Consider the following 72,089-nt stretch of genomic DNA (forward strand, 5'->3'; position numbering starts at 1 on the left):
AGGCCAGGGCCTTCTCTTGGATACCGGCGTCATGGAGGCGTGCTGATAGGGTGCGGTGGCAGACCGTGTCAAAGGCTGCTGATAGGTCCAGGAGGATGAGGGCGGCTGTTTCTCCTTTGTCCATCAGGGTCCGGATGTCGTCAGTGGCGGCGATGAGGGCGGTCTCGGTGCTGTGGTTGCTGCGAAAACCGGATTGGGAAGGGTCCAGGATGTTGTTAACTTCGAGGTAGCGGGTCAGCTGTTTGATGACAATCTTCTCGGTCACTTTTGCCGGGAAAGGGAGCAGGGAGATGGCCCGGAAGTTCTTGAGGTCCTTGGGGTCCGCCTTGGGCTTCTTCAGAAGGGCGGTGATCTTGGCGTGCTTCCAGCTTTCTGGGAAGGTTGCTGTCTCGAAGGAACAGTTGATTGTTTTCCGGAGGTGGGCCGCGATGGTTGCGCTGGCTTTGTTGAAGACGTGGTGAGGGTAGGGGTCCGATGGGGATCCGGAGTGGATGGAGTTCATGGTTTTGATGGTGTCTTCGTCGCTGACGCTGGACCTGACGGTCAGGCGACTTGTGCGAGTGGTAGTCGCAGGGGTGGTGGACTCGGTGGTGGGTGCGGGGGGATCGGAGTTTAAGCCGTTGTGGATGTCGGTCATCTTGCGGTGGAAGAAGGTGGCCAGGGAGTCGCACAGGTCTTGAGATGGCGGGATGTTGTTGGTGTTGGAGCTGGGGTTGGAGAGTTCTTTCACGATGTTGAAGAGCTCTTTGGTGTTGTGTGCGTTGTTGTCTAGGCGGTCCTTGAAGGCGGTCTTTTTGGCGGTCCTGATGAGTTGGTGGTGTCTGCAGGTGGCGCTCTTGAGGGCTGTGTGGTTGTCTGGTTTTCGGTCGTGGAGCCATTTCTTCTCCAGCTTCAGACAGGTGTGCTTGGAGATCCGGAGGTCCTCGGTGAACCAGGCGGCTTTCTTGTTGGTGTGGTTGGTTGTAGAGGTCTTGAGAGGGGCGAGGGTGTTGGCGCAGTCGTTGATCCACTGTGTGAGGTTGGTCGCGGCGGTGTCTGGGTCGGTGGGGTCGGTGGGAGGTCTCAGGGCGAGGGTGGTAGTCAGTTGGTCCTCGGGGACCTTGCCCCAGCAGCGGCGTGGTAGCTATTGGGTGCGGTGGTGTGTGGTGGGTTTTCTGAAGGTGAAGTGGACGCATCTGTGGTCGGTCCAGTGTGGTTCGGTGGTGTGGTTGAAGGAGACGTGGGGGCTTGCGGAGAAGATGCGGTCGAGCGTGTGTCCAGCGGCGTGAGTAGGTGTCGTTACGAGCTGTTTGAGTCCGAGGTTGGCGAAGTTGTCGATCAGGGCGGTGGAGTTGGTGTCGTTGTTGTTCTCGAGGTGGAAGTTCAGGTCCCCGAGGAGGATGTAGTCCGTAGAAGCGAGGGCGTGGGTGCTGATGAGGTCGGCGATGGTGTCACTGAACTGTGGGTGGGGTCCGGGAGGTCTGTAGATGAGAGTTCCTCTGAGGGTGGTGTTGGGGTCGGTGTGGATCTGGAAGTGCATGTGCTCGGCGGTGGTGAGGGTGTCATCAGTGTTCATTGAGATTTTGATGGAGTCTTTGTGGATGATGGCAATTCCTCCTCCCACTCCGTTGGTGCGAACTCTGCGGGAGATCTTGTAGCCCTGTGGGATGGCTATGGCGATGTCTGGTGCTGAGGTGGCGTTCAACCAGGTCTCCGTCAGGAAGGCGACGTCAGGGGTGGTGGAGTCTAGGAGGTCCCAGAGTTCGATGGCGTGCTTGCGAGCGGAGCGGGTGTTGAGGAGGATGCAGCGGAGGTGGTTGGGTTCTCTGGCTGGTGGTGTGGAGGGTTGGATGCTGGTGAATCTGCAGTTCCGGCAGGTGAAAGGCCCCTGGGTGCGTTTCGGGGTGGCCCGGTAGCAGGGGTGGTCTCATCTGGTGTTGAGTGCGTGGAAGGTGCTTGCGTCGTAGTGCAGTCTGGCGTTGCGGGGGGTGCGGGGTCCAGGGGTTCTGGCGCTGGGTGCGGTCCAGGCGCGGACGGGCGCAGACGGGCTTGCCTTAGGCGCACGTCCGCTGCGCCGCCGCTTCGCGGCCTTCATATGAGGGCAGGGGGAGGGAGGAGCAGCTGGGAGGTGGGAGCGGGGTGGCCAATGGGAGTGAAGGGGGCGGGGCCGCAGGGGCTCAGCGGTGGGGGAAAACCCGGGGAAAAAACAGCAGGAAAAGACGGCGGGAGAGGGACAACAGAGCACAGGGGTACAGAAAGCAAAACACAGGGGCACAGAATGAAAAAACAAAGTGGCACAGAAAGCCAAGCGCAGGGGTACAGAATAAAAAAGGGAGCGAGCAGTCAGGCGGCAAAAGCGGCAACGGAGGGCCCATTAAACACACATTCACATGAGTTAGTAAAGTACCGCTGTGGTGAAATTGTTGTACTAATACCTGTAAGAGGAATTTACCTTGTCCTTTCTTATTAAACCTTTCAGACCAAATATACTGTCCTCTGGTCAATGGACCATTTAGTTAACTATTGTAGGCAAAAATTGACATAGAATAAAATGTCTTTAAATAACTACAGACTCAGGAGAGTTTAAAATGTTTATCTAGTTAACTTCATGTGAGCCAAGTACCCAAATACAATTCATACACCGTTTTCCCGAAGGAAGGAAATCAAATTTTAGTCAGAAAATTCGTTAAACAATGTTATTACGATGACAGTACCTGAATAGGGAGAAACAGAAAGAGCAGTACAATGACATACTACACAGAATTATAGTTACCTAGGATGGTGTGGAAACCAAACCCTTGGCCAAGGAGTTGTAAAGGGTCCCCTGGGACAGATCAGATGACAAAGGTTCAGAACAGGATTCAGGGACAGGATAGATGGCCTCTTCTAGATCCGACGCCTGCGTCACACCCCTCTATTACACTATCTTCCTCCTCGATTCTTCCGTGATCTTAATCTAGATCTTTACCTTTCCCTCCTCCATTCTTCCGCGATGTTATTCTAATCAATTAGGGTTTAGTCTGCAATTCGAGTCTTCTTCAATATTTCCTTAGTTCTCGGACAGCATCCCGGTCTCTCTGCATCTCAGCAACACGAGCTCTGCAGCATCCGCTACACCATCAGCATCTCCTTTTTTCTAACTAACTAAACTACCTCAATTATACTTTTCTAATGGCATGTACCACCCCTAAATGTTTAAAATTTATGAAACTCTTAATTCTGATTGGGCAGGAAAGGAGGGATGATCATCACATCATGCTAAGTTTTAATAATTTTCTTTAGTCTATTGTTCAGCGTTCCCTCCCCTTAATTTATTTTCCCAAGCTTTTCACATCTTTATCACTAAAAAGAATACATTTTAAAATGTTCTCATTCATCATTCAGGATGTCCATTGCATTCTCAGGACATTTTGTGATCGTGGCCTTGGCTGAGGTTCAAGAACATCATCATGGTTCCTGGCGGGTTACGAATGCGCGTGCGTAGGGTATCACATGGTGTATAGACTTTAGTATTGCTCTGAGGCCCAAATACGAATTAAATAGAAAGAGTCAAAGAAACATGTTAGATCAAAATAAAATGATTTCACTGTATACCACCTATCTCTACTCTAATCCCATTTACTTATAAAAATCTTTCACATTAGCATTTTAATAAAGTTGCATGGTTTAGTTTCAGCAAGAGCATGCACTTTATCATGTGAGATTCAAGCAGCCATCTTAGAAGCGATTTCCCTCCAAGCAAGGAATCATCATTACTACGTAGATGTGGTTGACGCATGCGCAGTAAAGAATTCTGCATTAGCAGCCATTTTAAGTCACACTCGGGTTACTTGTTAGTACGACACATATGCAAGCTTCCCCTAAGCCTAAATATATGAACTGTAATGCATGTTAGTATTTACAAACATGATTATTGCAGTATTACAACTTATTTTGAGAGGATTGCATCCGAGCAAGTCTCTTTTACACGACTCCTCGCTCCATCAATCCCCTCTCTGATGGCATTTTATGGTATTACTAATTTCCCACCACCAAATCAGATGCCAACTTTAACACATCTCAATTCCTTCTTCAACCTTTTCATTTCTCGAGTTTACTCTGCTAGAGGTTTCAAATGTGATAAATAAGCTCCCCACCCCGGTAAAGCACTGGGATTGGACAGGATTCCATGGGATCTCTTCCGGGACAAACCGAAAATCTGGGGACCTTATCTACAGGTTCTATTTAAAAGTATCATGAAGGGTATGCCGATCCCTGAAACCTGGGCAGGGGCAGAAATAGTCCCAATTTTAAAAAAAGGGTCACCTCTACTGCCAGCTAACTATAGACCGATCAGTTTGATTGATGTCACACAAAAACTCTTTGCACAGGTAATTCTTGATCGCATTCAGGGGTAGATGGAAGATCATGAGATATTAAGCCCATATCAGGCCGCATTCAGGAAGGACACTTCCACCGTTGATCAAATATACAGACTTCTACTTATATTTTGGAAAACTGTGAGAATGGAGGGTGGCAGCCTCTATTTGATTTTTGTGGATCTTAGAACGGCTTTTGATCTGGTGCCCAGGGCAACGTTATGGGCGGCACTCTGAGATATGGGGATCCCCCTTCCCTCCTGAGCATACTTACAAAGCTGCATGAAGGCAATTTTGCCCAGGTAAGGTGTGGGAAAAGAGGAGACCTGACTCCACGATTAGCAGTTGACATAGGAGTAAGGCAAGGCTTTGTGCTCGCACCCACCCTGTTTTGCCTCTTTGTCAATGCACTGATTGCCCAACTTACTGAGATTAGGGATAATGACAACCCCTAAACTGGCAGGTACCAAGGTCCCAGCAATGATGTTTGCTGACGACACCCTTCTAATGTTGAAATCCCCCACAGGGATCCAGAGGGTCTCGGATAGCTTTGCCATCTTTTGTAACAACAGGGGGTTGGAGATCAATACTCAGAAGACAAAGTTTATGGTCTTCAATCCACCAAAGACATTGCATCCCAACCCCTGTCTAGATGGCATCATGCTGGACAGGGTGCTGTATTCAAATACCTAGGGGTCACCCTGACAGAAAACATGGAGTGGGGCCCACAAATTGCTAAAGCCAAGCTCAAGCTAGCCGAGACTACTGGAGGAATTACTAAACTATTGAGAAATTCTTCCTCCAAACCTGCTGGGCCTATAGTGGAGATCTACAAGGTGCAAGCCAGGGGTGCGACAATGTATTGGGCTGAATTATGGGGGCACTGTTGTTGTGGAGACGTGAATAAAGTAGAAAATAGTTTTATGAGACAGATTTTGGGTCTCTCCTCCAGCACCCCCCTTATCCCTCTACGGCTGGACCTAGGAATTAGACCTATTGGGGAGGACATAGGTCTCAGTGTCAGGACTAGTACTTTATAACAGTCTGAACCGCACAGGAGCCGAATGACGCTAAGTCCCAATGCCCTTCTCAGAACCCTCCTGCCAGGTCTTTAGTGTTCCATCGCAGGTAAGTTCAAAGGGGGAAAAGGGTTGGGGACAGAGAAGAGACTGCTGCAAAATCTGCCAGTTCTGCTTCGTCTTCTTCTTCTTCTTCTTACAGGACTGCAAACATTTACATTTATCACTTTATTTTACTATGCCTTAAACTTACTGTTTTCAATTATGTATAGATAACTTATCTTACTAGAGAGTTATTTGAAGTCTACTTCTCTTCTTACTTCTTATATATTATCTGCTATGTTGTTACGAGAAGTCTTCACTCAGTTCTCTTTCTTTTCACTCACAGGTACAAACTGCATTTAATCCTGCTCTGCCATGACACAAGAAAGATATGGTAAGTATATGTTTCTTTTATTCCTTATTTATGTATTGTCTGGGTTTCTCTTTCTCTCTACTGAACTCACTGTTAAGGAACTGAAGTGATGCCTTGTACTGGGGTTCTGGTGTTGTTAAAGACAAGGTTTCAGTCTTTTAAAATTGAGTTTAACGATATCTCTGGGCTTTCGGTGAAGAGTTTACTGAGAAATATTCTTTTGATTCTTTTCACCATTTATTCTGTCTGCAACTTTAGTACGCGGCATGTGGAAGAATCATGCCCGCGTTTAACTCTGACTTTACAACGCTAATAAATCTTTGAAGAGCGTTCGAAGTGCATTTAAGGAAGACGCGGCGTGTAGAAAGGATACTCCCGCGCCTGACTGACTCGGAAGCAGCTGGCAATGACAGCTAAACCAAATCTATTTTTAAACGCTCACAATGAGAAAAAATAGTTACTCGAAGGAACTTTTAGTCAGCTGGCTTTGAAAGTTTTTTAGTCTTTAACACTATTTGGCTCATTGAAATTTACCTTAGGCTCAACAACCTTTTCTCTCAGAATTTATTTTAACATTAGCTACGTTTTAAACACTAACCTGATTCTGTGAGGAATTAAGTGTTCCAACAAAGCTTACCCCGATTTTACCGCATCTACCCTGACTGACTTCCACGACGCTGGGAAACAGGTGCTCTTCCATTAAATTCTTTAGTGAAGTGTGCAGTGGAGTGTTGAAGCACACTTCACCAGGTGTCATTAAACCTAAAAGACTAGACTGCTAACAGCAGTGTGCTGCTGCAGTGTCAGAATGTTGGCAGCCATCTTGGAGTTCCTGCGGTGCCAACTAGCGCTCCAATTTAAGGGATTAACTGTCTTTTGATACATTTGTGGGGGGAAAATAGTAGTCAGCGTTGAATTAGAAGGAGGAAACCTTCCGTGAGTCCTGACAGTACCCCCTCCCAACGGGGTTTCCTCCGGCCGTGATTTGGCAGGGAATTTGGCATGAAAAGCTCTAATTAATCGGGGGGCATGGATGTTAGTACTCTTTTCTCAGGAACTTTCATCAGGTCCATAACCCTTCCAATCAATGAGGTAGAAAAGTTCATTACGGATGAGTTTTGAATCCAAGATTCGTTTAACTTCGTACTCCACCTCACTATTAAGGATTAGAGGGTCAGAGGGTCAGGAGGGGAAATCCTACGCAACCCTGATTGAATTGGAAAAGGAGAGAAACATGAAAGATTGGATGAATTGTGGTAGTGCCAGGATGAGATAGTCGATAAGTGACTGGATTAATGACCTTCTCAATTGGATAAGGACCAATAAAATGAGGCTGGAATTTAGGGGGACCTTTGAGTCTGAGAGTTTTAGTACACAACTAGACTAAATCTCCTACATAAGCTCAGGTTCTTTTTTTACATTTTTGGTTAACAAAGTGTTTGTAACGATCCTTCGCGATCGAGAAATTCTGGGTTACTGAGTGATGGATTTTGGTTAACTGTCGGGCAATATCTTGGACAGTAGGAACGTTAACGTTATCAAAATTAGCATGAAAATTAGGATGTCTGCCTGAGTTTATAAAGAAAGGGGAGTGGCCAGTAGATACATTTAGAGTGTTATTGTGAGTATACTCCGCAGTCCATAAATGGTCAGGCCAGTCACCCTCCTCATCTAACAAATAAAGTCTGAGGTGTTGTTCTAGTTCTTGGGTAATGCGTTCAGTCTGACCATTAGTTTCTGGGTGAAAACTAGTGGAATACCGATGGTCAATATTAAGGCCCTTGATTTGAGCCTTCGAAAATCGTGATAGAAACTGAGGGTCCCTGTCTGAAATGAGTACCCACGGAATCCCATGAAGGTGAATAACATATTGATTGAAAAGTTGGGACATTTGTTTAACAGTGGGTGTGCCCTTGAAGGGTACAAATTGTGCCATCTTGCTAAAGGTGTCGACAACTACAAGAATTGTATCATAACAATGGGAAGAAGGTAGATCAACAATCAAATCCAAGGAGACCGTGTGCCAAGGATATGGGGGAGTTGGCACGGGTTGTAGGAGACCTTTAGGAGCTTGCCTGTCCGATTTTCCCCATGCACAAATGTCACACCCCAAAACATATTGCCGAACATCTCGGCACACCAGAAATTACGTTTGAGTAAATCTTCAGGGTTAGATCTGGGGGTCTCTAGTTGGCAGAGGTAGGTACCACTGTCAAAATAGGGACCCTTGCATCTAGTCAGGGTAAGGGGGATACACTCTTTAGATAACCCCTGCTCACCCCCTTGGTAGCTTGGCACGAGCAGACAGGCTTATCAAAAGGGAATGTGTAAAGTATTTGTATCAACACTCACAGTAACACAGTGAAAACACCACAAATGGACTCCACACCAGTTTAGAAAAATAAAAGTATTTAATCTAAACTAAACAAGACCAAAACGACAAAAATCCAACATACACAGTTCAAGAATATGATTTTTAAAGAGTTCTAGGGTTTGCGTCAAAATAATTCACAGTTGCGTCACGTTTAGCCCAAAGTACCTGTAGATGCGACAAAAGTTCCAAATGGAAGCTGCTGCGTTGAAAAACAAGCGATGAGTCACTCCTGAGACACTGGGGAGGCGATGCGACAGCCCCGCTGCACACAGTGGGCGTGTTGCGACGAATCTTGTCTGTGTGGGGAGGGATGCAATACCTTGTATGGATTCCGGTGCGCAGGTTCGGTAGGAAGCGTCTCGCACAGGCACGATGCGACGATCTTCGAGGCAGCGACGATCTCAGGTGCGGCAGTGATGCGCGGCTCAGCGTCGATCTTCTCCTCTCGCGGCCCCTCGCTGCGATGGCTCTGCGATGATGTTCGCAGCGACGTGATGCGGTCCGCAAGCAAGTGGGGCGACGATCTCACCCAGCGGCGACAGGCTGTGCGACGATATTTGCAGCGACAGGAATCTTCCCGCACCGGGGCAATGCTCTCCGCAAGTGAGTGATGCGTCGGCTCTTGCAGCAGCAACAGGCGCTGCGACGATTTTCGCGGCGGCGGGAATTTTTTCGCACTGTCGACAATGCGCTCCACAAGCGAGCAATGCATGAAAGTTGCAGATCTTCTTCTTTACTTCTTGTCCAGCTCTCCAAACAGCAGGCACAACTTCCAGAGGCCCCACAGTTGGATCAAGCACTCTAGGAAGGGCAGAACTCACTCAGCAGAGTTCAGGGGGGAAGCTGGGGGTGAAGTCCTTTTGTTCCTGGGACTTCTTAACAGGAGGCCAGCTCTCCTCAGGCCCTTGGAGATCTCTTCAAGCAAGGGGACACAGCAACAGCAAAGTCCTTCCCCTCTCCTTGGCAGGAAAGCTACTGCAGGTCAGCCCACAAACACATAGCAGGACAATCCTTCCTCTTCAATCTTCCAGCTTTCTCCTTGGCAGAGGTTCATTCTTGATTCTAGGATGATCTAAAGTTCAGGGGTTTGGGGTCCTGTACTTATAGCCCAAAACGTATTTGTTCCCTTTGTGCAGGAGGGCTCTGAGCCCAGCAAAACCAGTTCTGGGTGGATTCTGTCAGTGGACACCTTCTTCTTTTGAGAGAGAGGGGCAGGGTTGTCAGCCGCTCAGCAGGAGGTAGAGCCAGCATTGTGGAAGGCAGGCACAGCCCTATTCAGGTCCCAGGTGCAACCCCTCCCATTACTCCAAATGCAGATAGCTCCATTCAGCCCTGGGCTGACTCACCCTGCCTCCTGAAATTTCCCAGCCCTGTCATTCAAACTCCAGACAGCCAATTCACAAACAGGCAGAAGCACACAGAAAGGTTAGACAAGAAAACAGCCACTTTCAAAAAAGTGCTGTTTTCAAACACAGGATTTAAAAAACATCCTTCCTAAAAGATGGGTTATTAAATTCTGAGTTCAGGGAAACCAGACTTTTATTTTCTATCTTGCTCCTATGGGAAGATATGCAGGTAACCATTATACACAGCATTCCTCATTATAGCCTAAGGGCAAGATTGCCTTTCAATAGTGAAAAACAAAAATGGCTTTAATTCACTACCAGATCATGTCACACAAACTAGTACATGCTCTACCTTTTACATACACTGCACCCTGCCCAGGGGGGTACCTTGGGTCTTCTAGAGGGGTGTCCAATGTGTACAGAAAGGGAAGGGTTAGGCCTGGTCAGTGGGTACACTGGTCAGGTCAGCATGGCAGTTCACAGAGTGCGTACAGGCACTGCGGTGGCAGGCCTGAGACACCATTGTAGGGCTACTCATGTGGGTGGCACAATCAGTGCTGCAGGCCCACTAGTAGCATTTGAATCACCAGCCCTGGCACACTATACTGGGGACTTCCTGGTAACACAAATATGCCAATCAAGGATAACCAATTACAATAACAATTTACCTAGGGAGCACTTGCACTTTGACACTGATCAGCAGTGGCAAAGTGCCCAAAGCATCTAAACCAGCAAAAATGAAATCCAGCACAGCGTCAAAAATACAGGAGGTAGAGGCAAAAAGTCAGGGGAAACCACACCAAAGATGCCAGGTCTAACACGTGTCCCCTCCAGCTGAAAGTGGGGAGAACTACCCACCCTCTTGGGAGTTCTCATCACTAAGGCGGAAAAACCTGGACAGACCATCAGCGTTGGCGTGTTCTGTACCAGGGCGGTGTTCCACCATAAAGTCCATTCCCTGTAGGGAGATGGACCACCTCAACTGTTTTGGTTTCTCACCCCTCATTTGCATCAACCATCTGAGGGGCCTGTGGTATGTCTGAACCCGGAAGTGAGTCCCAAACAAGTAGGGCCTCAGCTTCTTCAGAGCCCAGACCACAGCAAAAGCTTCCCTTTCAATCGCACTCCACCTCTGTTCCCTGGGGAGTAGCCTCCTACTAATGAAAGCTACAGGTTGGTCCAAGCCCTCGTCGCTGATCTGTGAGAGTACTGCTCCCACACCATGCTCTGAAGCGTCTGTCTGCACTACAAACTCACTGGAGAAATCAGGCGCCTTGAGCACAGGTGTGTGGGATTCCACACTGAGATGTTGCTAGGTAACATGTACCATGACCATGTCATATTGGAATCCCTGATGTCATAGATTGTTGTAAATAGTAGTGTTCTGTAATGTCAGTTGTTTTAAGAACTGCTGGCTGATGGATGGGATCTTCTTTCATGGAATAAACTTGCTACAACTTCTTACCTGAGTACCTGTTTCCTTTAATATGGAGAATACTTCACTGGCGTAGTCGGCACAGGAGTCTCAAAAAAGAAGATCTCAACAACAATTTGCTGGATTTAATGTCTAAAGGAGGAACTTAACTCTTGATCTCTTCTCAAAGACTATATAAAATGTGATGCTGCTCTTGGAATTGGTGGAAGGAGGAGCGCATTGATTGGATTTGATTGTACACAATGGAGAGCGTTAAAGAACTTAAAGGGAATTCTCAAGTGGTGTTTTTGTTATCTATACATCAGTGTATGCTGCGAGTAACGTGGTAACATCGATGCACGTTGTAACGGTTCCTGTTCTTAGCCTGGTTGCATCGTGGATACGTATGAGGGATCGGTATTCACCTTCACATGTGGATGTGCAGTGAAAATTGAGAGCATTTCTACGTTGGAATCGTTCCCCGGCATGTGAGTACATTTGAAAATTTTAAAGATAAACATTGGTAACCAAGGTGAAGTGGCATCTGCCTACCTGGAATCTTGGTCTTCATGCTGTTCGTTCCACGTTCTGCTACTTTGGTTGTCAGGGAGAAGTAGAATCAGCACATTTGGAACTTGAAGCTTCCGTCTTCGTCTACAACTCGAACTTCGGCCTCTGTCTTCGTCATCAGTGACTTGAACGCTCGGAAAGTGTCATTACGTATCACGCTGTTGTTCATGCGTGCGTGGTGGCCATCAGCGCGCATAAAATAAGCGAAGGAAGACTGGACATTCAACGCAAGGGAGGCATAGAAAAGGGATCAGTAAAAATTCATTTTCCTTGTGTTTGCTTCTTTTAAAATAGTTTGGGATAAGATTCTGGGGTACTTTGGACTATATATATAAATTCAACAGTTTTTTTTTTTTGGGGAATTGTATATTTAGTATCATAATATTTCAAATATACAAGTTTATCTAAAAAAAACAAAACAAAAAAAAAGAGGTAAAAAGATATATACTGTGGTATACTGTTGCTGTAAAATTAGGAAATCACATATCACACATTTGACAAAGAACAAAAGCTTTTAGAAAGAGTGATGTTAATGTAAAGTAGATAATTTTATTTACCTTTGCGTTATTTACAACACTGTGGTTTGCGTCAGTTAGAGTTACAATACGCAGACATGCAAAATGTTACTGCAGCTCCATTCTTTTTGTCGTGTCCTGGGTCACCTCCCATTAAGTGGAAAAAATGGAAGGTGGTTTTTGAGAGGTATGCCAGAGTTTGTGGACCATCTTTGAGCGCAGAAAGAAAGTCATCTCTGCTTCTGCACTGTTTAGGTTCTGAAGGTTCTGAAGGTCAGGATGTATTTGATCATTTGCCAGAACTTCAGAGGCGGGTAGATTGAATGATTATGAAGTATGTATTAAGAAACTTGACAAGCATTATCTCCCTAAAGTCAGCACGATCTTAGAAAGATATCAATTTGCGAAAAGGATGCAATCAGCTGACGAAACTATTGAGGATTATATAACCCAACTAAGAAAACTAGCTTCCTCATGCAAATTTGACAACTTAGCTGACGAACGCATTAGGGATCAATTAATGTTTGGTTGCACCATTGAGAAAATTAGGGAGGAATTGTGGTTAAAAGATGAACCTACGCTTGAGGAAGTGTTAACTATTGCCAAACGTATTGAGCATTCGTTAAAGTGTGTTGCCGTTATTAAGAAGGACTCGGAAAAAGGGTCTAATGTTGAATCAGTTAAAGTAAAGCCAGAAAATCGCAATATTGAAGTGAAAAGTAATCCTGAAAAGGGGTGGTCTGAAAGAAAATGCTATAGATGTGGTAAGGCGGGACATCTAGCTAATGACAAGAGATGTCCTGCTCTCAACCAAACATGTTCCAAATGTAAATTAAAGGGGCATTTCACGGCTTTATGCAAAACAAAATCTAAACCTAAGGTGAAAGAAGTCGAAGTATATTAAGGGGAGTTAGGGCAGTCTAACTCGGAGGATCATGTTTGTGGGCAGATAGTAATACAGGTTGAAAATAAAGGTAACAAGAAATCTTGCCCTTATGATGAAATTGTAGTAGATGGAAAAAAAACGAGGGTACTATTTGATTCTGGAGCAAAGATTACCATCGTCTCTAATGAGTTTTACAACTCAAAGCTCAAAGGAAAGATTATCTTGATGAAACCAGATATCATTCCTTTGGCATATGGAGGAGATCCAATAAAACTTCATGGATATTTTGTGGGATTGATTGAATATAAAGACAGGATGGCATCGGGAAAAATTTATGTGTCAAAGCGTGGAGATAGCATTATTAGCTGGATCCATCAGGGTGATCTAGGGGTGTTTCTAGATCCCAACGCAAATCCGTGTATACAGTTACGGGATACGATTCAATCAGTGGATAAGAATGTGAATGAAGAGTATGTCCACAATTTAAAGATGGAGTTTCCAAATGTATTTAAGGAAACTTTAGGCTGTTTAAAGGGGTATCAACATAAAATTCAGTTAAAAGTTGATGCAATTCCCATGTGTTGTAAAGTGAGAAGTGTGCCATTATCTGTTAGGGAAGACATGAAAATGGAAATACAAACGTTAAGCAGTTGTGGAATAATTGAGGAAATAGAGGGATCTGAATGGTTGGCCCCGGTCGTGGCAGCACGCAAACCCAATGGGAATTTGCGTTTATGCATCGACTTAAGACAACTTAACAAATGTGTGGTAGTGGATAGGTATCCATTGCCGAACATAACTGAATTGTTGACGTCACTCGATGGAGCTAAAGTTTTTAGCACCATAGATCTCACTTCGGCCTATCATCAAATTGAGCTAGAAGAATCTTCACGGGACTACACATCCTTTATCACGCCTTTTGGAACTTTTAGGTTTAGAAGAATGCCTTTTGGATTGGTGTCTGCCTCTTCAGTGTTCCAAAGGGTGATGGAAAGGGTGTTAAAAGATCTACCAGGGGTATGTGTATACCAGGATGACATCTTGGTGTTTGCAAAAGATGACATGGAACACGACATTAGATTGAAATCTGTGTTGAGGAATTTGTGTAAACGTAATCTTACGGTTAAGGTGGAGAAGTGTAAGTTCATATCAAACACCATCAATTATCTGGGACATAGTATTTCTGGGGAAGGAGTGAAACCTAAATCTGATTTGATTGAGACCATCACGAGGATGTGTTCTCCTTCTGACAAAACTGTATTGATGAAATTTTTAGGCATGATAGAAAATTATGCAAAATTTGTAATAGGCTTTGCGGTGGCAACAGTGAATATGAGGCAGTTATTGCGAAAAGGTGAAGAATTTGTATGGTCAGAGCTGTGTGAGAATGAATTTGTGGCCAAAAGAAGCTTAGTCAGGCTCCTTCTTTAAAAAGTTTCAACCCTGCAAGTAAATCCATCTTGGTGACTGATGCGAGTGAAAAAGGCCTTGGAGCTGTTCTGAAGCAACGTGCGGTTGATGGCATGCACACAATTATGTTTTTGTCAAGGAGTCTCAGGGATCCTGAGACACGATATTCAGTGGTGGAAAGGGAAGCTCTAGCGGTATCTTGGGCTGTGAAGAAGTTAAAGACATTTTTGTGGGGTGTGGATTTTGAAGTCCATACAGATCATAAACCCTTAATTGAAATATTCAGTAAAAAGGGATTAGACCTTATTTCTGGAAGGATAACCAAATGGATTATTGGATTACAGGAATTTAATTTTGATATAAAATATATTCCTGGGATTGAAAATGGAATTGCGGATGTTCTTTCACGCTTAGTTCCAAACAGTAGTGTGCATGAAGACTGTTCTGATGATGATGAGGATGATGAAATAGTTTGTGTAGTAGATCATGATATTATTTCAGAAGAAAGATGGTTGAAGGAATTGAAGGGTGATGTGACATTGAGTGAAGTAGCATCTTTGGTAAAGAAAGGGTGGATTTCTAGTAGAGATGGGTCTGAAGGCACAAGATTCTTTTGGGCAATACGTAATGAATTATCTGTAGACAATAACTTGCTGTTTAGGGGGACAAGATTGATTCCTCCTACTAGTCTTAGAAAAGAATTAATTGATCTAGTGCATGTGGCTCATTCAGGTTTGTCGAAAAGTAAAGAGAGACTTCGCATGTCATATTGGTGGCCTGGAATGGACAGGATGATAGAGCGAATCATAAGGGACTGTGTGCTTGTGCAGTTAGTGATAAGAATAAATGTGTTCATGTGCAACCTATGGTCTTGAGGAAACGCCCTAATGGTCCATGGCAGGAAATAGCTTTGGATATTGTTGGTCCTATACAAGAGAAAGGATCTCAGATTTACATTTTGGTTGTTATAGATATGTTCTCTAGGTGGCCTGAGATTTTCTTTCTATCAACGATTAATACTTCTAAGGTGATTGAATGTTTGAAGACTTTATTTGCTAGAGAAGGTCTCCCAACATCAATATTGTCGGACAATGGTGTCCAACTTGTTTCTAGGGAAATGGAACAATTTTTGTCTGCTAGAGGTATTGTTCACAAGACGTCTGCTCTTTATCATCCTGAAGCCAATGGGATGGTGGAGAGATTTAATAAGGTTATTAAAGAAACCATTGCATTGGCTAAAGGTGTGGATTTGGATTGGAAAAAACAGGTTATTGAGAAAATTGAAGAGTACAGATTAGCTCCACATGCAACAACAGGGAAGACTCCTTTTTTGTTGTTTCGTGGTAGGGTACCCAATACTAGTGTTGAACCATTTTGGGTTAACAAGTATGAACTAGCTAAAGGCAAAGAGAGTATGTGTGATGGGGAGTGCATGCTGAGAGTGGAAGAAGAGAAGACAAAATCAAGAAAGGCATACTTTGATGTGAAACATGCGGTAAAGAAAACTAAAGTAAATGTTGGCGATTGGGTCAGGATTAGATGCCCTGGGTTGTTGGGAAGTTCTGCGTCAAAATTCATGACGCCCCTCAAAGTAATTAAAACGTTCAATAATGCTATTCAAACGCAGGACCATCGAATTTGGAATTTAAATAGAGTAATAGTGTGTAATAGTATGCAGAACCTAAGCAAGGGGTTAGTTTCTGCTAAGGATGTGGAGGACAAGAAGTTAAACTCTCAAAGAACGTCTTCAAGGATGGTTAAAAAACCAAGTTATCTTGCTGATTTTGTTTGAGTTAATATTTGCAATTGTGTTTTCAAGGAAGGGTGATGATGGGTGGTATTTTAAAATGAGGGTAGCTTAGTTGGTGTTGTGTTAGGTACAAAGGGTAGGTTGTGTTAAAATGGTCTGGAGGTTATCATTAATTTAAGTTTCTCTTTGTGTTCTTATCAATATTATGTGCATGTATGTTCTCTTATAAGGAAGGGAGATGTGTGGCATTCCACACTGAGATGTTGCCAGGTAACATGTACCATGACCATGTCATATTGGAATCCCTGATGTCATAGATTGTTGTAAATAGTAGTGTTCTGTAATGTCAGTTGTTTTAAGAACTGCTGGCTGATGGATGGGATCTTCTTTCATGGAATAAACTTGCTACAACTTCTTACCTGAGTACCTGTTTCCTTTAATATGGAGAATACTTCAAGGTGCTGTGCACATGGCAGTCTTCAGGGCATCAACAGCAGTTTGGCAGGCTTCGGTCCAATTCACTCTCCTGGGCTGCTTCCTTGATGTCAGCTCGGTCAAGGGGCAACAATGGTGCCATATCCCTTGACAAATCGGCGGTAATACCCGGTGAGTCCTAAAAAGGCTCTCACCTCTGTCTGGGTCTTGGGGGGCGCCCAAGCCAGAATGGTATCAATCTTTGCTTGGAGGGGTGCCGCCTGGCCGCTCCCTACCTGGTGTCCCAAGTACACCACAGAACCCTGCCCTATCTGGCACTTACTGGCCTTGATAGTGAGGCCTGCCCTTTGCAGAGCCTTCAACACTTCACAGAGGTGTTGCAAGTGTTCTTCCCAAGTCGAACTGAACACAGCAATGTCATCCAGGTATACGGCGTTGAATTCCTCCAGCCCGGACATTACCTGGTTGACCAGTCTCTGGAACGTGGCAGGGGCGTTTTTCAACCCAAAGGGCATGACACGGAACTGGATGTGCCCCTATGGCGTTGAAAACGCAGAACTCTCCTTGGCCCCCTCAGTGAAAGGCAATCTGCCAGTACCCAGATGTTAAGTCAAACGTACTGAGGTACTGGGCAGCGCCCAACCGATCCACGAGCTCATCAGCTCTGGGGATGGGGTGTGCATCAGTCTTGGTGACCGCATTGAGCCCACGGTAGTCCACACAAAACCGGAGTTCTGGAGTGGCACCGGGCGCAGCAGCTTTTGGTACTAAGACCACTGGGCTAGCCCAGGGGCTGCTGAAGGGCTCAATTACCCCTGGCGCCAACATCTTGGAAACCTCTTCCTTGATGCTGGCCCTGACCTTGTGAGCTACCCTGTAAAATGTCTGCTTCAAAGGAAGACTATCTCCAGTGTCCACATCATGGACGCACCAATTGGTGACACCTGGGGTCAGGGAGAACAGGGAGGCAAACTGACCCAACACCTGGCGACAGTCCCTCTGCTGTTCTGGGGTCAGGGTGGGCGAGAGGACCACACCATCCACTGACCCATCTTGCTCCTTGGCTGCCAGGAGGTCAGGAAGATGGTCACTGTCCTCTTCCATTCCAGCATCGGTAGCCAGGAGCATTGTCACATCAGACCTCTCAAAGTGGGGCTTGAGGTGGTTCACATGTAAGACCCTCAGGGGTTGCCGGGGAGTCTGCAAGTTAACCAGGTAGGTTACTTCGCTCTTGCGCTCCACCACCTCATATGGCCGAGTCCACTTGTGTTGGAGCGCACAAGGCTCCACTGGCGCCATCACCCACACTTTCTGCCCAGGTTGAAATTTGACCAGAGTGGCATTCTGATCGTACCATCTTTTCATTACTTCCTGGCTGGCTTCTAGGCTCTACTGAGCGAGCTTCCTGAAGCGCTGTGTCTGGTTGCGGAAGGCCAGCATATAGCTGAACACATCCTGGGGTGTTTTCCTGGGGGATTTCTCCCACCCCTCCTTCACCAGAGTGAGAGGTCCTCTAACAGGGTGGCCATACAGAAGCTCAAAGGGACTTAACCCTAAGGACGTCTGGGGCACCTCCCTGTAGGCAAACAACAGGCATGGTAAAAAGACGTCCCACTTCCGTCTCATGGGCTCCGCAAGGCCCATAATCATACCTTTAAGAGTTCGGTTGAACCTTTCAACCAACCCGTTTCCTTGAGGGTGGTAAGGAGTGGTGAACTTATAAGTTACCCCACACTCCTCCCACAGAGACTTCATGTACTTAGAGATGAAGTTGGTACCTCGGTCAGAGACCACCTCTCTGGGGAACCCCACATGGGAAAACATCCCCATCAATGCACGGCCCGCCACGGGTGCTGTGATTGTCCTGAGAGGGACAGTTTCTGGGTACCGGGTGGCATGGTCCACCAAGACCAGGATGAACCTGTTGCCAAGGCTGTTTTGGGGTCCAGTAGCCCCACAATGTCGATGCTCACCCGCTCGAAAGGGGTGCTCACCACAGGAAAGGGTTGGAGGGGTGCCTTGCACTTTCCTCCGCTCTTGCCACTGCAAGTCCTAAAGAATGTACCGACGTGCTTCTTCATTTGGGGCCAGAAGAAGTGGGTGACAAGCCTTTGGAAGGTCTTGTCTTGCCCCAGATGTCCTGCGAGAGGCACGTCATGAGCCAGACCCATTAGGAAGGCCCTGAAGTGCTCGGGTACCACCAGCACATGGGCTGCACTGGGCTCAGTGACCTTAGGCTCACTATAAAGTAACCCATCTTCCCAGTAAATGTGATGATCCTTGGACTCTCCACCTGCTGCCTGGTCTGCAGCCTGCTGCCACACACCAATGAGAGAAGGGCATTCAATCTGCGCCTTGCAGAACCCCTCCCTGGAGGGGGCACCTTCTTGCTGCCAATGGGTCAGCTCAGGCAGGTCCCCCAGTTCTGCCACCTGTTCCCCTGTAGGTTCCAGCAAATCCCCCTCGGGTTCTGCTCCTTCCTGGACCGTGGGAATGGCTGGGGCTGGTTTCCCACACCCTCTGCCCTTTCTCTTCTTGGCAGGCCCCTGGGCCACTGTTTCAGGCTCCAGGTCTGCTGAATCACCCCTACTGGCTGCCATAGACCGAGTGGTCACACAGATCCACTCAGGCAGACCCAACATCTCCAGATGATCCTGGTGTTCCACCTTCTTCCATGGAGAACTCTCCAGGTCATTACCTAGCAGACAGGCTACAGGCATGGATGGACTCACAACAACCTTCAAGAGACCTGAGACCCCCCTCCACTCAAAAGGAACCTGTGCCACCTTACAGAGGCGCACCGAGTTGTCAGCTGCAACTACTTGGTGAAGCACATTGGGAATTACCTGCTCTTCAGACACCCACTGACACCTTACAGATGTCACTCTGGCTCCTGTGTCTCTCAGAGCCTCCACCTTCCTCCCATTGATGGTCACCCACTGCCCGTATTTCCCAGTGTTATCAGGCAGGTAGATTTCCTGGACCATCTCTCGGTCTCCTAAAGAGACAAGGGTCATTACTGCTGGTCCCTCCCCTTCACTGGAAATTAAATCTTCTCCCAAAGCTACACTCACTAAACCCCGTTTTGGAGCACCAGTGGGTGCTGGAGGTTTCTTGGGGCAACTAGGGGCAATGTGTCCCACCTCATTGCAGTGATAGCAGGTAGGGGGACCCCTGTTGTCCCGCCTGCCCCTGGGGGGCCAGGTTGGTCTAGGTTTGGCGAGTTGGAACTCCTTTCCCTGGGAACTGTTTTGGGGCCCTTGAGAGAACTCCTTTTGGTTACCCTTGTCCCCCCAACTCTTCTGCTGGGGACCCTGCCCACCTTTGGATGTGGTACCCACAATTCCTCTGATGACCCTGGTACTGGTCCAGCGGTCCGCCTCCTTAGCAAGCTCAATGGGGTCCGTCAGCTTGCTGTCTAAAAGATGCTGACGCAGCTCTGGAAGACATAGACTACTCAAGTGCTCCCAACTAATTAAATGCAACAACCCCTTATAATCAGTTACTTTGCTGCCCTTCATCCAAACTTCCAGTGCACGCGAGTACAGATTCACACACTCCATCCAAGTCTCAGACTCTTTCTTCTTGGAGTTCCTAAACTGCAGTCTATACTGTTCTGGAGTATGTCCATACCTGAGACATAGGGCCTCCTTCAAATTGGGATAGGACATGGCACCTGCTAATTCTAAGGGCTCTAGAGCACTCCTCCCAGAAGCCTCAAAATGTTTCCACAGGCCCGCCCCCCAATGCTGTTCAGGCACACCATTCATTCTCAAAGCAATCTCATACGAGGTAAACCAGGCATAGATATCCTCACTCCTATTATAATTCTGAAACAAATCCTTGGGGATATATACTTTACCCCCCTGCACTGGCTGTGTGCTGCCACCATTTGAACCGGACTCCACCTGCTTGGCCTTGATATCCAGTTCTCTCATGCTCAACTCATGAGCCAGAAGCAATTTCTTCTCCTCCAGGGCACGAGCATTCTTGCTCTCCTCTGCCGCCTTTTCTTTCTCTACTTCTAATTGCTTCATCTTCATTCTCATGATTTCCAATTCATGGTTTCTCACTCTTTGATTCTCCTCTAACTCTTCTGGAGTGAAACCCCTACTGGAATGGGTGCTGCCAGGCCTTGAGCCTGGGTTGCTTACAGGCAAATCTTGGGGTTCAAAACCATCCCTTCCACTTGCATCATTTCCATCTTGGGCATCCCACCAGGCCTTCAAGGCTCTCTGTAGCTCATCCTTTCTAGAGCTGCTTTTCACAGGGCAACCACGATCTCTGCAGAATTGTTTGAGCTGCTCAACTTTGTATGAATACAGATCCTCAAAGCAAAACTCCAATTCTGCTGGCTAACTTGTTCTTCCATAAAATTAAGCTCCGCGACTACTTTGGAGATACTAACAATGATACAGAAGAGAAAAAATCAACTGGACTAAGGAAGAAGTCAACCTTCCAACCACCCAATCAAAACATCTCTTGTCAGGTACTAGCATTCGAACAAGCAGTGCTTAAAGATATTGAGGAAATCAATTTCCAAGATACGAAAGGGTTCAATAACCTCACTAGAAAAGAACGCACAGCTCTACAAGGCTTGAAAAATAACAACAATCTTATTATCAAGCCTGCAGACAAAGGGGGAGCTACCGTTATTATGGATCAAGGTATGTACTGAGAAGAATGTATATGATTGCTCTCTGACACAGCTAGATACGCTATACATCGAACCGACCCTAAAGGCCCACTCATGGCAAGGATAAAAAAAATTGTGGAAGAAGCACTCAACAACGACTGGATCACTAGACAAGAGGTAGGCTTTCTTGTGAGTGAAGACCCCAGGATGCCAAGATTCTACATACTCCCGAAGATTCATAAGAACCAGACGCCCCCACCAGGAAGACCAATTGTGTCGTGGATAGGGTCAGCTCTGGAGCCTTTGTCACAATTTTGTGACTGGTTCCTGCGACCAATCGTGAAGGAATCATAATCTTACCTCAGGGATACAAAAGATGTTCTATGTTTCCTCCGAGACCTGGAGGTGGATGTAACAAACGACTGGTTTATAACAATGGACATAGAAGCTCTTTACACGAGCATACCTCAAAGACGGACCCTGGAAGTCGTGGAAAACATCATCCTAAACATGGAGTGGGATTTCATCACCCCACAACACTTCGTGATGGAAAGCGCCGAACTGGCCCTCACTGAGAATTTCTTTGAATTTGAGAATGTTATTTACCATCAAATCACGGGAACTTCGATGGGCAGTACCCTTGCCCCCAGTATGGCCTGCCTCTATGTCCAACAATTCGAGGAAGACTTCATCCACAGTCCAAACAATACATTCTTGAAACACTTAAAAATATGGAAACGCTACATAGATGACGTGCTGATAGTGTGGAATGAAACGGAAGAGGATGCAACAAGATTTGTCCAGTGGGTCATCACCAAAGACAGTCACCTTAGATTCACACACACAATCAGCAAGAACCATGCAGTATTCCTAGACTTGGATATCACACTGACCAATGAAGGGTTAGCAACCAAAGTACACAACAGACCTACCGATAAAAATAGCTTACTCTTATATGAGAGCTAGCACCCGAAGGCCCTAAGACAAAACCTACCGGTGGGACAGTTCCTACGTGTTAGGAGGAACTGCTCCAACACAGATACCTTTGAGGAACAGGCAGTACAACTAGAAGAGAAACTCCTTTGAACATCATTATCCTAGAAAGATGGTGAGAAAAGCTAGAAAACGAGCAAGAAACTATCCAAGGGAAGCATTATTGGAGGATGTGACAAAAGAAAACACAGAGAGAATGGTGTGCCTCACCACATTCACCCCAGCCTCAAATACAGTACAAAAAATAATTAGGAAGAAATGGCACATCCTGAACAGTGCCGGAAGACAATGGGAACCACCATTGTTCGCGTTTAGATGCAACAAAAGTCTGCGAGATGAACTGGTACATGCCAAAATGCCGACCCCTGATGGTGAAGAACAAGAGAGACTTTGGGACCAACCACGAGTAGTGGGCCACTTCTCCTGCGGCAGATGTACATCCTGTACTCTCACTAACAATACAAAAGAGGTGAACATAGGCACTGGAAAACCATGGCAACTACAAGCATTTAGCAACTGCAACACTGAAAACGTCGTATACCTAAAAACATGTCCATGCGACCTTAAATATGTAGGCATGACAACCAGAAAGATAAAAGTCCGCATTAGTGAACACCGTAGCACCATCAGGTGTAAGAAGACAAACACTAAATTGACACGCCACTTCATGGAAAGAAATCACAATGACATGGACCTCAGGTGGACCATCTTTGAGGTAATGAAGAAAAGCAAATTTGATCTTACAAAAACCCTACATGTTAGGGAACAAAGATGGGTCTACCGCCTGCGGTCCCATGAGAAGGGCCTTAATGATGATATTCCGTGGCTACAGTTGGGACCATGATAAATTGACTGTGATATAAACACTATACAACAATCCCTCCCTGCCTTCTAAGAATCATCAATATCTTGAGAATATAGAATATTTACAGCAGGATCACCCAATTACACCTATCATTATCACCTTCACTGAACCCTTAGACCCACCAGTGACCATCTTCTCCCTACAATACAAGGTCCTAACATGGGGCCTTTTCGATGGATCTACCATTCGAAGAACAAGGGGCACGCATTTTTATCACTGCCCCCCCTTTTTACTTAACATCTAGTAACATCAGGGTCCCACTTTATTAACATCACTATAAACGTAAAAATAGATCCCTTCTATTCCCTCGTGCAGGCAATACCCATCATAATGACATTTATGGTACTTCCATATGACGTATCCACTGCCTTTTGCAGTTAAACATCACTGTATCGTCTGTTTTGGTGTGGATCTCGTGTAAATAGCGCACATTTAGCTAAGAGTACTGACTCCTACACAGACTCGGAGGTCGTTCACCGATACTCCTCTTGATGCTACCGTGTCACTATGGCAACAACACACGCCGTCACGCTTCACGTTCGCACAACGCTTTATGACAACCCAGCCCACACTCGGGGCCTTTGATCCTTTGATCCTGTAAGGTGTGACTGTGTTTGTGTACGTATCTGTATGTGGAGCTTCCCTCCATTTCCAAAAAACCTTCATTCATGCAGCATGTGGTCTGTTTATTCTTTTCCCATTCAGAGCGGACAACAGGAGTTTTTCTCTCCCCCTCCCCCCTTGGGGCAAGTCGTTTTTGCAATTAGGGGAAGGAAAGTGAAAGTCTTCTCACTCTAACAATTTTCTGTAACTGTGTACACACATAGAGTGTCACATGTCACATGAATTGTCACTCACCTTTAATGAACCTATGCATGTGTTGTTTCAAAAATGTGTTTATACATGTTCTCTTGACTCAAGGTTATCGTTACAAGAATGTATAATAATTACCGCACTTTTTTTAGGCTTGACATTTGGCAGCCGTTTATGAAGTGGAGAGTGGCCTTCGCCACACCCGCACAGTGGTATCTTCTTGCCACCAGTTGGTAAGAACGGAGCCCCCATCTTTATACTTAGGTCCTAATGAATGCCTTGGACCCACTTGGGCCAACACAGCAGAAACATGTTGACCACTCACATAACGGCTAGGGGCAATAAACTCCCCATTCACCGTCTATTGATTTTAGTATCATATAGTTATTAGCCACATTAAAATAGATTTATAATAACTATAATGATTTTTACTCAAACTCACATTTTCAAAGGCCCCCACTTAGTAGTTTAGAAGTGCATCCCTGTTGTCAGGTGTATGCCCGCCCTCTATCAAACGAAGGTTTTAGAGGGCAAGCATGACACCAGGTGGTGTGTGAGACCAGTCCGTCACTTTTTGTGAGATGCCTTCACTCACAATGTTATTGTAACTTCAACAGGGTCACCATACTAGGAGCAGCTCTTTTTGTGGTAATCACTTGTTGCCTTCCCATGCTGAGACATGATACTTTGAAGAGTTACTCAAAAATAGAATCAAAAATCAAAACACGGTATGTGGATGCATGGTGGTCTGCACTAGACTAGTGATGTACACCAATTACTGTGGGTCAAGTACAAATACAAGTTCAAATCCTCACCGCTGACCACCAATGTTAGATCTGGGGGTCTTTAGCTGGCAGAGGTAGGTACCACTGTCCAAATAGGGGCCCTTGCTTCTAGTCAGGGTAAGGGGGATGCACTCTTTAGATAACCCCTGCTCACCCCCTTGGTAGCTTGGCACGAGCAGACAGGCTTCTCAAAAGGCAATGTATAAAGTATTTGTAGCAACACTCACAGTAACACAGTGAAAACACCACAAATGGACTCCACACCAGTTTAAAAAAATAAAAGTATTTAATCTAAACTAAACAAGACCAAAACGACAAAAATCCAACATACACAGTTCAAGAATATGATTTTTAAAGAGTTCTAGGGTCAGCGTCAAAATAATTCACAGTTGCGTCACGTTTAGCCCAAAGTACCTGTAGATGCGACAAAAGTTCCAAATGGAAGCTGCTGCGTTGAAAAACAAGTGATGCGCCACTCCTGAGACCCTGGGGAGGAGCAGCGGGCGTGTTGCGACGAATCCGGTCTGTATTACGAGGGATGCGACACCTTGTATGGTTTCCGGTGCGAAGGTTCGGTAGGAAGGGTCTCGCACAGGCACGATGCGACGATCTTCGGGGCGGCGCTGATCTCAGGTGTGGCGGCGATGTGCGGCGCAGCGTCGATCTTCTCCTCTCGCGGCCCCTCGATGCTATGGCTCTGCAACGATGTTCACAGCGACGTGATGCGGTCCGCAAGCAAGCGGGCGACTATCTCACCCAGTGGCGACAGGCTCTGCGACGATACTCACAGCGACAGGAATCTTCCCGCACCGGGGCGAAGCGCTCCACAAGCGAGCGATGCGTCAGCTCTTGCAGCAGCAACAGGCTCTGCGACGATCTTCGCAGCGGCGGGAATTTTCTCGCACTGTCGACGATGCGCTCCGCAAGCGAGTGATGCGTGAAAGTTGCAGATATTCTTCTTTACTTCTTGTCCAGCTTCCCAAACAGCAGGCGCAACTTCCAGAGGCCCTACAATTGGATCAAGCACTCTAGGAAGGGCAGAACTCACTCAGAAGAGTTCAGGGGAAAGCTGGAGGTGATGTCCTTTTGTTCCTGGGACTTCTTAACAGGAGGCCAGCTCTCCTCAGGCCCTTGGAGATCTCTTCAAGCAAGGGGACACAGCAACAGCAAAGTCCTTCCCCTCTCCTTGGCAGCAAAGCTACTGCAGGTAAGCCCACAAACACATAGCAGGACAGCCCGTTCTCTTCAGTCTTCCCGCTTTCTCCTTGGCAGAGTTCATTCTTGATTCCAGGATGATCTAAAGTTCAGGGGTTTGGGGTCCTGTACTTATACCCCAAAAAGTATTTGTTCCCTTTGTGCAGGAGGGCTCTGAGCCCAGCAAAAACCAGTTCTGGGTGGATTCTGTCAGTGGACACCTTCTTCCTCTGAGAGAGAGGGGCAGGGTTGTCAGCCGCTCAGCAGGAGGTGGAGCCAGCATTGTGGAAGGCAGGCACAGCCCTATTCAGGTCCCAGGTGCAATCCCTCCCACTACTCCAAATGCAGATAGCTCCATTCAGCCCTGGGCTGACTCACCCTGCCTCCTGGAATTTCCCAGCCCTGTCACTAAAACTCCAGGCAGCCAACCAATTCACAAACAGGCCGAAGCACACAGAAAGGTTAGAGAAGAAAACAGCCACTTTCTAAAAAGTGCTGTTTTCAAGCACAGGATTTAAAAACCATCCTTCCTAAAATATGGGTTATTAAATTCTGAGTTCAGGGATACCAGACTTTTATTTACTATCTTGCTCCTTTGGGAAGATATGCAGGTAACCATTATACACAGCATTCGCCATTATAGCCTATGGGCAAGATAGCCTTTCAATAGTGAAAAACGAAAATGGCTGTAATTCACTACCAGAGCATGTCACACACACTAGTACATGCTCTACCTTTCACATACACTGCACCCTGCCCAGGGGGGTACCTTGGGCCTTCTAGAGGGGTGTCCAATGAGTACAGAAAGGGAAGGGTTAGGCCTGGTCAGTGGGGACACTGGCCAGGTCAGCATGGCAGTTCACAGACTGTGTACAGGCACTGCGGTGGCAGGCCTGAGACACCATTGTAGGGCTACTCATGTGGGTGGCACAATCATTGCTGCAGGCCCACTAGTAGCATTTGAATCACCAGCCCTGGCACACTTGGTGCACTTTACTAGGGACTTCCTGGTAACACAAATATGTCAATCATGGATAACCAATTACAATACCAATTTACCTAGGGAGCACTTGCACTTTGACACTGATCAGCAGTGGCAAAGTGCCCAAAGCATCTAAACCAGCAAAAACGAAATCCAGCACAGCGTCAAAAATACAGGAGGTAGAGGCAAAAAGTCAGGGGAAACCACGCCAAAGATGCCAGGTCTAACATTCGGTTTTTAAGATGCCCTTGTGGCCAGCCAGAGGGTTGTCGTGAGATTCTTGCATTGCCTCCAACTGAAGCTCCTTGGTGGGTAAAGGGTGGTACCTTGATAGGGGAGGCCGTTGCGGATGAAACATGGTGGATCTTCTGTGGCCAAGTTCCCTATTTTGAGGTCAGACATCAAATTCCGAATGTAACGCTCAAAGGGTTCCAAGGAGATTGTTCCAATGAATTTATCGTCAGGTATTATTTGCTGGTGTTCAATGACAGGAGATCGGTTTTCTGTGTCAAGTCTGGAGAGGACATCAGCCTTTCCGTTCTTAGATACAGATCGAAGTAAAGAGACCAACGCAGCTGACGTGGCATGGGAGTATGAGCAGATCACAAACATTTAGGTTGCGGTTATCCGTAAACACGTTACGGTATGTTTAGCCCCCATCAAGTAATGCCTCCACTCTTTGAAGGCGTCTTTGATTGTCAGGAGTTCTTTTTCTGTAATCGTATAGTTACATTCCGCCGGGTTCAGTTTGCGGGACCGATAAGCCACTGGATGTAACTGTCCCGTGTCCTTGTGCCTCTGAGAGAGAATTAATCCGATGCCGAGGTCCGAAGCATCTGTCTCCGAATAAAAAGGATCGGAGGGATCTGCATGGAGTAAAACTGGCGCTGTGGTAAAACTGTCCTTCAGTAACCTAAAAGCCTCTTCTGCTTCTTCCGACCATTGGAACGGAACTCCTTTCGTTAGAAGACGAGTGAGACGAAGAATCTTCTTGGAAAATCCATGAATTAATCGTCTATAAAAATTGGAGAATCCGATGAAGCTTTGAACCTCTTTGACACTGGTAGGAGATTTCCAGTCCGTTATCACCTTCACCGTCTGCCCATCCATTCAAACTCCTGCAGGAGACAACACAGAGCCTAGAAACTCCACTTTATTGGTGTTGAACAGGCATTTCTCCAGTTTGACGTATAGAGAGATCTCGTAAATGTTGTAAAACGGCTCTGACCTGATCGTGGTGTTCCTCTGCCATGTCGGAATAAATCAGAAGGTCGTCTATGTAGACTATGGTGCATCGGTCAATAAACCCACTTAAAACATCATTGATAAAGTACTGTAAGGCCACTGGCGAGTTACAGAAACCATACAGCACCACAAGATAGTCGTAAAGGCCGAATTTGGTTCTGAATGCGGTCTTCCACTCGTCGCCTTCCCGGAGTCTAATCAGATGTAACGGTCCTCATATATCTAGGCGAGTGTAAATCTTTGCTTCCTTTACCTGATCAATCAGTACTGAAATGAGGGGTAACGGGTAACGATTTTTGACTGTTATCCTATTAATTGCCCTAGAGTCTATACAAGTCCTGAGATCCCCCTTTCTTCGGTACAAAAAAAAGAGGGGAAGAGACAGGGGACTGAGACGGTCTGATAAAACCGTTCTCCAGATTCTTAGCTAGATATTCCTTCAAATGGATGTTTTCTTTCTCCGTTAAGGCGTAGAATCTGCTGCATGGTAGATTAGCCCCAGGTTCTAGATCGATTTTGCAGTCATAGGGCCTGTGGGGGGTTAACATCTCAGCCTTAATCTCATCAAAAACATCTGCAAAGTCTTGGTATTCATCTGGTATCATGGTAGTTTGGATCACACATACCGAACCTCCACCTTTACACAGCTGGGTGGCTGCACTGGTTACAGATGAATTTATCGAACAGTCGAAACAATTTCTTGTGCAATATTCTGAATTTAATTGAATAGTTCGGGCTCCCCAATCAATTAACAGGTTGTGTTCTGTCAGCAATGGTAGACCTAGAATCAGTTGAAATTGTGGGGCGTCTATTAAACTAAATTGTAATGTCTTTTGATGTCCTTCAACAGTAGTCATGTGTACCAATTCAGTATGGCTGGTTATGGGCCCTTAACGTTAAATCTGTACCATCCACTGCTCTGACCTTCTCACTTTTCTCCTTCTTGATAGTTTGTAAACCGATCAGGCTAGCAAATTTGTGGTCGCAGAAATTACCTGTTGCCCCAGAAACCACCATGACGATGATTCCTGCCAAAACCACACCCCTAAACCTTAATGTCACAGTCATAACCAAATGGGGTGAGGAGACTTGTAGCGTGTTAGCCAATTGGTGATTTATTGGAGCTGTTTCTCCATTCGCATCCACAGGTCCAACTCCGCTTACCTGTGGTGCCTCCAGCTTTCCTTCTCCTTCACAGGCAACTTTGGTCTTTTCAAACAATTCTTGAAAAAATGTCCACTTCCTCCGCAATGCATACACAGTTTATTCTGCCTTCTCTTTTCTTTTTCCTCTTTAGAGAGTGGACCTCTAACGACTCCAATTTGCATGGGTTCAATTCCTGACGAACTCTCTGCAGGTCGTATGGGTTCTGTTTTGACATGATCGAAACGAGGAACACTAGGTCTAAACTCCCTCCTTCATTCTCCTTTCCGCTCATTTTGTCGATAATCAATCTCCAAGGTTAGGTCTACTAATGCAGAGATGTCAGTAGGACGATTAGGAATTTGAGATAAGGGATCCTTCAATTCTTCTCGCAAACCTCTGTAAAATACTGGTGCTCTTCTATCTTCGGGCCCGTTGGTGTCGACCACCAACTTGTTAAATTGGGCTAGGTAAGCCACGAGTTCTCGGTTACCCTGTTTTAGCTCTAACAGTTTGTTGTCTGAAGCCTGGGATGCTGTTCTCCTATCAAAAATTCAGAGAAATTCCTTCTTGAAGTCGTCTAAGCTGTACAAAATTGGGTCATCCTTGGTTACTAGTTGCATGAACCATGAGGAGGCGTCCCCACTAAGGTATGACAGGATGAGCGCCACTCGGGATTGTGCATTGGGGATGATCGTTGGGCAGCACAAAAAATGCAGAGAGCATTGAGTTAAAAAAATGTGTGCTTTCTGCGGGTCTCCATTGAATCGCTCTGGAGGGGCTAAAGGTATTACTGGGAATAAGGTGTGAATGACTTGTGTTGGGGCAAAGGATGAAGAGCTGGTGTTTGGGCTCCGAGTGTCAAAGGACGTGGTACGTTGACTGGACCCCAAAACTGGTGTTCCTGTTTTAAAAGTAATTATCTCTTGTCTTAGAATTTTATTTTCCTCTCTGACTGCCTCCAAGTCTCTTTGTATATTACTCAAAATCTCGCCTACATTTTTTAAGTCAAGTCCTTCTGCCATTCTGCTTGGGTGCTTGTACCAACGTGGGCACTTCACTCTGTCAGGACTAGTACTTTATAACAGTCTGAACTGCACAGGAGCAGAATGATGCTAAGTCCCAATGCCCTTCTCAGAACCCTCCTGCCAGGTCTTTAGTGTTCCATCGCAGGTAAGTTCTAAGGGGGGAAAGGGATTGGGGACAGAAAAGAGACTGCTCCAAAATCTGCCTGTTCTGCTTCGTCTTCTTCTTCTTCTTACAGGACTGCAAACATTTACATTTATCACTTTATTTTACTATGCCTTAAACTTACTGTTTTCAATTACGTATAGCTAACTTATCTTACCAGAGAGTTATTTGAAGCCTACTTCTCTTCTTACTTCTCATATATCATCTGCTATGTTGTTACGAGAAGTCTTCACTCAGTTCTCTTTCTTTTCACTCACAGGTACAATCTGCATTTAATCCTGCTCTGCCATAACACAAGAAAGATAGTATATGTTTCTTTTATTCGTTATTTATGTATTGTCTGGGATTCTCTTTCTCTCAACTGAACTCACTGTTAAGGAACAGGACCTGAAGTGATGCCTTGAACTGGGGTTCTGGTGTTGTTAAAGACAAGCCTTCAGTCTTTTATCCACTTCGATGCTCATGACGGAGCGGTTCCGTCATGAGCATCGGTTGGGCTGTGCTCATGATGGAACCGCTCCGTCATGAGCACAGCCCATGGGGGAAGTGGTGGCGCTCCCCCCCTGGGTTACCGATCTTGCCCCCACAGAGGGGGATGCCACTCCCGACCCCCTCACGCATTCCCATTACGTCCAGCCGGTCCAGGAGGAGGGTACATTTCTGCTGCTCCAGTGGGCCAGGGGGTGCACATTGAGGCACATTGAGGTATCAGGGGAGAGGAAACAGTGTTTCCTCTCCCCTGAAAAGCTCACTAGAGCCAGGGTTTTAAAAATAAATAAAATGGTTTCTTCCAGGGGACATATTTTCTTTATGTGTATTCTGCCCCCCCTGGGGGCAGATCTGCCCATTTATTTGGCCTTTCTGCCCCCATTTGGGTAGTGACATAGCGTGTTATAATGTTAATTGTTTTATTTCTTGTGAATTGCAATTGTAATGCTTTATTTCTACCTTTTTGTTCTAGTTCAAGGCTTTTGCTCTTTAGACTGTTCCAGGTTGCGGTTTCGTTACTGGTGGTTCTGCTGTTTGTGTAATTGCATGTGTTTGGTATGAGACTTTTTTTTGTCCAATGTAAATGTTGTTCATTTCTCTGCATGAATGTGTTTTTTGCAAATGGTGTAATAATTGCAGTATGTTTGGCTTCTGCTTTTTGAGTGTCAAAAACTTTTTGCATTTGTGCTCGATGTGTATTTTGTTGTTTTGTAAGTAATTGGTTTTTTTCTTTCTAGTGGGATATCGTTTTTGCTGTCTCTCTGCAGAGTAGGTGCTGGTGAGTGTAGCGGTTTCTTGCAAGTGAATCGTACAGTTTTTGAGTATATAGATCTTTGTGATAAAGGCACACTTTTTTTTACTTGCTTATTTTGCACAGTGTTGGTTGTTGTTGACTTGTTTGTGCAGTCTCTTTTCTTAGTAAGGATAATGGCTAGCCGCAGGATTACTGCTCAGCAGGTTGTTGGTATGGTGTTTGAGTCTTCCTCTGACCATGGTTCAGAGACTGACACTGATTCTGAGGCAGAGGTGGGAGTGGAAGATTCAGGCAGTAAGTTTTCTCTCCACATGGCATCATCGGATGATGAAGCTACTCTCAGTGCGTATGAAGCTACTCTTAGTGTGAATGAAGTGCCAGTGTTAGAAAAGGGCATTGATGTGCCGATAGTACGCCAAGAGGCATCTGGGCTGTAGCCTGGAGCTGCAAGGCTTCCCGTTAGTATAGTGCGGCAAGAGGCATCTGGGTTGCAGCCTGGGGCTGCAAGGCTTCCAGTTGGAAGTGATGACCTCTGGATTGCCCCAGGCATGGTGCAGCCGGCTTTGCCAGACTTTACTGGTGTTCCAGGGTGTAGAGTGAATACAGAAAACCTTTTGCTGATAATTTTTTTTCAGTTTTTTATGGACAATGTGTTTTTGGCAGAGATTGTTGAGCAGACTATTTTTTATGCTGAACAGTTTTTGAGGGACAACAGTGCCAGCCTTAAGCCCCATTCTAGAGCTACAGGTGGACTCCCACAAATCTGGAAGAGATGAAGAAGTTCTTGGGTTTAACTTTTTTGATGGGCTTACTAAGGAAGCCATCAATGTCTTCATATTGGTCTACTAGTCCCTTGATGGCAACAGCTATATTTCCGGCAGTCATGAGTCGTGATAGGTATTTGCTTCTGCTTCGGATGCTGCATTTTGTCGATAATGGTTTAGCGTTGGCATGAGATCACCATGATTGCTATCGTCTTTTTAAGATTCGGCCTGTCATTGATCACTTTGTTGATCGATTTTCTGAGATCTATGCTCCAGGGAAAGAAATAGCAGTTGATGTGTCTTTGGTCTTGTTCAAGGGCCGCTTGGTTTTTAGGCAATACATTCCTAGTAAGAGGGCACACTATGGAATTAAGCTGTTTATGTTGTGTGACAGTAGGACTGGATATGTCTCTAATATCAGGGTGTACACTGGTAAGGAATCCAGGATTAACCCCCCTGGTTGTCCGTCCACTTTTGGAGTGACTGAGAAAATGATGTGGGAACTTGGTAGAGGACTTTTTAACAAAGGTCACCATTTATATGTAGATAACTTCTACACTGGTGTGCAATTGTTCAGGGAATTGGCCAAAGTGGACACTGTTGCCTGTGGCACAATCCGCTCTAACCATAAAGGTTTCCCAAAAGAACTTGTTTGTCAAAAGCTTGTGCGGGGACAGTGCAGTGCGTTGCGAGGAACTTCTAGCTGTGAAGTTTTCAGACAGGAGAGATGTCTACATGCTGACTACCATCCATGATGAAAGCACTTCACCTATGACTGTTTGGGGTCAGGTTGCTGAAGCGCGGAAACCTGTGTGCATTTTAGACTAAAATAGGCACATGAGTGGTGTTGACAGAGTAGATCAGAGGTTGGAACCTTATGCTGCTCTTCGTAAGGCTTACATTTGGTATAAGAAGTTGGCTATCCATCTTTTCCACTTGGCAACCTTTAAGGCTTTTGTTGTTTTCAAGGATTCTTGTCCTGAGTCAAAGATGACTTTTGCTAAGTTTCAGCAGTCTGTAATAGGCAACCTTGTTTTAGTGGAACAGGCAAGTGTTCCTAGAGTTGGAGTGGTGGAGGATGTGGCTAGATTGAAAGATCGCCACTTTCCTGATCACATTCCTCCAACATCCTCAAAAGACTTTCCCAGTAGGAGATGTAGAGTCTGTTGGCGAAGAGGTATGCGGAAGGAGACTCGTATGTACTGTCCCGAGTGTCCTTCTAACCCTGGGCTGTGTGTGCCTGCTTGTTTTAGAATGTACCACACGCAAAATAATTTTTGGAAGCATCCATGAGTGGTAAAGTGAACTGCCTGGTCTCTATTGTTTAATATTTTTTGTTCAGTTTCAAGGTTGGCATTTGTGTAGTGTATTTCATTTCAGATTTTGTGTTAGTAGGTTTGTATCTATTTGCAATTTGTTTGTGCTTTCTTATTTGTATAAAAAAATCCTAAATGTGATGGCAGTATGCGTGGAGTGGTGTGGGCTGGTGTATGGCTGGTGGTGTGTTTGGACTGGCGCTTGGCTGGTGGTGTGTTTGGACTGGAGCTTTGCTGGTGGTGTGTTTGGATTGGTGCTTGGCTGGTGGTGTGCGTGGACTGGCGCTTGGCTGGCGGTGTAGGTGGTCTGGTGCTCGGCTGGCGATGTTTGTGGACTGGCGCTTGGCTGGCAGTGTGTGAGTAGTGACTAGCTGCTGGTCACTACACACACTGCTAGCCAAACCCCACTCCACGCAATCCGTGAGCTGGTGTGGTTGCTGTGTCAGGAATGTGGGCGTGTGAAAGTGATGGGCACTCGAATGGCACTGTCTGCTGGTTTGAGTGTTGTAATATGATGGACCCGCGACTGGCGGTGTAAATGGTTTTGAATGTGTCACACGTATGAAAGGTGTATGAATGGCCTGTAAAGAGGTTGGTGCCTTGTCGTGGCTTCACAGCTCATGAGCTGTGAGTCAATGGTTCAGTTTCTTTTCCTTTTAATTATTAGCAGTGCATTTCTTTTTTGTAAAATCTCTGGTTAATACAACTATACATACTGAACCATCACTAACCCTCGTGCCAAATCCAACCAGCATGTATGTGTGCTTGAGGAATAGGTGGTTGTGTATAAAAAAAAAAAAATCTGTTTTTGTCAAGCAGAGTGCACCTTGTCCCTTTTTGTGAATGTTGTAATGTTTTGGTTTTGTGCCTGGTGGTGTGAATGGTCTTGTGTGTATCATGTATGAAAGGTGTGTGAATGGCTTGTAAAGCGGTTGGTGCCTTGACGTGGCTTTACAGCTCACAAGCTGCGAGTCATTGGTTCAGTTGTTCGTCCTTTCAATTATTGAGAGTGCATTTCATTTTTGTGAAATCACTTGTTATTAAAATGTTATATACTGAACCATCACTCGCTCTCGTGCCAAATTCAACCAGTATATGTTTGTGCTTGAGGAATAGATGGTTGTGCAGTGATCTTTGTCTTTTTAGTCTCTCTGCCAAGATGTACATTTCATCTAAGAATAACCTACCAACTGTACATTTTGTCATAAACTAAACACCCATGGGAGTACATGGTGATATCTCTCTTGTGGATCTGAACAAGTTTTCTTACCCACAATGTCCTGCAAACCTCAAAATGTGACTGTGACATTTTCCTTGCATTATTGTGCTCAAAATTTCATGCTGCAGAAAGTAACACCAAATTTCCAACCCCCCAGCATTTCTCCAAGTATCCCAATAGAAATGGTACCTCACATGTTTGGGTGGGCCAAGTCCCCGCGGCAGGGAAGGGCCCAAAACCTGTTGATGCAACATCAAAATTACCTATCACAAACCAACCTGGTTTTGCAAGGGGGGTCCCATGAGTTTTTGACCCGGGGCTCGGCGGCCATCTAGGGAAACCTACCAAACCTACACATTTCTGGAAATTAGATACCCGGGGGAGTCCAGCAAGGTATGGCTTGCGTGGGTCTCCCAACATTCTCCTCCCTGAATCCCCTGCAAACCTCAAATTTTGCTGAAAAAATCACTTTTTTCTCAAATTTATGTGTGTGAAAGTTCAGGAATCTGTGCCGCTCCACAAATTTGGCGGTCATCTTGGGAAAGTACCAAACCCAAACATTTCTGAAAACTAGACACCCAGAATGTGAGGTATCATTTTACTCGGGAGACTCAGGGGAACGCTGTGAGGTAGGACATTTGTACCGGCGTGGTGATTCCACACAAAAATATGTGGGAAATTTGGTTTTTTCAGCTAAATTTGAGGGTTGCATGGCATTCTGATTAGGAAAACGTTGGGGGATCCACGCAAGCCATACCTCATTGGACTCCCCCGGTTATCTAGTTTTCATAAATGTTTGGGTTTGGTATTTTCCCAAGATGACCGCCAATCCAGGGGCCAAAATCTCAGGTGCCCACCCAAAACCAGGTAGTTTTCTTATAGGTAATTTTGAAGTCTCCGCAGTACGATTTGGGCCATTTCCTGTTGCAGCCACTATACCCACCCACGGAAGTGAGGTACCATTTTTCTCAGAAGACTTTGTGGGACGCAGGGTGGGTGGAAATTTGTGGATCCACGCAGATTCCAGATCTTTCCACCACAGAAATGTGAGGAAAATGTGTTTTTTTGTACAATTTTTAGGTTTGCGAGGGATTCTGGGTATTAGAACCTGGTGAGAGCCAGACAAGTCACCCCATCCTGGATTTCCCTGGGTGTCTAATTTTCAGAAATGAATAGGTTTGCTAGCTTTCCATGGTGCCAGCAGAGCTAGGGTTAAAAAACGACAGCTAGGCACTTTGCCAAAAACGAGTCAATTTTCACTGTGAAATTGTGGTGTGTCCAAGTTGTGTTTTGCGCCATTTCCTGTCGCGGGCACTAGGACAACCCACACAAGTGAGGCACCATTTTTTGTGGAAGACTTTGGGGAACGCGGGGTGGTTGGAAATTTGTGGATCAACAAAGATTCCAGAACTTTCCACCACAGAAATGTGAGGAAAATGTGTGTTTTTTGACAATTTTTTAGGTTTGCAAGGGATTCTGGGTAACAGAACCTGGTGAGAGCCAGACAAGTCACCCCATCTTGGATTCCCCTGGGTGTCTAGTTTTCAAAAATGTATAGGTTTGCTAGGTTTTCCTAGGTGCCGGCAGAGCTAGGGTTCAAAAACTACAGCTAGGCACTTTGACAAAAAAGGGTCATTTTTCACTGTGAAATTGTGGTGTCTCCATGTTGTGTTTTGTGCCATTTCCTATTGCGGGCCCTGGGCCTACACACACAACTGAGGTACCATTTTTCTAGGAAGACTTTGAGAAACACGGGGGTGGGTGGAAATTTGTGGATCCATGCTGATTGCAGAACTTTCCACCACGGAAATGTGAGGAAAATGTGTTTTTTTGGACAATTATTTAGGTTTTTAAGGGATTCTGGGTAACAGAACCTGGTGGGAGCCAGTCAAGTCACCCCGTACAGGATTCCCCTGGGTGTCTAGCTTTTAAAAATGTATAGGTTTGCTAGGGTTCCCTAGGTGCCGGCAGAGCTAGGGTTCAAAAACTACAGCTAGGCACTTTGCCAAAAAAAGGGTCATTTTTCACTGTGAAATTGTGGTGTCTCCACGTTGCGTTTTACACCGTTTCCTGTCACGGGCACTAGGCCTACCCAAACAAGTGTGGTACCATTTTTCACAGAAGACTTTGGGGAACACGGGGTGGGTGGAAATTTGTGGATCCACGTAGATTCCAGAACTTTCCATCACGGAAATGTGAGGAAAATGTGTTCTCTTGGACAATTTTTTAGGTTTGCAAGGGATTCTGGGTAATAGAACCTGGTGGGAGCCAGTCAAGTCACCCCATCCTGGATTTCCCTGGGTATCTAGTTTTCAAAAATGTATAGGTTTGCTAGGTTTCCCTAGGTGCCGGCAGAGCTAGGTTTCAAAAACTACAGCTAGGCACTTTGCCACAAAATGGTCATTTTTCACTGTGAATTCGTGGTGTATCCACGTTGCGTTTTGTGCCGTTTCATGTCACGGGCACTAGGCCTACCCACGCAAGTGAGGTACCATTTTTCTTGAAACACTTTGGGGAAAGCAGGGTGGGTGGAAATTTGTGGATCCACACAGATTCCAGAACTTTCCACCACAGAAATGTGAGGAACATTTGTTTTTTTTACAACTTTTTAGGTTTGCAAGGGATTCTGGGTAACAGAACCAAGTGTGAGCCAGTCAAGTCACCCCATCCTGGATTCCCCTGGGTGTCTAGTCTTCAAAAATGTATAGGTTTGCTAGGTTTCCATAGGTGCCGGCAGAGCTAGGGTTCAAAAACTACAGCTAGGCACTTTGCCAAAAAAGGGTCATTTTTCACTGTTAAATTCTGATGTGTCATGTTGTGTTTTGCGCCGTTTGATGTTGCGGGCACTAGGCCTACCCATGCAAGTGAGGTACCTTTTTTCTTAGAAGACTTTGGGAAACGCGGGGTTGGTGGAAATTTGTAGATCCACGCAGATTCCAGAACTTTCCACCACAGAAATGTGAGGAAAATGTGTTTAAAAAAAATAATAAATTAGGTTTGCAACGGATTCTGGGTAACAGAACCTGGTGGGAGCCAGTGTCAAGTCACCCCATCCTGGATTCCCCTGGGTGTCTAGTTTTAAAAAATGTATAGGTTTGCTAGGCTTGCCTATGTGCCGGCAGAGCTAGGACTAATAAACTACAGCTAGGCACTTTGCCAAAAAAGGGTCATTTTTCACTGTGAAATTGTGGTGTGTCAACGTGTCAAGGAACCACACTCTCTTACCTGCTTAGATGCGTGGTGTAGAGTTTCACAGAGACACAATGGCCAACTTCCCTGAAATCTATGTTATAACTGGTGAATTTGTATTATTCTCACTAGTTAACCAATAGAATTTGGGGAGGAGGGCTGGATACCGGACGTTGTAGTAGAGGGTTCTTGCTGTCGACCTGCGAGGCAACAAGGGATAAGGCTAAGTAACCTGTCCTGCGTATCTTACCTTCTTAAAACTATTGCTTACTGGCAAATTCTTAAACTCTAGTTACACTGAGGGCCTACCTGCGATCAGTAGCTGTATGTCCTACGTCCGAGTATGTCTTTAAAGGACTGGTTAGCAGAAAAGGTGGGTAGATGATGAGCTTCTTAAATTCTAAATGGTGAAGCCTCAAGAAGCTCTTTAAGAAGAGAGAAAACATACACCAATGAAAATTCGCAATTGTTGACACTAGTTTTCTTACACAACTGTAAATAACCTTCTTTTTTACTCACTTGTCTTTTTAAATGTCGAGTGGTACCCAGTACCTAATAAATAAAAATAGAAGAAAACAAACTACATGCTTTCCATATACAATCAGGTGAAAAAGAAATATAATCTTGAGGATAGTTCTTCTAAAAATCAGCAAAGTCTTTCTTTTACATAAGTTGTCAAATTCTTAATGTTCTTTCCTTGCAGCAAGAGATTTTGTACATCAAAACAAAAAGGTTCCAAAAATTATCATTATCTTTCTTGCGTAGGGCGCCAGAAGTGTCTTGTACTAAGCTTTCTTTCTCTGGTTTTATTGCAGGTCCTGACATTGTCGCGGGGAAGAAGATCCCCAGGAAGCGGAGTCTGGAATAAGGAAGTTCAGCGCGCTGTCTCATAGGTAAGTCTTGACGAGACTCAGCACGAACCTCCTTCCGGCAGCAGAACTGAAGGCCAAGCGCCTTCTAGAACTTGGGTGTGGTCTTTTATAGTGAGACCACACCCAAACGAGCACACGTTCTTCCACGCTCTCTATGTACGTAGTGATGTGTTTGTACAAGCGTTTCTCTTGATTCCGGTAATTGGCAATGGCTCTACCGGGACCAAAGCTTCAAGCGTCCTGCATAACAATCATCCACGTGCAAAACGACTCAGGCCATTTAGTCCAAAGGTGTTCGTAAATAAGTGCAAACCATATGAAAACAATATGAGAGTTCTGAGTACCAAATAAAGACAGAATTGCATTTTACCTCTTGTAATAGAGACATGAAAATACAAATGATAATCTTACCAATCATTATACCCAACTTCACATTAACACTTTAAGGAGTGCTGATGCACGGGATAGGGGTGGGCTTGTATAAATCAAATGGAGCGCAATTAGGAGCTCCAATCATGACACCACGTTGCGTTTTGCGCCATTTCCTGTCGTGGGCACTAGGCCTACCTACACAAGTGAGGTACCATTTTTCTTGGAAGACGTTGGGGAACGCGGGGTGGGTGGAAATTTGTTGATCCACGCAGATTCCAGAACATTCCACCACAGAAATGTGAGGAAAATGTGTTTTTTGAAACATTTTCTTAGGTTTGCAGGGGATTCTGGGTAACAGAACCTGGTGAGAGCCAGTCAAGTCACCCCATCCTGGATTCCCCTGGGTGTCTAGTTTTAAAAAATTGATAGGTTTGCTAGGTTTCCCTAGGTGCCGGCAGAGCTAGGGTTAAAAAACGACAGCTAGGCACTTTGGCAAAAAAGGGTCATTTTTCACTGTGAAATTGTGGTGTGTCCACGTTGCGTTTTGTGCCGTTTCCTGTCACAGGCACTAGGCCTACCCACGCAAGTGAGGTACCATTTTTCTCGGAAGACTTTAGGGAATGCGGGGTGGGTGGAAATGTAATGATCCACGCAGATTCCAGAACATTTCACCACAGAAATGTGAGGAAAATGTGTTTTTGTAAATATTTTTTTAGGTTTGCAAGGGATTCTGGGCAACAGAACCTGGTGAGAGCCAGTCAAGTCACCCCATCCTGGATTTCCGTGCATGTCTAGTTTTTAAAAATATACAGGGTTGCTAGATTTCCCCAGGTGCCAGCAGAGCTAGGGTTCAAAAACAACAGCTAGGCACTTTGCAAAAAAAGGGAAATATTTCATTGTGAAAATGTGGTGTATTCATGTTGCGTTTTGAGCCGTTTCCTGTCGTGGGCACTATGCCTATCCAAACAAGTGAGGTACCATTTTTATCGGGAGACTTAGGGTAATTCAAATTTGTAAAGCAACTGTTATTAACTATTGACTTTCAATGCATTTCTGCCTTCCAAATGAAAGACAATTTGTAAAAAAGAAGTCCTTTTGAAAAATGACCAATAATTCTCATGCTAGTATGAGTATTCCCAATTTCGGAAATGTGCAAATATCTACTGTTTCTAAACTCTATATTTTGTTCCCATTTCAGAAATACATAGGTGTCTTACCAATTTTTCCATGTATACATTTTCCCAGAATAATTGCTATATAGCCGGTACATAATAAAAAACCATTGCAAGTCGCTGCTCAGTTTTTGGCTCTGGGTTCGACGGGTTCTTGGTGAACCTACAAGTCCTATATATCCCCACAACCAGTAAGGTCCCGCGGATGTATTGGTATAGTGCTTTTAAAAAGCTGTCATAGTTAGAAGAAGTTAAATGTGAAAACGTTCACACAAAAGGCTGTTTTTTTTCAACTAATTTTCAATTTTTCCTATATTTAACTGTTAGTTTCTATAAAGAAACTTTGAAGGATCTACACAAATGACCCCTTGCTAAATTCAGAATTTTGTCTACTTTACTAAAATGTATAGCTTTCCTGGATCCATTATTGCTTTCATACCCATTTCTACCATTAACTGGAAGGAGGTTGAAAGCACAAAAAATAGCAAAAATAGGCTATGTCCCAGAAAAATGCCAAAACTGTGTAAAAAATTTGGATTTTCTGACCAAAGTCTGTTATTCCCTAAAAGCTGGGAAAATTGTGATTTCAGTCCCACAAACCCTTTTTGATACCATTTGCAGGGAAACTCCCAGACGCTTTTATTTACAGCACTTTTTTCCTATTTTTCCCCCAAAAAACAAAATGTAGCTGTATTTTGGCTAATTACTGGGTCCCCTCCAGGGGAATCCACAAACCCTGGGTACCTTTAGAATCCCCAGGATGTTGGAAGAAACGGATGCAAATGTGGCATGGATACCTTATGTGGTCAAAAAGTTACAGGGGCCTAAGCGCAAACTACCTCAAATAGCCAAAAAAAGACAGCACGGGGGGAAAAGGCCTAGCAACGAAGGGGTTAAAATTGAGTTTAACGATATCTCTGGGCTTTCGGTGAAGAGTTTACTGAGAAATATTCTTTTGATACTTTTCGCCATTTATTCTGTCTGCAACTTTAGTACGCGGCATGTGGAAGAATCATGCCCGCGTTTAACTTTGACTTTACAACTCTAATAAATCTTTGAAGAGCATTCGAAGTGCATTTTATGAAGACGCGGCGTGTAGAAAGGTCAAGCCTGTGCCTGACTGACTCGGAAGCAGCTGGCAATGACAGCTGAACCAAATCTATTTTTAAACGCTCACTGTGAGAAAAAATAGTCACTTGAAGGAACTTTTAGTCTGCTGGCTTCGAAAGTTATTCAGTCTTCAACACTATTTGGCTCATTGAAATTTACCTTAGGCTCAACAACCTTTTCTTTCAGAATTTATTTTAACATTAGCTACGTTTTAAACACTAACCTGATTCTGTGAGGAATTAAGTGTTCCGACGAAGCTAACCCCGATTTTACCACAACTACCCTGACTGACTTCCACGACGCTGGTAAAACAGGTGCTCTTCCATTAAATTCTTCAGTGAAGTGTGCAGTGGAATGTTGAAGCACACTTCACCAGGTGTCATTAAACCTAAAAGACTAGACTGCTAACAGCGGTGTGCTGTTGCTGTGTCAGAATGATGGCAGCCATCTTGGAGTTCCTGCGGTGCCAACTAGCGCTCCAACTTAACGTATTAACTGCCTTTTGATAAGTTTGGTGGGGGAAAATAGTAGCCAGTGTTGAGTTAGAAGGAGGAAACCTCCCGTGAATCCTGACACTCAGACCCCTAACCTTTTGGTGTAGACTATGGGTGACCCCGGAATTGGCAGTCTATAGAGCAGAATTAAAAGAGATATTGAGCTTTCTAGGAGCAGCAAAAATCCATTGGTTTATCCATATAAAAAAAGAATTTCGTAGGTTGGGAAAACCAAGCCTGCGAAGTAATCCAGTGGAAGCGTGTTTTGCAATCTCAAGTTCTGAAGTGGTAAAAGCCTACCGAATGAGTAAGCTAGCAGAGGTGCAAGGGAGCCTATCCATATGGACACTTGACGGTTACATTTTTATCCTTGAAGGACGAGTATTTATTTGAGCACCTTGCCGCTCTGTGTTCTTTTCCTGCAAATGGTCAAACACGGTCCTGCAAGAGTGTCCAGCCTGTAATTGGGAGAAAGAGTCAGAGCTTCATGTCATCTTTTTTTGTCCTGCCTACAAACTAGCAAGGAAGCGCTGGCTTTTCCCACTGTGTAGGAATTTAGGGTTTGTACATTGTTTAGAGGCATTTAGAGTTTTAAAGTATGACATCTGCAAGCCCATTGTTTTTGCTGTTTCTAGATTTTTAACCTCAATGTGGCCTAGGCGCTGGAACTTTGTGCATATGTCAGCCCAGTAACAAACAGCACATTGTCCCTGATTTTCTAGAGTTTTTTAATTCATTGTTAATCTTTTTTAATTGTTTTTAACTTTAAAATCAATCAAGTTTTTATTGTTTTAAATGTGTAAAGTTCTTGTTCTTATGTTGGCTACAACGTAGCTATAATGAACTACCACTGTATGACTATCATATGAAATTTTTAATGTTGCCTAAATTAACTGTATCCTTATTGCCACCAATGATGGTTCTTAACTGGTGCTTGCTTTAAGTTATTGCCTCTTGTTTTGTACTCACTTCGCACATGTATTTTAATGAACCTATTGGACTTAGTTATGTTTCAGTGTTGATCCCTCTTTTCCATGCGAAATACCAAGGTGATGTAACTGCATTTTTGCAAAGAGGACTGGTTATTATTTTAACAATTTCAAACTGTAATGAACTGTAATGAACTGTAATGCACTGTCTGTTGTTAGTATACTTTTTATGGTTGCACAGACTGAAATAAAGTTTTTCTGAACTGGGAACTGGATATCACACTGCAACATTTACATTTCACGCAGTAACAGTGTTGAAAAACTGATCCACATTGCTTTTCAACAGCGGTTTGTATTGTTTATACCTACAACAGTATGTGATGTGTTTGCTATTGAAATATGTGTCTGTGTGTGTGTGTGTATATATATATTCACTGAAAAAACCATAGGTTTCAGGCACGTTATAGTTAGGAATTAGCATTTAAAAAAACCTTAGAAATTCACTGAAAAAACCATAGGTTTCAGGGGCGTTATAGTTAGCTGGACTTTTCACTCGTACAAAACCATTGAAATTCCCCCGTTATAGTTAGTTCAGCTAACTATAACTCGCGCGCCCGTAATGCACTGCTGATGACATTACATATGGTTCAGTGACTAAATATCGAGGGACAAAATATCGACTACACAAAAAATCGACACCAAAATATAGAAGGACAGAATATCGACTCCCTATCTACAAACAGGTAAGTACTAAAATATCGATTCCAAAATATAGACTGTCAAAATATAGTTAGCCAAAATATCGATTTTTTTTAATATATTAAAAATAATATAAAATTAATTAAATATTAAAAACAATTAAATAAAACATACATAATATAATTTAAAAAAGCTTAAAATGTAAACATAATATAAGTAATTTAAAAAAGTCGAGATTTTGTCGGATAGTGAGAGCGTAAAAATGACTATTCCCACTCCAGTGAGTGCAACAGTAGGGAAAGCGTTGGATAGCGTAGGGGTAAAAATTACTATTCCCACTCCAGTGAGTGCAACAGTAGGGAAAACGTTGGATAGCGTAGGGGTAAAAATTACTATTCCAACTCCAAACAGTGCAACAGTAGGGAAAGCGTTGGATAGCGTAGGGGTAAAAATTACTATTCCCACTCCAGAGAGTGCAACAGTAGGGAAAGCGTTGGATAGCGGGAGGGTAACAATTACTATTCCCACTCCAGAGAGTGCAACACTAGGGAAAGCGTTGGATAGCGCAGGGGTAAAAATTACTATTCCCACTCCAGTGAGTGCAACAGTAGGGAAAGTGTTGGATAGCGGGAGGGTAACAATTACTATTCCCACTCCAGAGAGTGCAACAGTAGGGAAATCATTGGATAGCGTAGGGGTAAAAAATACTATTCCAACTCCAAACAGTGCAACAGTAGGGAAAGCGTTGGATAGCGTAGGGGTAAAAATTACTATTCCCACTCCAGAGAGTGCAACAGTAGGGAAAGCGTTGGATAGCGGGAGGGTAACAATTACTATTCCCACTCCAGAGAGTGCAATAGTAGGGAAAGTGTTGGATAGCGGGAGGGTAACAATTACTATTCCCACTCCAGAGAGTGCAACACTAGGGAAAGTGTTGGATAGTGCAGGGGTAAAAATTACTATTCCCACTCCAGTGAGTGCAACAGTAGGGAAAGCGTTGGATAGCGGGAGGATAACAATTACTATTCCCACTCCAGAGAGTGCAACAGTAGGGAAAGTGTTGGATAGCGGGAGGGTAACAATTACTATTCCCACTGCAGAGAGTGCAACAGCAGGGAAAGGGTTGGATAGCGTAGGGGTAAAAACTTACTATTCCCACTCCAGAGAGTGCAACAGTAGGGAAAGTGTTGGATAGCAGGAGGGTAACAATTACTATTCCCACTCCAGAGAGTGCAACAGTAGGGAAATCATTGTATAGCGTAGGGGTAAAAAATACTATTCCCACTCCAGTGAGTGCAACAGTAGGGAAAACGTTGGATAGCGTAGGGGTACAAATTACTATTCCCACTCCAAAGAGTGCAACAGTATGGAAAGCGTTGGATAGCAGGAGGATAAAATTAACTATTCCCACTCCAGAGAGTGCACCAGTAGGGAAAGCGGTGGATAGCGCAAATGGAAAAATTACTATTCCCACTCCAGTGAGTGCAACAGTAGGAAAAGCGTTGGATAGTGTAGGGGTAAAAATTACTATTCCCACTCAAGTGAGTGCAACAGTAGGGAAAACGTTGGACAGCGTAGGGGTAAAAATTGCTAATCCCACTCCAAAGAGTGCAACAGTAGGGAAAGCATTGGATAGCAGGAGGGTAAAAATTACTATTCCCACTCCAGTGAGTGCAACAGTAGGGAAAGAGTTGGATAGCGGAGGGTAAAAAATACTATTCCCACTCCTGAGAGTGCAAAAGTAGGGAAAGTAATGATTTAAATTCAAAATAAGATTACATTAATTATCAATACCGATAAAAAGTTAATTAAAAATAATTACCAATTAATAACAATTAATTACCATTTAAACATATTAATTATCAATTGATAAAAATGTATTACCAATTAATAATAATTAATTACCAATTAAAAATTAATTATCAATTATCAATACACATAAATCAAAAAATTAATATTTACTTTATTACAATTAATTTACTTCCCACCCAATTCCCCTATAAACCCACAACCCACTCCCAATAATAAAAAATACAATTAACATTATTATCAATTAATCAATTAATAAAAATAATTTTGCAAATATTAAAAATTATTTAGCAATTCATACAAATTATTTACCCATTAATACAAATTAATTACCAATTATTAATTAATTATCAATTAATTATCAATACACATAAATAAAAAATTAATTATTTACTTTATTACAATTAATTTACTTCCCACCCAATTCCCCTACAAACCCACAACCCGCTCCTAATAATAACAAATACAATTAACATAATTATCAATTAATCAATTAATATAAATTAACTACCAATTAATAAAAATGTATTACCAATTAATAATTAATTTTCAATTAATTAATTATCAAAACATATAAATATAATTAACATTTAATTAACCATAATTAAATTACTTCCCACCCTATTCCCCTATAAACCCACAACCCGCTACGGAATTAAATTACGCAATAATTAAATTACATAACATTCATTTGTTGAAATAAATTAAACATACATTACAAAAATAATACATCATTTTAACACATATACTACCATACATAACACACAAAAACAATTCGATATTATGGTAATCTATATTTTAAAATTCGATATTATGGTATTCTATATTTTTAAAGTCGATATTTTGGAATCGATATTTTGGGTGTTTACCGTTACATATTACATCACTCATGATATGGTCAGTGACATCACTCATGACATCACTGATGACATCTCAAATGACATCACTGATGACATCATCCAGTGAATGTGTGTTTTCTGAAAATTACATATCTTTTATATATGTATATCTCAAGGTCGATGGAAGAATAAATGGGTATTAAAGTGTCTCAATGGATGATTTGTTTTTGAAAAATTGATTGTATAACTGACTGATTAAGTGTATCTTAGTGAATACATGGCTTAGTGAGTAATGTTTAAATATGTAAATATCTGTATCAGTCTCTCACTTTGGGGTCGATTCCGATCCTGGAAAAATTTCCCCCGTCCGAATTGTATCCGGATTTTTTTCCGTACGAATCGTACAAGTAGCGTACAAACTGCCAAGTACGATTCGCATGGGAAAAACTCCATACGAATCACATCGGGAAAATTTCCCCACACGTCCTCGGGTCGGAAAATGTGTCCGACACATCCCCGGACGATTTACCGTACGAATCGGAAAAATGAAGTCCGACCGCGCAAGTACGATCACTCCCGTCCTTTCGATTTTACAACTGTATGGAAAAAACACCGTACGGACCGAACTCCCATAGCAACCATGGAGACATGTGCCCGCATACGCGCCGAACACTCCACCACAGACCCCGCATGTACGCGCAAAACACCCCCCGGCCGCGGATGTACGCGCCGAACCCCCACCAGTGTATGTATGGAGCGTACCCCCACCCGTGTATGCATGGAGCGTACCAACTCCCCACCCGTGTATGTACGGGCCGTACCCACACCCCACCCGTGTATGTACGGACCGTACCCCCACCCCACCAGTGTATGTACGGACCGTACCCCCACCCCACCAGTGTATGTACAGACCATACCCCCACCACACCAGTGTATGTATGGACCGTACCCCCACCCCACCAGTGTATGTACGGACCGTACCCCCACCCCACCAGTGTATGTACGGCCCGTACCCCCACCCGTGTATGTACAGACCGTACCCACACCCCACCAGTGTATGTACGGACCTTACCCCCACCAGTGTATGTACGGACTGTACCCCCACCCGTGTATGTACGGACCGTACCCCCACCCATGTATGCATGGAGCGTACCAAGTCCCCACCCGTGTATGAATGGAGCGTACCCCCACCCGTGTATGTATGTACCGCACCCACACCCCACCCGTGTATGTACGGACCGTACCCCCACCCGTGTATGTACGGACCGTACCCCCACCCCACCAGTGTTTGTACGGACCGTACCCCCACCCCACCAGTGTATGTACGGACCGTACCCCCACCCGTGTATGTACGGACCGTACCCCCACCCGTGTATGCATGGAGCGTACCAACTCCCCACCCGTGTATGAATGGAGCGTACCCCCACCCGTGTATGTATGGACCGTACCCACACCCCACCAGTGTATGTACGGACCGTACCCCCACCCATGTATGTACGGACCGTACCCCCACCCGTGTATGCATGGAGCGTACCAACTCCCCACCCGTGTATGTACGGACCTTACCCACACCCCACCAGTGTATGTATGGAGCATACCCCCACCCGTGTATGTACGGACCGTACCCCCACCCGTGTATGCATGGAGCGTACCAACTCCCCACCCGTGTATGTATGGAGCATACCCCCAGCCATGTATGTACGGACCATACCCACACCCCACCAGTGTATGTACGGACCCTACACCCAGCCCCCCCTGTATGTACGGTGCAAAACACCACCACCGATGGACGGTGCGGACCAACACCCTGCCCGTGTTTGTATGCACCCTACCCCAGGCCCACACACCAGCACCCTCACCCAACATCGCGCATGTACGAGTCGTACTAAGCCATAGCAAAGGACAGCACTGTACAACAACATGGCCCATGTACACACCGTACAGACGCAAAAAACACTCGTACTGAACCAGGACAAACCAAAAAAACACAAGGAGAGTCAATTCGATGCACACAACACCACAAAACATATCCAACAAGGCCAAATACATCCTATACACTGACCTGCAACTGACAAACAGCTAAACAGAGGCCCAAACCACTACCACTCCTTATAACACACCCACCCAAAGTTCAAACACAGCCACACCCACAAATGGACCAATAAAAAGGCCCAGCACACACAAACCATGATCCTTTGCAACAGATCCCCTACTGGCAGACCACAGAGACAACGCACTGCACCATACTACATACATCAATACACCTTACACTTGCACTCCTTCACACAACCACCATCACAAACACACCCTCATCACATTCACACACACACACCTGCACAACCACACTCACACACCCACAACCATCCCCACCCACACCCCCACAACCATCCACACCCACACCCCACACCATGCCCACTAACAAGAATCCAAAGATCACAAAGGAGGAGCTGGAGGTCCTTGTCGACGAAATCGTCAGAGTCGAGCCACAGCTCTTTGGAACATTGGTCAGACGGACCAGCATAGCCGAAAAATCTGCCATTTGGGAGAGGATAGTCAATTCCGTGAATGCTGTTGGGGCCACCAGAAGGACCAGGCATGAGTGCCAAGCCAGGTGGTACGATCTGCGGAGGACGGTCCGCCGCAAAATGACGGACGACTACAACCAGGCCAACAGCACTGGAGGAGGTCCGGCCCGCAGACTGGTACACTACCATCCCTGGGAGGAGAAGGTGATGGCCACGCTGCCGCCGGTGGGAGTAGACGGACTAGAAGGAGTCCGAGAGCCTGGTGAGTACACAAACAACTCACCTCACATGGGGGGAACGCCATATACAACCCAAATACCAATCATGCACGCAACCCCCCCAAAGCCTGCACTTTACACAACCACACTCCAAAAACACACACATGCCACTTGCGCCTCCATGCCCCATGCCCCAAGCAAGCCCATGCCAAGTCACAGGCCACACAAAACACCAACACAAGGCAGGATGTCCCCGATGCCGGGAGAGTGGGGCTCAAAACTAACACAGAGCAACTCTGAAGCACACAACAATGCCCTCAGCCCATATGGCTTAGGGCACAGCCATACAAACAGTGTGTCCCCACACAGTACTGTTTTGCCTGCTAATGGTGGCCGCGTTGCAGGACGACATGGGCATGAATGCACAATTTGCACATAACAGCAGCTAATGAAGACGCATCACACTGAAAGAGTGTCAGCACACACCACCACAGCAGCAGCGCAGACTCAGACACTCCGCCCAATGGGTGCCCGCAGAGAAGAAACAAACCCACATGAACAAGCCAATGGCCTTTGAAAGACCTGCAAACTGTGAGTGCCCAGGAAGCTGGGCTGAGGTGACAGAGGGTGACACGCAGAGGGAGGGAGAGGGGGAGAGAGAGGGACGGAGACAGAGGTGGACACAGGGAGACAGACAGAGGGAGGGAGGAGGGTGACAGAGGGAGGGAGAAAGGGAGACAGAGGGAGACGGACAGTGGGAGGAGGGTGACAGAGGGAGGGAGAAAGGGAGACAGAGGGAGACGGACAGAGGGAGGAGGCTGACAGAGGGAGGGAGAAAGGGAGACAGAGGGAGACAGACAGTGGGAGGAGGCTGACAGAGGGAGGGAGAAAGGGAGACAGAGGGAGATGGACAGTGGGAGGAGGCTGACAGAGGGAGGGAGAAAGGGAGATGGACAGTGGGAGGAGGCTGACAGAGGGAGGGAGAAAGGGAGATGGACAGTGGGAGGAGGCTGACAGAGGGAGGGAGAAAGGGAGATGGACAGTGGGAGGAGGCTGACAGAGGGAGGGAGAAAGGGAGATGTACAGTGGGAGGAGGCTGACAGAGGGAGGGAGAAAGGGAGATGGACAGTGGGAGGAGGCTGACAGAGGGAGGGAGAAAGGGAGATGGACAGAGGGAGGAGGCTGACAGAGGGAGGGAGAAAGGGAGACAGAGGGAGATGGACAGTGGGAGGAGGCTGACAGAGGGAGGGAGAAAGGGAGACAGAGGGAGAGGGACAGTGGGAGGAGGCTGACAGAGGGAGGGAGAAAGGGAGACAGAGGGAGAGGGACAGTGGGAGGAGGCTGACAGAGGGAGTGAGAAAGAGAGACAGAGGGAGACGGACAGAGGGAGGAGGCTGACAGAGGGAGGGAGAAAGGGAGACAGAGGGAGATGGACAGTGGGAGGAGGCTGACAGAGGGAGGGAGAAAGGGAGACAGAGGGAGACCAAATAACCCTTGGGTGGTGTGGCCATGTCCGCTCGTCAGCAGGTGGACTGTGTGCATGTAGACAAGGTTTGGCAGTGTGTGAACCCCCCCTTCAACCTTTGATAAACACTGGGCCATGTGTCAATCTGTGCACGAGTACATCCATGCTGCAGGCACAAACATAACCTTACACCCAGTATACCTACCCACTGTGTTTGTCAGAACCCTGTCACAAATGGTTAATTTACCTACCCGCATTCTCTAATAGCATGGAAAAAACACCATTTGCCACGTACAGTGCAACACGTAAGGCGGCTCTGCATGGCTTGCTACGCCCGCTCACTACACTGCTGACTGAGTTCCCAAAAGATGCATCAACTAAGATTGTGTCACACATAGGTAAAGTGTCGAAAGCTGTGGCCAAGGGACATACCCATGCACAAGTGCACTGTGAGAGGAATGCTAGCCAAATCAAACCACCCAGAGGAACTGTGCCAACTCAAAAATGAATGAAACATGGATGTTGCATGTAACACAATTAACACTGTCTCTCTCACACACAGGTCAACGTCGTCCATCTCCCCCCAACACTGGGGGGGAAGACTCACAGGACCAGGCTCTGCGTGAAGAGGACCCCACCGGCAGCGACGACTCTCACCACTCCGTGGATGACCCAGACCAACCTGGCCCCTCTGGTGTCCAACCACCTGCAGCACCTGCGTCAGGTACAACTGTGCCAACCACCACCCCCATTCCTGCCACATCCCAGGAGCCACCCAGAAGCCCTGCCCGTACACAACAACACAGCCAGTCTGTCCAGGAGGGACACGGTTCTCCGGGCACCCAGGAGGAGGCAGGCGACACCGCAAATGCCATCCCTCAGGTGTCCCGGAGACCCGATGTGCCCACAACAGCAGGCCAGGCGCAAGTGGGCAGGGGTGGTGGGAGTGGAGGACGGCGGAGGCGCGAACCTGACCAGTTGGCTCAGGAACCGGTAATGTCACACGTCAGCAACATCCTCGACTCATACCGGCGTGACGCAAGGGGCATGGTCCAGATTGCATCCACCCTCACAGACATCAAGGGGACCCTCGAGGAGATGAAGACCCTGCAGGCCGGGCAACATGCCTGTCAACAGCGACACCAAGGACGGATGGAGGCAAGACAGGCTGAGCTCGTGGCGGTGCAAACGGAAATGACCTGTGTACTCCGTCGGATTGCCGAAAACATGGGCAACCCTCCCTGTGCCACCAGGCGAAGAACATCACCACCCACAGGGAGGGATCAGGAGGAGGAGGATTCATCCGACGGAGCATCACAAGCATCGTCACGGCCTGCTTCTGAGGGTCCCCGCAGGAGGGTGGGTCATCCACGCAAAAGACCGTGAGAGTCAGCGGAACATCACCATCTCCCAGGTCACCTGGCCTGGCACCTGGCCCTCTGGCCCAACAGCAGCACATCAGCAAATGACATTCTTTTCCACATGGCCTTGCTGGTCACTGTCTGACCAATGTAGACAAAGACTATGGCATAGACTCTGATGACTTTCAATGGCAAGGATACCAACTCCCCCTGTGAACTTTGGATTCTACACTCCCGCCAAGCACCTCTTGTCATCCCCCCCAAACACGTGCCCACCACAAATAAAAATCTTCACAATCACCAGATGATGCCGTCATTTAGCATTATTCCACTACATGTGTGTGTTGTAAAGTCAAACCATGCCTGATTTCAGTAGTAACTCCAACCATCCATACCCTGGGGTCTGAGTCTGGCACAGGACACCCATGGGTCACAATGTATCATCCAAGACAGACATGGAGCACCATACTCACCCGTGATGGGCCCAACCAGCTGAGGGGGTGCCCGCACAACTGTGCCTACAGACCTATTTAGAAGAGCAACAGTCATGCGCAGAGGTCAGGGATCATGTGGAGTGTCCTGGGGTGGGAGTCCCAGGTATGTGTAGATGGTCTTCGTCTGGAAAAACAGCATTGTCGTCGCTCAGAAAGACGGTGGTGGACAAATTATGATGAGCCTCAGAAATTAGCGTATAAGAATGCACTTTCCAATTACAAAAAACTCCTCATATCGGAAAAAAAAAGATACTTCACTTCTCAGATTGAGTCCGCCGCCAACTCTTCTAAAGAACTGTTCACAGTGATCAATAAGCTCTCGACACCCACTAACTCAGGCAGGAGGGTTAACCAGGAATTCTGCAACGAGGTGGCCGAGGTTTTTAAATCTAAGGTTTTAAATATTTTTAATGCTTTTAGGGTGGCTTCTGACCCCAGCCTAGTTTTATACCCTAACAGCCCTAGCATTAACAAGCTTCCACCATTTGTGTTCTCGGCAATTTCGATAGACACAGTGAGAGACTTTATCCTTCAAGCTAAGTCGGGTTCACCTTTAGACCCCTGCCCCCCAAGGGTCTATCAAGAACTAGCACAGTCGGTGAGTTCCCCACTCACAGATATTTACAACCTGATGTTCTCTTCTGGCGTTTTCCCGTCTAGCTGGAAGCAGACGTCCGTTTTACCTTTACTAAAAAAAACGACTCTTGATGCAACTAACCCTACCAACTATCGGCCCATTGCCAGACTGCCGTTGCCAGCTAAGATAGTGGACAAAATAATGAATAACCAATTGTCCCTATTTATTAATGCCAACGGCCTTTTGGACCACACTCAATTTGGCTTCCGTAAGGACCACAGCACAGAGTTGGCATTGATCAAAGCCTCCGAGGAGATTAGGGCAGTTATGGATGGTGGAGGCGCAGCAGCTTTGGTGCTCCTCGACCTCTCTGCGGCCTTCGATACGGTGGATCATGGCCTTTTGCAGAGACGCTTGGAGAAGCTAGGACTAGGAGACTCAGCACGCGCACTTATAGCCTCCTTTCTTGCCGATCGAACATCCACTGTATCCATGGATGGTTTTCACTCTGACTCCTACACACTCCCCTGCGGTGTCCCACAAGGGAGCTCTCTAAGCCCAACATTATTTAACATATATGTCTCCGAATTAGCACCCCTTATCCGGAATTTTGGTTTCAGTCTGACCACCTATGCTGATGATACTCAGATTGTGGTGGCGGCCTCCAAATCTCAACATTCTCCGGCTCCTCAGTTCAGGAACTGCATGAGTGCCATCAATAAGTGGATGACAGCACACTGCCTGAGGCTCAACTCTAGTAAGACAGAAGTCTTAATTTTCGGGAGCATTCAGCCCCCGTGGAACGACCTGTGGTGGCCCGTTGAGCTGGGTTCCCCTCCCACTCCGGTGATTAAGGCAAAGAACCTGGGTGTGCTTATGGATGCCAAGCTCACTTTCCATCATCACACAAACGCGGTAATGTCGGCATCGCATTTTCTCATTAAGAAAATCAGGAAAATCTTTCCTTATATCCCCAACCACACTAGGAGAACAGTAGTCTCTTGCCTTATTTCATCTAGGCTCGACTACTGTAATGGCCTTCTTTTGAATGCACAGAAGCAACTTTTGCACAAATTACAGATGATCCATAATGCAGCAGCTCGCCTCATACTGGATATTCCCAAATATCACTCCGTCTCCAACGGAATCCGCCATCTCCATTGGCTTCCCATACCCCAGCGTGTTGATTTTAAAGCCCTGTGCATCGTCTTTAAGGCCTTGCATGGTATTGGTCCGAGTTTCTTGCAGGATCATCTTTCTTGGTACTGTCCCACCAGACAGCTGCGGTCCGCTGGAGCTCGATTACTCGCTGTACCAAGAATTTTTAAAACTCACTGGGGTGGACGCAGCTTTTTTTACGGAGCATCTAAATTGTGGAACACCCTTCCGTTCTCCCTCAGGAATGCTAGCTCCCTGACGATTTTCAGGAAGCAACTGAAAACCTGGCTCTTCCAGCACTAGGGCCTAAGTATTCTTGTATCACTGTTATGTCCAGCGCCAAGACACCCTCGGGTATACGTGCGCTCTATAAATTTCTGTAACATAACATAACATAACACGTGGCAGAACCATGTCCTGCATGCTTGAGTCAGGTGGATGTGGAGAATGGTGGGCCGGCCAAGGTTGGATGCATGGAGATGGCACAATTGGGTGTTGGATCACAGTGCCACAAGGTTGTGTTGTGGTTGTGGGCTGCATCCTGAGTGTGTGCGTGGATTAAGAAGGTCATCCTGCAGCTGGCAGTGATCCACTCCCCCCATCTCTGTTGGACGTTGATGTGGCCTGGTCGCCGGATGTAGTAGCAGAGCTGTGCAGATGCACCCTGGATGTGGACAAGTATCATGGGATTTCTAACGCACATGTCCGTAGAGTGCAGGGTAGGATTAGACACGGATGTCGTAGTTGACCTGGGGGATGGTCTCCCTCTTGCCTTGAGGTTGATGGAACTGGGGATCTTGTGCATAATGCAGTGTGCTGCCGCATGAGGCACAGATTCTGCTGATCAGCATAGCACATGTCAGCAAGCAATCCATGATGAACACCAGCTCGTTTGCGTGGACACTGGGTGCCCTTGCTGCAGGGCCTGCAGCAGCATGCGCCATGTCAAGAAAACAATGCCACAAGTAGCACACAAAGACAAGGATCTCAGGAAGGAACTATGCAAAAGGTGTATGTCAAGGAAGGAATGTCTGGTTCAACATGGCACACACACACACAATGGATTCATATGCAGCACAGTGGCCGTCGTGGAGACTGAGATGCCACAATACCTACACAGCCATGGACATCATGCACAATACAGAATCTAATCCCTGACAAACAGCTTGCATCTTGCTACTCTACACATAGACTCATATGCACCATCTTTGAGAACAATGCCAGACATGCCGCATGCACAGTGGCAACAGACCACCATTGACAGAGATGAGGCACCTTGGAGGCAGAGGGACACCTTTATTAGTCATGTGTGTCGGAATGCTAATGCAACTCTGTCAACACATACACAGGTCATGTGGATGAACACGTGGGACCAACACTGGAACCCCCCTTTGCACCACAGATGCTAGAAATCCATAGCACTGGCACACAAGTGACGGGTTACAGCTAAACACCCCCTGCTGCTCACGGAGAGGCTGCTATACACCATTGAGCCCCTGATGGGGAATTCACACACCATGTCAACCCGGTGCAACCCGTATGTTTCCGAGGGCAGTGTTACACACATTCATGGCTTCATCACAATCCACAATGCCATTACAGATGACTGTCACCAAGTCTGACCATTAATTCAGGTGAATTCAGCTCCATGTCATGTGCCCCATGGTGATTCTACATGTATGTAAAGTATCCAAACATGAACAGGAGCAGTGCACACACATTCAAAACAAATACCACTCCCAAAAAGCCGTGCTGCATCCCTTACCCTAAGGAGATTTTCAAACTTGTCCGTGCATGTAACGCTGATTCAGCACATGTTGCTGTGTTCATGAGGAATAGCAGGAGCACAACAATGCCACCAGCAGACAGCATGCGCAAGTACCTGTGGATGAGAGACACACCAGAAGTCAGCCAAAAGAAGCACATCCGCATGCATGTGCATGTACTCGACACGTATAAGGTTGTCAACATGCTAGGTGATAATGATGACTCTGGAAAAACATTCTTCTATTGCACCATCACTCGAGTGACACATCCAAACACACCTCTGACTCACTTGGCAGACATGCAGATGGACACACACATTGCAACACATGCCACACACGGCCCAACGCATGCACACTCAGACACTGGAACTCACCACTAAGCAAAGAAGTTGTGTATGAGCCGACTCCGCATGTCCTCTACCGCCTCCTCCTCCTCCACATCACTTGCCTCGTGACCAAGCCCTTCATCCTCCACGGGTGGATGGTCCTGCTCATCTGGATCCAGGATGAGTGGCACAGCTTTCTCCACTGCCATGTTGTGCAGCATGCAGCACACGAGGAATATCTTGCAGACCTTCACCGGTGCATATGGGAGTGCGCCACCAGTCTTGTGGAGGCAACGGAATCGGCTCTTCAGGAGGCCAAACGTCCTCTCTATCACTCGCCTGGTCCGCCCATGGGCGTTGTTGTAGCGGTGATCGGCAGCCGTGCTGGGGTTGCGGAGAGGCGTGATCAGCCATGGCATGTTGGGATAGCCAGCGTCCCCTACATGGAAACATCATGGACAACAGTGGGTCAGGAGAAGCAGTAAGACAGGAAGATGACGTTAAATACAGGACTGCCAGAGTACACCCACCAACAATACATGCTCGTTCGTTGCGCAGCTGCAGCATCATTTCAGGCACCCTGCTACGCCTCATGATGTAGGCATCGTGTGCTGATCCTGGAAAACGAGCACAGACATGTGAAATCACCATGTTGGCAAGACACACCACAAGGGCATTAATGGAGTGGTAATGCTTGCGGTTCCTATACGCTACCTCCTGTGCCTGTGGTTGTACCAAAGCCACATGTGTTCCATCTATGGACCCAATGACATGGGGCATCCCTCCCAGGGCATAGAACTCACGCTTGACACCTGTCAACTGCTCAGGAGTTGGGAGTTTTATGAACTCATCCAGGTGATCCAACATGGCCTCTAAAAAATCATGCAGAACACGGCTGAACATGGTTTGGGACATGCCACCGACATGGGCAATGGTATGTTGAAAGGTACCCGTGGCAAAGAGATGTAGGGCTGCCATCACCTTCATCTTGGCTGTCAGTGCAGTAGGATACCTGTGTAGCGGTTGGAGGTGTGGTGCCAGTCGTGTTGTCAAGTCCTCAATCAAACGTTGGGGGAAGCGGTAGCGGCGTATACAGTCATGTTCCCTCAGGTCAGCCAAGTCCGGAATTGCTCGAGGGAGAGGCGGAGCCCTGCAGTGAATTAGAAGGGACAACGAAGAGTGAGTACAGTACACCACCAATGTCAATGTACTGAGCACATGCTCAACAGGCAAGACACATATGCTACATACAGAGTCAGGTCTGTGCAATATGCCCTGGACACGTATGCCAGGCATGTGACACTCCTACCAAGAGCCAGCTACAAACGTTGATTCTCAACCTCAATATGCCATGCCATGAAACTAGCTGTGGGCCAGTGTAAGTGAGCAGGCAGACGCATTACAGGAGTTATAGACATCCAAATATGTGAAGAAGAAGGATGTTTATTGTACAGACAGGTTGCGGAACACTAGAGGCACAGGTCACATGTCATAGAAAAAGGACACTGTGAAGTTTAAAAGATTCCCTTTGTACTACCTAACATTGATACCAAGGGCACTCCTAGGGTGTCCTGTCCAGGAGGAATGTCACCTATGGAAATGTCTACCAAGACCAATATGTTGACCAATGGGGGGATGAACACCCAAAGTACAAAAATAAGTGCAGGGAGTGGAAAAAATAGTTTCACAAATTATCCCCTGAATGATCCAATACACAGCAATAAGAATAACATGCATAAAATCAATTGAATAAATCAATACACATTTTATTAAAACAGTTTTTTTTTAAAAAACTAATCGCAAATATACACAATAAAAATAATTACATAGATCAATAAAACACAATACACATAATAAAGAGCAATCTATCTAACAAATCAAATGGAAGGAAAAATTATACAATAAAGCACCGCAATCGTGCTTTAACAGTGTTGGTTTGTGTTCCCTATGGACCAATTACCACCGGGCTCACTCTGTCCAAGTACTTGGCAATCTTGATCCCAGGCCAGATACAACTCAAGTTCTGAGCGTCGACGCGTTTCGGTGGGAAAATTTATAGAGCCACCTTCTTCAGGACAGATAATAATAATCCTTCCTTCAGTTAAACGTACATATACCGATTCCTCAATATGTGCAGTTGGTAAATTGCTCGCAGTCCGTAACGGTTAGTGGAAAACTCACAGTCTATCCCTGGTAGTACGACTAATCCACAAATGATAAAAGGGTCAATGTGGGCATATTTTAGTCAAATTCCCCACACATCATTCTACGATGGTATAATATAACCGGTGTGTTTATTGGCTGAGGCCGAAATGCTGTTGATTTTCAATCTCTCAACAACAGATTAGTTCCTAGACGGTGGTACAGGGGGATGATAGTTGGTAGTCTGTATCCACTCGCTCGCCAATACCCCAGAAACGAATCTCTTCTGTTTAAAAACTGGTAGGCTGTATAGCTCTACGTATCCGGGCTTCCAACACGCCAATTAAATCATCGCGGGCAAACCAAAAAACCAGAAAAAGGACAGACCACACACCTTGCCATGAACGATTACATGTCAAGACTGATCACACATACATTGAGAGTATGCAGATATGTCCTTGTTTTGAAACTCCGTGTCGATGCATACATACACACCTTACGTCGGATTACACATGTGTGCTGGTGTGCGTAACAGTGTGCCATGCCCATCTACACACAGACACATGTTGGTTGCAGCAACTGCAGATGCATTTGACCAAACACCTACAGCAAACCTATGGGAACACATGACACACACATGACATAGTTACAGCGTGCAACACGGGCATTCACTTGTCAGGGGTAATATTCCGTGTACCTGGCATCAGGGGACATTTGCGGGTGTCGGTGACTGTGCCATGCCAGTGACGCATGGCTCACCAAGTCTGTACTACATGCACACATGTCAAAGGAGTGAAGGGGATGTGTGGCACATAGGGCACCATCACACGTGACATGTGTACACAGCTCATCATACTTTAATTAGCTTCACACCTCAGGAGTATAGTGCCACATCACAGCCTGACCCAGCTGTGCCCGACACATGTAGTACTGCACAGACAATGCCTTTATGTCCAGCCTTGGCCAGGTATGACAGCTCAATTCCTTCCTGTGTGCCGCCTGTCACCACTGTCAGGTGTGAAACGCACCGTACATATGCTCTGAGGGCATGTGTAGGGTCCCTATCACTATGGGAGTGCTGGCGAATGCGTACGCCACAGTGATACGGACCGTACACGCGTGTGTAGGGTCCCTATCACTATGGGAGTGCTGGCGAATGCGTACGCCACAGTGATACGGACCGTACACGCGTGTGTAGGGTCGGTCCGTATCACTATGGCGTACGCATTCGCCAGCACTCCCATAGTGATAGGGACCCTACACACGCGTGTACGGTCCGTATCACTGTGGCGTACGCATTCGCCAGCACTCCCATAGTGATAGTACGGTCCGTATCACTGTGGCGTACGCATTCGCCAGCACTCCCATAGTGATAGGGACCCTACACACGCGTGTACGGTCCGTATCACTGTGGCGTACGCATTCGCCAGCACTCCCATAGTGATAGGGACCCTACACACGCGTGTACGGTCCGTATCACTGCATTTGGGGTGCCCTAGGGCCATGGAACGGACCGTACCTGTGTGTAAATCTTGAAATAACATAGGGGACACATGAGGGACAAGTATAAGGGCCTAAATGCATGCTGGTTGTCATGGAGACCGAGTTTAAAGTTTGAATTATTGCATCAGGTGGCCAGCAGAAGTCGGTTTGAAAAGATATACTTTGTTGCAAAGTGGTTGTTGACTTGACATCATGCTCAATTTTTAAACCATGCAAAGCCACTCACTGGGGTAGGTTTACAGGGATTGGAGGAAACGTAGGATGCTAATGTGACTGACCAATCACTCTGTACTCCTGTGAATGAAACAGGCCAGCAAGGCAGATATAAGGCAGCCAGGTCCCATGAGAGAGCACTTGCCTGCACATCCTTTCATTCCACAACACTGCTGCTGCTCGTGATTCCTCTGGCACCATGTCCAGGTCTGTGAAGAGGGCCCAGCCATTCACCATGGAGGAGAACATTGCGTTGGTGGATGTGATCCTCCCACAGTACACCATGCTGTATGGTCGACCAGGGGAGCAGGTGAGTGCAGACTCCACTAGCTTAGACTGTGCCCCTGTTTTGTGACTGTGACTTCTGGCATTGTGTCCCTGTGTGACAGACATGCAATGTTGTTTGGAGTGGGTCACAGGGTGGGGAAGGCCTCATGTCTTCCATGCAGAGCATGCTGTGGTTCTTGTGTGCACTCCTCACTTGCATTGTGCTTACTGTGACAATCAATGCATGGTGCATGCCACATTCTGCCTGGCTACTCCTCCTGGGAATGTTGTTGCTACAGTCCTGATGTGATTCTGTGGTCCCCCCAGTGTGACAGGTGACAGTACCCATAGATGTGTGTTTGTTTACTGTACCTGTGCTGTGAGTGTACAAATGATGTGTTCGTCCCCTGGACATTGGTGTGTGTGTAAGTCCCCTGTCATGTGGGTGAGTGCATATGGGGAGTGTTGCACACCAGCTGCATGAGGGATGGATATACCCTGCCCATGTGATGTGAGCAGGGAGCTGTGCTGTGTGACTGCGGTGCTGAGCCAGCCCCACACCTGTGACACCCCCCAGTCTAGTGGCACATGGGCAGAGTGAGGTTTGTACCCGCAGTTGGCAATGGCAGGTGATTGTCCTGTGCCTGTGTGTGTCTGTGTACTCTGCTGAGGTAGCGTCAGTGGGCTGGGACATGTGACTGCTTTGAGGTGTTGTACATAATCCTTGTGTAGCTTGTGATGCACAGTGTGATCCAGGATCGTTGATTGTGTGGCACCCCTCAAAGAAGACAATTTGTTAATATGTGTGTCTCTGTGTCATTGCTCAGGTGAATTAAAGTATTCTCACTTTTGCATCCTCACAGGTAGGCGTCCATGCCAAGGGGGAGATATGGAAGCAAGCCGTCAGTGCCGTGAGGAATACGAAGGTTCGGAAGCGGCGCCTAGCCCAGGTGAGGAAACGCTGGCAGGATATCCGGTGCTGGACGAGGAGGATTGCACGGGTCCTGCTGGGGGACTCACCTGAGAGCCGGAAGAACCGTGGGCGCCAGCGTCTGACCCACATCCAGAAGCGTGTGCTGGCGGTGGTCTTCCCCGACTTGGATAGGCGCTTACTGGAGAAGCAGCAGCAGGAAGGGGGTAGGTACATGTGTGTTTGTTGTGTGTCACCAGCTTTTGGAAGTGCGCAGTTGCATGGATACACTGCCAGGGTTTACATGTGCAGTGCATAACCAGTTCCCCAAAGTAAACCGGTGCTGTTCTTCCTCCATTCCCCTCCTTGCCATGTGTTCCCTGGTCTGTGTGTAGTCACTCTTGCACAAGGTAATCTAGGCTGGCAGTAAATCCAAGTGCCCAATGCTTGCAGCATCATGTGTGGGGGTGGAGTGTGACAGGTTTTGGTACCTTGGCTGTGCCCTGGCCAGTTCAGTCATTGTGGGGTCCATGTCAGTTGGCACTCATGCTGAGTCCCAACATAGGAGTGTGTCTTTAAAGTGTACTGCCTTCCAGCATGCATGTCCAATGTTGTGCCCTCTGACATGATGTCCATGAGTGGGATTAATGCATAGTGCAGGGACGGTTGCTTCAGTTGCAGTCATATCCATCCAGGACCATGGAGGTGTGGGGCCACTACCGTGCCCTGGGGCACCTTTTCCTAGGTATCATGTGTGTCATCCAACTATGTGGACATTTTCTGTGTCTTCGGCATAGGTTGGGCTCTGTGGCATTGTACCCTGGCCTCATCTGTATTGACGTAAACTGTGCTACATGTGTCCACTGTACAGTGTGACCCAATTTTGCTTGTGCATACTCACAGTGGGCAGTGCCTGTGTGTCTTGGAACGACAATCTGATGATGGTTGATTGTCAATGATATATGTGGACAGGCGCAACAGGGGTAGTTTGTGTACAATCAGGATTTAGTGCAGGCCATGTGTTTTTATCCCAGAGTAAGAGGTGTAAGTACTTCCTCTGTCACAATCACATTGTCTCAGGTAGGGGGTGCTTTGTGCGGGCAAGGCCTACATGTCCAAATCTGAAGTCTCCCTGCTAAGTCTGGCCTGTGTGTGATGTTTGTCTGGACATACACTCAAGGTGCAGTGACCCAGTCATGTTGTGCATGTTTTTATGTATTGGCTTTGCAGCATGTGCAAAAAGTTAATAGACATGGTTCCTGCTCATCCCTTTTTTGTCAACGCTGTGTGGTACAGATGCTGTGCATGATTGTCCCCAGAGCCTGGCTCCTCTGTCCTATTTGATAACAAGTAATTTGCTGTTGGGTCATGCTCTCCATTGTTTCTCAGTGGCATGGTGGGTCAACCAGCTGGGTGTTGCAGGGCCTACATATGTACCTTGTGTTGTAGATGTTACTCATGTTGCTTTTCAGGCTATGCACTGTCGATTTGACTCATGTGACATATGTATACAGGTGTCTGATCATTTCCTGTCTCTTCACCTTGCCCAGAGCATCATCGGGGGACTCCGAGGGAGACACTGGCACGGACCGTGAGGAGGGAGCAGGCACCAGTGGCAGCAGTGCTGTCTTGTCTGGCACATCGAGTGGCACGGAGGCCGAGGGGAGTGAGGCGGAGGACGTGTCCAGTTACACCACCGACTATGATGCTGACGGGTCCGAGGCTGAGCTCCCAGAGGGGGCGGAGGCTGCTCCCACAGCTGACAGCAGCACTCGATCTCTACCCGCCCCCTCGATTCCCATCACCGGCCTCCCACTTGCTCTGGTCCCTTCCCGCCATGCTAGGTCACCACGAGTCTCCTTCTTGCCAGGCACCGCACCCCCTGCCCCTGTCTCCACTGCTGCCGCCAATGCCGAGTCTGTGGACATCCTGCGCCAGTTGCAGGTTGGTCAGACTGCGTTGCTTAATGTCCTCCATGGCCACACACAAGTGCTCACCCAGATGGAGGCATCTCAGCTGTGCAGTCTGACCAACGCCAGTTGCTGAGGTCCATTGACTCGACACTGACTGCAGCAGTGGGTCTCCTGCAGCACTACGCCCCCCCCTACCCCCTACCCCTGCACCATCCACACTTCCCACTCCCATGCCTGTCCAAAGCACACCCAGACGTAGCCATGCACGCACCCCACCAGACACAGGCACCACACCACCAGGGAAGGCCAAGCGCACACCTCCTCTCACGCACACACGGGGGGAAGTAGGCACACCCACTGGGTCGGGGGGCAAACGGAAGACACACAGCCACAGTGGGAGTCCAAATTCATCCCAACCCACTGCCTCCAAATCCACTCCCCTCAGCTCTCCTGGCCAGGATTCCACCAAAGACTCCTTCATGGCCGCTCTGTCCCTGAGCCCCAAAGTGACACCACCCCGCAAGCAGTCAAAGGAGTCCCCGGTCAGGGTGGTTGTGTCCCCCCCTGTCCACACCCTCCCCCAGTAGCGCTGCGACCCATCCCTCCGACCCCCCCCTCCTTGGGGCCTGTGGTTCCTTCGGGTACAGGGGAGACGCTGGGGGACCTTGCAACCGTGTGCAGCGCCATTCTGACCTCCACCTTTGGCGCTGCCCCACCCCCTGTGGTGGAGTCCTCCGTCCCTGCACCCACAACACCTACCCTTGCCCGTCCAGTCCCTGCGGTGCCTGGTCCTTCCCCCCCACATGATGCCCCCCCTTCTGTGGATGAAATGGACATGTGAACTGTGCAGGCAAGTTAGGAGACACACGTCCCGATGTGTACCCCCCCAGGACTTTGCTGATGGCCTGGCCCATGGGCCTTGTAAATAGTGGACATTTATAACAATTTATTTTGACTGCTGAATAAAGCATTTTGTTTTTCTTTTGCACACTACTGCTTTTCTGGTATTGCTGTTGGTGGTGCTGCTCCATGTTTGGGGTGGGGATAATGTGTTAGGTGTCTGGCAAATGTAGTGGTGTGCTGCTCGTGGGATGGACCCTGGTATGTGTGTGCCATCACAAGGTATTTGCGAAATAACTTTGTTCATGTATGCTCTTACTGCATGGTGACATTGTCCCAAGGTGTGTCCCTTCCTCTGTGGACCCTGACATCTTCCCTGCAGGGTGTTTCCTAAATGTTGTGCTGAGCTGTGTCTACATATCCTTGGTGTATGACGGATCCGTTCTACTTTGGCCATGCATGCTGGGCAATGTCTCCACCTGCATCATTTGTGGCATCCTTGGTGGTCACTGTACTTGTGTGTGGAGTATATTGAAGTTACTTCATGTGGACATGTTCCCTTTTACACACTATGCATGTGTGTACTCCCAGCCTCGCACACATGTTACGTGTTCTGCAGGGTCTTTGAGCACCTGACTGACTATTGTGGGCATTGTATCTGTGGGTACTGCACCCTTTTTTTTCCACGGGCACTGCTGGGAGGACTCTGCACCCACCCCTCCTGCATCTGGGCACTGCTGGGAGGACTCTGCACCCACCCCTCCTGCGTCTGGGCACTGCTGGGAGGACTCTGCACACACCCCTCCTGCGTCTGGGCACTGCTGGGAGGACTCTGCACACACCCCTCCTGTGTCTGGGCACTGCTGGGAGGACTCTGCACACACCCCTCCTGTGTCTGGGCACTGCTGGGAGTGATAGGCACCCACCCCTCCTGCGTCTGGGCACTGCTGGGAGGACTCTGCACACACCCCTCCTGTGTCTGGGCACTGCTGGGAGGACTCTGCACCCACCCCTCCTGCATCTGGGCACTGCTGGGTGGACTCTGCACACACCCCTCCTGCGTCTGGGCACTGCTGGGAGGACTCTGCACACACCCCTCCTGCATCTGGGCACTGCTGGGAGGACTCTGCACACACCCCTCCTGTGTCTGGGCACTGCTGGGAGTGATAGGCACCCACCCCTCCTGCGTCTGGGCACTGCTGGGAGGACTCTGCACCCACCCCTCCTGTGTCTGGGCACTGCTGGGAGGACTCTGCACCCACCCCTCCTGCATCTGGGCACTGCTGGGAGGACTCTGCACCCACCCCTCCTGCGTCTGGGCACTGCTGGGAGGACTCTGCACACACCCCTCCTGTGTCTGGGCACTGCTGGGAGTGATAGGCACCCACCCCTCCTGCGTCTGGGCACTGCTGGGAGGACTCTGCACACACCCCTCCTGTGTCTGGGCACTGCTGGGAGGACTCTGCACCCACCCCTCCTGCGTCTGGGCACTGCTGGGAGGACTCTGCACACACCCCTCCTGTGTCTGGGCACTGCTGGGAGTGATAGACACTCACCCCTCCTGCGCCTGGGCACTGCTGGGAGGACTCTGCACACACCCCTCCTGTGTCTGGGCACTGCTGGGAGTGATAGGCACCCACCCCTCCTGCGTCTGGGCACTGCTGGGAGGACTCTGCACACACCCCTCCTGTGTCTGGGCACTGCTGGGAGGACTCTGCACCCACCCCTCCTGCGTCTGGGCACTGCTGGGAGGACTCTGCACACACCCCTCCTGTGTCTGGGCACTGCTGGGAGTGATAGGCACCCACCCCTCCTGCGTCTGGGCACTGCTGGGAGGACTCTGCACACACCCCTCCTGTGTCTGGGCACTGCTGGGAGGACTCTGCACCCACCCCTCCTGCGTCTGGGCACTGCTGGGAGGACTCTGCACACACCCCTCCTGTGTGTGGGCACTGCTGGGAGGACTCTGAACACACCCCTCCTGTGTCTGGGCACTGCTGGGAGGACTCTGCACCCACCCCTCCTGCGTCTGGGCACTGCTGGGAGGACTCTGCACACACCCCTCCTGTGTCTGGGCACTGCTGGGAGGACTCTGCACACACCCCTCCTGTGTCTGGGCACTGCTGGGAGGACTCTGCACCCACCCCTCCTGTGTCTGGGCACTGCTGGGAGGACTCTGCACCCACCCCTCCTGCGTCTGGGCACTGCTGGGAGGACTCTGCACACACCCCTCCCATGTCTGGGCACTGCTGGGAGGACTCTGCACACACCCCTCCTATGTCTGGGCATGTACGGTCGGGACATACACGGGTGTGGGTACGCTCCGTACATACACTGGTGGGGTGTCGGTACGCTATATTCATACACGGGTGGGGGTACGCTCCATTCATACATGGGTGGGGGTACGCTCTGTACATTCACGTACCCACGATTTGCAGGCCTGGGTACGTACTGTACCCAGCCCTTCAGAGCGTGGGTACGTGTCGTACCACGCCCACCACTACATCACCCCAACAATGGTGGTACGGCCCGTACCCACGTTCTAAAGGCCTGGGTACGGGCCGTACCAGCATTGTTGGGGTGATGTAGGGGTACGCGTGGTACGACCCGTACGCACGCTCTGAAGGGCTGGGTACGGTGCGTACCCCTACGGCACCCAATTGGGGGTCTGCACCGTACCCGGGCCTTCAGAGTATTGGTACGGGTCGTACCACGCCCACCCCTACGTCACCCCAACAATGGCGGTACGGCCCGAAACCACTTTCTAAAGGCCTGGGTACGGGCCGTACCAGCATTGTTGGGGTGATGTAGGGGTACGCGTGGTATGACCCGTACCCACGCTCTGAAGGGCTGGGTACGGTGCGTACCCCTACGGCACCCCATTGGGGGTCTGCACCGTACCCAGGCCTTCAGAGCGTTGGCACGGGTTGTACCACGCCCACCCCTACGTCACCCCAACAATGGCGGTACGGCCCGTACCCACGTTCTAAAGTCCTGGGTACGGGCCGTACCATTATTGTTGGGGTGATGTAGGGGTATGCGTGGTACGACCCGTACCAACGCTCTGATGGCCTGGGTACGGTGCAGACCCCCAATGGGGAGCCGTACGGGTACGCACCGTACCCAGGCCTTCAGAGCATTTGTAAGGGTCGTACCACGCGTACCCCTACATCACCCCAACAATGCTGGTACGTACCGTACCCAGGCCTTTAGAACGTGGGTACGGGCCATACCGCCATTGTTGGGGTGACGTAGTGGTGGGCGTGGTACGACCCGTACCCATGCTCTTAAGGCCTGGGTGCGGTACGTACCGGTATTGTTGTGTTGCCGGTTCGCGTCAACATCCACTTCCGTTGTGGCGGACGCTTGCGTTGCTGGACACGCCCCCACCCCCTCGAGGTGACCAGGTCCTGCAGGTCAGGTTTGTCCAGGGCATGTGTAATTTGTGACTTGGGTGGGGGTTATGTGTCCTGCCCCTGCCCCCCCCTTTGCCCCTGGGTATTATTCTGACCTTCTGCGGCGTCTGCGTCGGTGCCTGTAGAGCAGGTGGACTGCTATGAGGGCTGGGATGACACGTAGGTTCGGGTCCATGGCTGTCCGTCGCGTACAGGTGCTCCTTGTGCGCGTCGTCCTGGTTTCCCGGCAGTTTTTTGGCAGGCGGAGAATTTTATCCGTGCGGGGTGACGTCGGTGCGGATCGTACTTCCTGGTTCGTGAACCGCAGGCTGAATGCGTCCCGACGTCACGTCGGCGCTGTCGCGGATCACATTGGTATGTATTTTTTCGTCGGTCGGTGTTTTTTACGATTCGTACGGAAATGGTGTTTCCGTGGGAATCGTACTTGCATGTTTGTAATGTTTATTTCCCAGGTACGAGTCGGACGGCGAAAACGCTCCGACCGACGGTTCGTACCCGGTTTCTCCAGGATCCGAATCGGCACCTTTGTGTATAAGTGGCTGCATGGGTTGCTGAGTAGCTACATGAGTGTCGATATAGGTTATTAGTTGGTTTTTTGAGTATCAGTATGAGTGTCTGAGTGTCTGTATGGTTCGGTGGGGGGTATTACGTAGTGCATAGGTGCATGAATGAGTGACTCACTGTTTGTATGTGTTGAAGACAGCATGTACAGGACCGTGTGGGTGGATGAGTGTGTGCATGGGTGTGTTAGTGAGTGAATGACTGTCTTAATAGTGTCTTTATGAGTAACTACATATGTTTTAAACTAGTATATGTGAATATTGGTGTATATAAGTGAGTGATTGTTTAAAAGACTAAGTATGTAAAAGTTTTTGTAGAAGTAAGTGTGGTGGTGTGTGTATAACTGTATATGCAAGTAAATGGATGTTTGATTCTTTATTAGCATGAGTGAATATGTGTGTGAGTAACTCTATGGATGAATGGCGTTGTGTAACAGGATGTATAGGTGTATGAGTACATATGATGAGTGAGTACATGTATGAGTGACTGTATAGGACTGTTGGTGAATGAGTGGATGTGTATGTGTATGTGGATCTTAGAATTACTGAATAGGTTGTTGTAACTGGTATTGGTATGTCCATTGTTTTGAAAATTTTTGTTTCTATTTTTGAATGTGTGTATCAAAGGTTATATTAGGGGGAGAGGAGGTCTGCCACTCTATCACAAGGATGATGTAATCAGTGATGTCATCAGTGATGTCATTTGAGATGTCATGAGTGATGTCATGAGTGATGTCACTGACCATGTCATGAGTGATGTAATATGCGACGTCATCAGCAGTGCATTGCGGGCGCGCGAGTTATAGTTAGCTGAACTGACTATAACGGGGGAATTTCAATGTTTTTTTACGAGTGAAAAGTCCAGCTAACTATAACGCCCCTGAAACCTATGGTTTTTTCAGTGAATTTCCAAGGTTTTTTAAATGCTAATTCCTAACTATAACGTGCCTGAAACCTATGGTTTTTTCAGTGAATTTCAAAGGTTTTTAAATGCTAATTTCTAACTATGCCTAGAGAGATAGGACATGTGAAGAAAGAAGAAAAAACGCACAAAAAGAAAAAAAAGAAATGCAGCAAGAAGCAACAGAAGTCCTCAAAGACAAAGAAAAGCGCAGGAAGAAGGATAACGTGCACAAAGAACAAACAGAAGAGCAGAAAGAAGCCTTTTTGCAAAACCATCCTGTACCCTCAACTTTTTCAGATGGATACTGGTGGTAACTGAGTCTGACTAACCAGTCCTAGAGCCAGTGCTATGTTAAAAGACACTCAGAATACAGTGAAAACATCTACATACACTAGGGAGCACTATGCGTTGGGGTCCGCCTGTGATTAGCATGACCTCCTCTGTACGCCCCTAGAATATAATAGGGCAGGGGATTAAAACTACCTCTTAAAACGCGCTACAGGGCGTGTTTGCACACGTCACCTCAGGCCCCGTCCCCTCCCTTCCCCACTGTGTAAACACACCCTGTGGCCGTTTTAAGTTGGGAGATTAGTCCCCTTGAATCCTGAGGGTCCCTAGGGTCCAACTAGACCACTAGGTACCTCCAGTAAGCACCACAGAGCTGTGTTGCAGAGAGATGTAAAAAGGGGCACGGCCTAGACCACCTCTCTGCAATGCAGCGCAGTGGCGCTTACTGGAAGCACCTGGTGGGCTAGTTGCCCCCCAGGGTCCCTCAGGATTGAAGGGGAATTATTTCCCCAACTTAAAACGCGCCACAGGGCGTGTTTGCACACGTTAACTCAGGCCCCGTCCCCTCCCTTCACCACTGTGTAAACACGCCCTGTGGCCATTTTTAGTTGGGAGATTAAGTTCATTTGAATCCTGAGGGTCCCTAGGGTCCAACTAGCCCACTAGGTACCTCCAGTAAGCGCCACAGAGCTGCGTTGCAGAGAGGTGTAAAAAGTGGCACGGCCTGGACCACCTCTCTGCAATGCAGCTCAGTGGCGCTTACTGGAAGCACCTGGTGGGCTGGTTAGCCCCCAGGGGCCCTCAGGATTGAAAGAGAATTATTTCCCCAACTTAAAACGCGCCACAGGGCGTGTTTGCACACGTCACCTCAGGCCCCGTCCCCTCCCTTCACCACTGTGTAAACGCGCCCTGTGGCCGTTCTAAGTTAAGAGATTAAGTCCCCTTGAATCCTAAGGGTCCCTAGGGTCAAACTAGCCCACTAGATACCTCCAGTAAGCGCCACAGGGCTGCATTGCATAGAGGTGTAAAAAGGGGCGTCGCCTCAGAACACCTGTCTGCAACGCAGCTCCCTGGCGCATACTGGAGATACCTGTTGGGCTTGTTGCCTCTCAGGGACCCTCAGTATTGAAGGGGAATTAATTCCCCAACTTACAACTGGTCAGGGGCGCGTTTGCAGAGTGCTGCAAGGAGGGGGCGTGGCTCCAGCGCGATGCCGGTCATTTATTTATTTTATTTTTTTAAGAAGGAGGGCTGTGTGGCCCCCCTTCTTTTTCTAATTTATTGGCCCTGGGGACCCACTCCCCCCAGGGCCTGCACCCTAATTTTTTGTTGTTGAAAAAACATACATTTGGCCTTAATTCGGCCCCGGGGACCCCAACCCCCGGGTCATGGCCTTTTTTTAAAAAATTCTTTTGGAGATGGGGCTGCGTTACCCCCGTCCCCTGGGGACCCCATCCCTCGGGGCCGGTCTTTGTTTTTGATTATTTAAAAAAATATATATATTTATAGAAACACCTAGGACATGCTGGACAAACCGTATGTACCTATCACCATGACGATTTGCGTGATATTCATTAAAAGGCGACTATGCATACAATGAATCCACGTGGAATGTATTTACACTGCTAGTGAAGCTCTGACGTGTCTGATGCCCTACCGTGCTTAATCCCGGCGCCCCCGCCGGTGGGTACTCTCCAAGTAGACACCCTTGTCGTTTATTTATACACACATGGGTAGCTATTGACGGGCACATTTAATACACACACACACCAAGCCATTCAAAGGTGATTCGACAAAAATTCGACCAAACTATGCAAGAAACCCCCCTCACGGTTAATAAAACACACATCCACCGCAGGATGTGTAATACTTTTTATTTTACTCTCTGGAAAGGAGACAAACCTCACTTGAGAGTCACAGCGTGCTCCTGGCTGAGCCCAATGCTGTGTTACACCCACCAGTGCCCGCCGAGTGCCACACACCTCTGTGTTGTATTCCACCAGCTAGTGCGTATGCTATAACACTCTCTAGCCCATGTGCACTATAACACCACCCCGTGAATATGTCATGCCACACTTGCCTTCGCACAGGTTATATTGCCCCATCTAACGTGCCTTACTCAATGCCTATGTTATAATGCACAGCGCTATGCCATACATATTACAATCTGGGATCCATATCTTTGTCACAGACAGTGCATATGCAACGTTACACTCCCCAGCACATATTTTATATTACAACTTTAGAGACTAGTTAGGTTACACAACACTGCCCTGTGCATATTACACTCCAAGGCGCATATCGCATAGCACGCGCTAGTGCCTGTGCTATCTCGCGCTCTCCAATGAATCTGTCATTGCACACAATGTATTGCATATTATATTTCATGCCCGGTTCATCTTATATCACACTTTTTGGTGCATAGTTTATACCATATACTATATCTAGTTTTCATTTTCAATCGTGCTCTCAGGACTATGTTCTATATAACACTGCGTCCACCTACCCTTTTCACAGGCATTACATTTTTCGATGGGGGTGGAGAGTCAGGGGGTGTTTCTGTCAAGTGAGCCCGGAGTCACAGTCACAAACGTCCTCTTCTTCCTGAATAAAAGTGAGATTATGCTGCATACTTGTTCATATTTTAAGTAGTTCGCACAGACACACATTTTAAAAACAATAAAGTTCCTACCCACCTTCTCTGAACAGTTAGCTTGCTGCCCCATCCACCTCCTCCCTATCCTCTGTTGTCTGAATCCATGGACTAGCCTCCTCCCTCCTGCCATGCATGGGCTGATGTGCTGCCACTGACCTCCATTTAGCATGATGTACCAGTCCACTCCTCCTGCCCTCCATTGCCCAATTCTATGGCCCATCATTGACCTCCTGCTTAGCCTC

The sequence above is a fragment of the Triturus cristatus genome, chromosome 5_1 (assembly GCF_964204655.1).
Source record: "Triturus cristatus chromosome 5_1, aTriCri1.1, whole genome shotgun sequence".
NCBI lineage: Eukaryota > Metazoa > Chordata > Amphibia > Caudata > Salamandridae > Triturus > Triturus cristatus.